This window comes from Camellia sinensis, chromosome 14 (assembly GCF_055761805.1).
Source record: "Camellia sinensis isolate YWXY chromosome 14, ASM5576180v1, whole genome shotgun sequence".
Lineage (NCBI taxonomy): Eukaryota > Viridiplantae > Streptophyta > Magnoliopsida > Ericales > Theaceae > Camellia > Camellia sinensis.
In genome coordinates, this window is record NC_138974.1 from 87,106,982 (window position 1) to 87,179,070 (window position 72,089).

Sequence of the window (72,089 nt, forward strand, 5' to 3'; positions counted from 1 at the left end):
ACAAAAAACTCAAAAAAAAAAAAAACCAAAAAACCAATTTTTAATCAACTTCCCAAAAAACCACATAGTATTCAGGTATAGCAGTGTTAAAATAGGATAGTATAGTATAGTAAAAAATACGCACTGCCACAATCAGTATATAGCACAATGCTATTCTGTTCTACACATTTGGCCAATTGAATTTTTTTTTTATAATTTTTAAAAATAAGATATTAAAAAAAAAAGCATCTAAGTCAATTTATTTGGAGTTTAGTTTATCTTTAAAGATAAATTAAGTGGCCCCTGGGGGTGAGTTCAGTGGATAGGGTCAAAGTCCAAAACCTGTTTTATCCGGGTTCAAGTCTCCCATCACCTCTCAATGTGGCACCCTTAAATTTCGCCTCAAGCGATTTCTTAGCCCGGGCTTGGGGTTAGCTAAGTTTGAGCCACCTTTATTTTTTTGTACCCCAAACGAAAAAAAAAAAGAAGGATAAATTAACTGAGCCAGCAATAATTTGGCACAAATAATTCAGTTATGCTGTGTTTGGTTGGAGTTTTTGAGGTGGGATTTGGAAAAGGAATGAGAAATGTAATCCTATTTATGTTTGGTTATAATAAAAAATATATGGGAAAAGAAAGGGGGTGAGAAATAAATAAAGAAATAGGATACCTTTTAGGACATCAATTCTATTTTATAACCAACACAACCAAACATAGTTGGGATTTGGAATTCTATTAATTCTTTCTCCTTTTCCTTTCATTTCCATTTCCCTTTCTATTTCCCTTCCCAAATCCCCCAACCAAACACAGCGTTAAAGTAAATGTAAAGATAAAAATTACATAATTGTACAAGCTCATTGATTTATTTTGTAACTTTAATTTAAATTAATAAATTAAACATTATTAAAAACCGGCAATTGAAAAATAGTAGTTGATATATGGGAAAACTAGTGAAACATCTTTCTTCAATTTTTGGCAGTAGGAGAGGTCAAATATATTTTTTTTCTTATTAGTTAAGATCCCTCAATATTATTATTATTTTATTTTTATTTTTTTGTAGAGTTGAAATTTCTCTTTGAAAAAAAAAAAATTTGTGCCAAAATTTCTCAATGTTGCAATTTCTTTGTAAAAATATTAAAGGACTCCCAACTACTATAAAAATGCTATATATTCTTTGTCTTATAAAATTTTAATATTAGGGACTTTAAGTTAAAAACTCATTGATAGATAGATAATAGTAATAAAATAGTACAAAAATTCAACATTATTGAAACATTTGTACTATTTGCACACGATAGATCCTATACACTATTGAAAATTTTATTACAAAACTCGACAAGATATATCTTTGTTGGGGTAAAATTGCACCCAAAAAAGAAAAAAATTACTACCTAATTAATGTGAATTTTTAGATGCAACAATAAAAAATGTCTTTTTTTTTTAATTTTTTTTTAAAATAATTTTCGCACATACCTCAAATTCCCAACCCTTTTACATGCTGCCTAGTAGATTTATCAAAGATCAGCGGCAAAAATCATTAGGAAAATTACCTGTCAGTGATAATTGTGTAAAATTATTACTCTTATATATGTATAAAAAAGATTATAATTATAATTATTAATATTAATAAAATTTAGGACAAATTACATATACTCCTTGAGGTTTAGCAAAATTACAAATAGCCCCTGAGGTTTGAGAAATTACTGATACCCTCCTGAAGGTACTATTTGCATAACAAATTAGGGGGCAAATTATTATGAAAATATAAACCTCAAGGGGTATCTATAATTTTCGAAACCTCAAGAAATATCTGTAATTTAGCTAAACTCTGAGGTAGGTATATGTAATTTACCCTAAAATTTATCACTAATTTATAATTTCTTTTCAATTTGTTCAAGTGGCATTCTACTGATAGGATCATAGCAATAAACAAATCAGGTCATGCTTCTCTCCAATTTGAAATTGGATTGGAATGTGTTGTTAGGCCATGAGAGCCTACCGTAGGTCTTATATCTATAATTTTAACCATTCAATGTATAAAGGATCACAACAATAAACAAATCGAGTGAAGCTTCTCTTCGATCTGAGATTGGACTAGAGAGTGTTGTTGGGCCCACAAGAGCCCACCACAGATCCTGTATCGATAATTCAAACCGTTGAATGTGTAGAAATCGCTGAATACTTCATATCTGTAAAAAATCACATTAATCAGATATGGATAACTATTTGATCAAATCATATTTCTATCAACGATAAATATGATTTTCAAAATAAATTGTTGATAGAAATTTGTTCCGATCAAATAGCTATTGATATCCAATTAAGGTGATATTTTTGTAAGAATGAAATACTCGACAACCTCTATACATAAACGGTTTGCATTATCAAAACAGAACATGTGATGAATATCATAGATCCGAATAACACAGTCCAATCCACATACTGGGCCGGAGAGAATTTGAGTCCAAGCCAATCTATAAAATGGGGCCCATTAACAACACAAGGGTCATTCACTTTTGTGATGACGATGATGACTGGATTTGAACACCATGATCATCATGCGGTGGATGTATACACATGTATGTGTATGTGATATATGATGAACATCATTATAAGTCACTTTAGTCTTATTATCCTATGTATGACTTGTGATGATACCATCATCCCCTCTCAACGTGCATTTTTGTTGGTTTTTGTGAAAGAAAGGAAAAGGGGACCTTCCATAAAGACAGGCCAAAGTGTGGGTTGCCAAACATGAAAACACAATCAAACACAATTAAGTAAAATAAAAACATTTTGTTTTATTATCCCAATATGAATTTTCTGCTAACAGGAATTTTTAATTTGGTTACTTTTTGACATTTTTAATTGAAAGATTTAGAGATCAATCCTGTTAAAGATAAAAGTTAATTATTTTTTATATTAGGATGATCCTTTAATAGTTCTTTCTATTATGAATATATTTTTTTTAATGATCGCTGTTATACTCATCATGGAGTTCTTAATTTTGTAATTGTTATATTTGTTGAGTTTTTAATATGCATATGGTTCAAGTTTGATTGACAAAATCATTAAATCATTAGAATAATTCTATAAACAGAATTCGTTTACCTTATCAATCAGTTGGTAATTGGATTCACCTATTTCATGTTTTGAAAAAAAATTGATAGAACTAAACAATATTGCATGTATATACACTAATGAGAAAGTGACATGTGTCGGTGGTGACATAGCATACAGATTATTCTACCTATGTCTATTCTACCAAACTCAAAACGACCTCACTTGGTCATTAACTTCATGTAAAACTCCAATCACTATCTCTAATTTCAGTAAAATACAACATTACAAGAAAGAAAAGTATATTAGATAGTAGATTCCAAGTCCATGTGATTGTTGTGGGGCCTCTTTCTTACTGTGATGATTGCATGGGCTCAAGCCCACGTGGAGTAGTAAATATGTGGAGAGAAAATATTTATGATTAACAAAAATAGAAGGTTAAATTAGGCAGAATAACGTGTAGATTTTAATTGGTAAATTTATTATTTAATAAATTTTGTAAAAATTAATGACATTTTTTATAGAATATTATTAAAAAATATCATTAATTGTTAATTTTTAGTGATAATTTTAAAATTTTGTTACAAAAAATGTCATTAATTATAAATTTTAGTGAATGTTTAAAAAAATCACCACATAAAAAGTCACCGAGTTTTAACTTTCAGAGGCAGTTTAAAAAATTCATTATAGAAAATATCACCAATTGTAAGTTTTAGTTACAATTCATAAAAATTGTGATAAAAAAAGTAATTAATTATCAATTTTTAGCGATATGTGTAAAAATTATTATAAAAAATTATTTTTATTAATAATTTTACTATAACTTATTTTTAATAAAACTTAATAAAAATTAAGTCTAACGTTTACCCTTAAATTAAACCTTTTTCTTGACATTCCTTAAATTAAAGCTTTGACTCTACATATTTGAGCTAATCTATTGAGCAAGACCAGGACAAATGGACTTGTTTGATTGGGTAACCTAATCTTTCAATTGTTGGGTTTGTTTTCTTCATGTGGGGAGACCACCAATATCAACATATTTATGCCTTTACAAAATTATATATGTATTGCTTAAATTATACTTATGTATCCTATTATGGCCCGTTTGATGTAAAAGAATTAAATTAAATAGTTAATGTATTTGGTGCAACTATGGATAATATGTGGAAAATAAAAATTGAACTTGTTTGATGATTAAATTAATTATTTGTTTTTCTGTTGTGTAAATATTAAAATGTGTTCAAAAGTTTTTTTTTTTTTAACTTACTAGTTAAGTTAGAAGAGATAAGATTATTTTAGAATAAATTACAAACACACTTTCTTATGTTTATTTAAAATATAGATTGTTAATTGTGATTTATAAAATTACAAATTCCTTCTTATCAGATTTTTTTATTTAACATAATTAATTGAAAAAGTAAATTTTTTAACTACTCTCTAATATAATAATAAAATTATCTATTAATTAAAATAAATTTCTGACATCATTTAAAGCTGTCAATTAACTTGATGTTTATTAATAAAATAGATGATTTATTATGAAATTAAAAATTTCAAGAGGTAATACGCAGTTTTTAAAACCACAAAAAGTGAATTGTATTTTAAACCAATCTCAAAAAAGTATACTTATAATTTACTCATTATTTTATCATACGTATTTGAGTATTGTAGATGAACTTTAAAAAGTTACAAAAACTATTGCCCGCCCTCTCCCTCTCTCTCTCTCTCTCTCTCTCTCTCTCTCTCTCTCATGGTCTGCATACACTGATGGTTTGGATTGCACATAGTGTCTTAGTTTTCTATTTGTTTAATAATTACATAAAATGGGTTGTCATGTAAATAATAATAATAATAAAATAACATAGAATGACAATTAGATTGCAAATCAAATCATTCATGTTATGATGTTATCAACAAAATTAATTGAAACATTTATGCTATTTTTAAATTTTGATTTTATGAAGAGAAAAAAAAAAAGTCTACGAATTAAAATTTTAAATACAACTTTAATAATAAAAGGTCAAAAAGAAATAAAGCAGATTAAAATAAGGCAATGATTAATAAATGCCTTTGTTAAGGTTGTTTTTATTTTTTTTCATTAAAAGGCCAAAGCATAGCTGTTTTTTTTCTTTTTCTTTTTCTTTTTCTTCTTCTTGTTTACCCTTTCTTTTTGAATAAAGGTAAAAAGGCAAAGTATGTCATGTTACTCATGTACTCACAACATCCAACTGTATCTACGTCACTCAACTTTGGGTGCAAAGTGTTATCAAATGGCACCTTAGTAACTTGTTCTAATCTCAAATCTCTGAAAAAAAGAAAAAAAATAAAACTCTTGTTGTGATCTATATTAAGCATTAATGTTGTGTTTGAATTTAAAAATTGTCAAGTTAATAACAATAAAAATAAAAATTGAGTTGAGTGAAGCCGAATACTCTCTTGCTTAAGCCCGGTTGGCTTGAAAAATCTGAAGTAATGATCAAACTTGGCTTGAGCTCAATCGAATTTTTGTGCTAGGAGCTTGATTAATTCAATCCATCAAAAGAGTTTGAATGAATCACTAACGAAAGTTCAAATTGAGCTAAAACCACTCTCATCTTATTTTACAAGCATACTATCTCTATGATAAAATTTTCAAAGTTATTCTTAATTGTGTCCTTTGAACAATTAAAATTGAAGTTTCACCATAAAATAAAAAATTGGCTATTATGATTCTTTTTAAAAGTGAGATTTGGTTCATCAACTTGATTAGTGTTAAATTATATAATTAGTCCATGGGTTAGTGGTGATGGATTGATGGACACACAAAGCCACTTGTTGTATGAAGGGAGGGGGGTAGGGAAGTTACGTGCTGATTTTGAAATACAATTATATTATGTCTCAAATTGAATGTGATTGATGAAGAAAATAAAATTTATTAATTTTTGTTAATAATGAGAAATAACAAGAAGAATGACAATTAGTGATTTATTAAAAATAGAAACACGTGATGCCCCTAAACCACGTAATAATTTTCCGGGAGGGGTGGGGTTACTGATTTAATAGCTTGAAAAATCAGACATATGGATGTAGTCTTTTTAAGTGTAATCTTTTTCAAAGCTCATCATTTTTTTCTCCTTTTCCATTACATCACAACAAAAGAAAACAAGTAACTCTTTTGTAAATTATTCCTTCATAAGATGAAATACTAAAATATCTTATCTAAAAATAGACGTCTCGAGATATTTTATTCACTTAAATCAATCTGCGAATGAAATAAAACTTGAGTGCAATATGAGCTCATGACGTAGACTAAACGTAACTGTGAGGGAGGAGGGACGTGCACAAATAGGAAGTGTTTTGATAATTGATGTTATATACATGAACACAATGTAAAAATCTCCCATGAGGCTTGATTTACAAAAATACAAAAAAATATATATATAAAAAAATAAAAATAAATAATATAATGTTTACCAGATCTAAATGTTGCCTGCTAAGCTTCTAAATACATGTTTAACTTTTAGTTTTGTTTTCCAAGATTATTTTAGTCTTTTAGTCACATATAAGTGTATTTTTAGACACCAAGATTAAAAATTGCTAACATGAAACTATTTTCATCCTTAATTCTAACCCATGAATGATTGTAATTTAACTTCGAACCTTCAGGATTTTTATTTATTTATTTATTTATTTGAAAATTTGAAACTAAAAATGTTTTTTTTTTTTTCAAAAAAATCGTTTCACCAGATTTGGGGGGCCTTTTTTTTTTTTTTTTTTTTTTTTTATGCATAACAGCATACTAATTGGGGGATAATATAACATGATATTGTACGCCCACTGCCACTAGTATAAATGATACTATTTGCATAATATTATAACTAGCACGGATTAAAATAAATAATTAAAATTTATTTTTGAAATTAAATTATAACAAAAAAATTTTTTATAATATAAAAGAAAATTTATTTAACATAATAATTATATTTATGATAAAATACAAATGTATTTCGTCTTGATGAATTTTGTAATTTTAATTTTTCAAATTTTCAGTTATCTCATATATATTATGTAAAATCAATTACCTTATCTATTTTGTAGAATTCATTCAACCAAAATTGAAGAATAAATAAAAAATAGAAGAAAAAAATAGAGTAGCAGTGACTTCAATCTTCAACCCACTCCTCAAATAAGACTTTGATGACTTCGATTCTGTTAGGCTGCTACGTATAATCTCTAAAACAATCTCATTAAATATTAGTTAATTATATTTAGTAATTTTTTAGAGGTTAGACTAATTGAACATTTTGTTAATTTGACCACCACTATAAATCATTTTTAAATTTTTTTGTTTTATATTAAAAAGAAATTACAACTAATATACTAAACAAATAAATTTAACTGAATGAACAACTTAACTCTAACCCATAGGCCTAAGTTTTTTATTGTGTATTTAATTGAAAATGCGTTAAACCATTTTAATGGTTAGTATCTAAATTTCGATATTTATACAGTAGGTAACGTAAGCCAGAATGACTACTTGGCATATAGTTAACATGGTTCAAATAAAAGGTAATGCATAAACTATATGAATTTATATTTTTTTTTCTCATTTGTTAATAGATTTATGCATAATTCACATTTCAAATAAGAATTTTATAAATTTTAAGAGTTAATCACAAACTTTAAAAGAAAAATAGACATGATATATTATAAATATGTATGAAATAACCTTATTAATAAACTACTTTTATTTAAAAAAAAAATTCTAAACTTAATCAAATAGTTCTTCCAGCATTTGAAAATTTAATATTTTCAAATACTCCTAGCATTTTTCACATTTAATATTTACCAATAAATTTATGTAATTTAAAAATTTTATACTTTATTAAAATTTTTAGCATTACAAAATCAATAATTAAGTTTTATCAAATATGCTCTAAATCTAATCATCAACCTATTTTTTAAGCAAAATTTTTTCATTCAAAATTTTGACAAATATTTATTTAGAAAAATTATCCACATGTTAGTGCACTATGTTCACGGTCATTATTGAGCTTATGTAACTTAAATCATTGAATAGTTATATTTTTATTGTTGAAAAAGTGTTACCCAATATATATATTTTTTAATTTTCAATAATAAATAAAAATTAATTAAGAAATTTAGTATGTGGGTTTGGAAATAAATAAAAATAAAAAAAATTGATTTTTTTTTAAATGTAATTTTGAAAGCTTTCTATATTGAATTTTGGAAAGGAGCATTATTATAAATTTTGAAAAATATTTCTATATTAGTTGTAGCATAGATAATGTGACCATTTGAAAGGTTTTTATAAATTTTAGATTCTATTGAATTTTTTATCATATTTAATAACAGATGGTCCCGTTTGTTTTCAAAGATAGAATGGAGGAGATTGATAGTGAGGGGATTAATATTAAGGACATTGATAAAATTGTATTTGTTTTGATAGTAGTTGTTAGTGTGAGGATTGTTAAATTATTTTTATATAAAATAATAAAACAAATAAAATAATGATTTTTACTTAACAAAAAATACAAAAATATTAAACATTGATGTTTAAAAAAAAAATGCCCAACACGTTAAAAAAATAAAATTGCGTTGACCGGTTGACCAACCGGTTGACTGGCTGAACTTCTAGCCAGACGTCCGGTAACACCCAATCCGAACGGACTAGTTTGCTAATACCATCTCTCACTTCGGATTGCTAATACCCTCGCCAAGGCCCATCTATAGTCCTTTCAGACTACGAATCCGGACCTCCCAAACCAAACAGCCCCATAATTTTAAATCTTGAAATGGAAAAATATACATATTTTTAAAAATCATAAACTATGAAATAATTATAATTTTTTTTATGATTATAATTAAATTGTAGTGAATTGCTTTCATATTAGTGGCACACAAATTTAAATTTTGAAATAATTGAGTATACTTTCCTTTTAAAAGTTGTGATTTATGAAATAATTAGAGTTTTTAATTGTTATGGTTAAATTAGAGTTAACCAATAGACTTTTTAAAAAATAAAAAATAATTAAATTTTAGTGAATTGCTTCTATATATAGTGTGGCACACAAATTTAAATTTTGAAATAGTTAAGTATACTTTTCTTTTAAAAATCATAATTTATAGAATAATTAAAATTTTCTTGTTATGCTTAGATGAGAGTTTAACCAATACAATGTTTTTTATTATTTAAAAATCAAAATATCATAAATTTTGTTTGGGGATTTAGAGCCCCCACAAGTCTTGTAATTAGAAACACCCTTTTTGCGTATATAAGATACATCCCTCTAAAATTAGAGCTCTAATTGAGCTCTAGTGAGATGGAAAATAAAAAAAAAAATAAAAAAGAAAAAAAAACAAAGGCCAAAATATCATATCAGATGGGTTTCACACACACATTAGACTTATTAGAACTCACAAATTAGAATTTCAAAATATTTTTGATATAATATATAGATATGTATCACTTTATTTGGTTGAGTTCTTATAAAAAAATTTCTTTCAAAAAAAACATATATATAGTTTGACGAAGATAAACACAGAAAAAATATTTTAAAATTTTTGTTAAACAATTCTCATCTTGAAAAAGAGAAAATTATACGAAAATGATAAGTATTTTTATTTTATTTTATTTTTCATTTTTTTTATCAAATTAGATTTTAAATTTTTGAAAAAAAATACTAACAATTTTTTTTGAAGCTCTATTCTAAGGAAAGGAAAGTGAGCTTAGGCCCTGCAAGTCTATGGCATTTTCTACCTAGAAAAAGAGAAGCAACAATCAACCACAGTTGGGTGCCAGAAAACTTTTTATCAAATTTTAGGTGAAACAGGACACAAACAAAAAGCCTAAAACAGTCCTCCTCTCTCTTCTCTTTTTTACCCCAAAAATAACTTTATGCAACAACTAAAGTTCCAACTAGTTGTGAAATTATTTTTCCCAGAAGAAGAGAAAGATCATGATTGTACTAGTGAATTTACAAGGGTCACACCTACCAAACAGTTATTTTGTTTATTTATTTATTTTTATAGATTGTGTTTGAATTTTAAATTTGTATAAAAATTGATAAAAAAAAATGTAACTTTTCATTTTTTTTTTTTATCTTTCATAAATTTATTCACAAATCTAAGATACAAAGATAGGTTTAAAAAAATAAATAAATTTGTTATTACCTTTAAGCGTCTTGCCGTGTCAGGTGAATTAAGGATGAGATTTAGGCCATGTTTGTTTTGGTGGATATGAGCTTGGGATTGGACTAATAGTCCAATAAAATTATTAATCCGATTTTTGGTTAAACAAGTAAAGTACGGAATAACAATCTATCCAAATATGGTATCCTACATATGATGGACTATTCAATCCCACAGAGGGAGTGAGATATAAATTGAAGGACTAAGCAAAGTCTGGACTATTAGTCTTCCTTATAATTCTAAATCAATCCAAACATAAATTATAATACACAATCTAAAGGATTCATAATCTTAACAGTATTAGTCATGAGAATGTTAATTCAACCTAATCCAATCTTCCCAAACAAACATGACCTTACTGTAAGAGCATATTCAAATCATATTTCAAAATTTACTTAGACACTTTAAAAGGGAAAAAATTGACATTTCAATAAGCTTCAACTGCGTGGCCATCCCTTGACATGAGAATCGGATAAAGTTAAGGTGAAAATACTTTTCTTTGGGGGTATAATATATGTATACCTTTTTGTGAATCACATCATTTTTTTATTTTTTTTGTATATCTTTTTGTAAAAGTTAAAAAATTTATTTATTTAGATTATTCAAAACAATAGTATCACTTTGGTCTCTAACTTTTTAATTCTGATACATTTGACTCTGAATTTTAAATTTTGTTTTAAACAATGACAATTGAAAATATCACTGCTTAATTTCAAGAGCAAAATTGTCAATTAAATAAAATATAAACTAATTTGACCAAAAATAAATATCAAAAAAATATTTTTAAATTTTTAAAAATTATTCTTACCGACCAAAGATAAAATTATATAAACTTGATAAATCTTTTAGACATTTATTTTTTTACCAAATTAATTTTCATTATTTGTTCAGATGATGATCATGTAATGGGTAGTTGTTAAGATTTTAATATGTAGTCGATATATTTAATATATGAAATGTTTTTAGTTTTAGATTTTTTGATTTAATAGATTGGTTTAATAATGATATCAAAGTTGTCGTCATATTTAACTTTTGAAAAAATAGAAACTAATTTAATGAAAATAAAAATAACCACCTATTATATGATTATTATCTAAATACATAATAAAAATTAAATTGGTAAAAAAATAAATAGATTTATTAATTTTACATAATTTTATCTTTAGTAGATAGAAATAATTTAAAAATATTTTTTTGACATTTATTTTTATTAAATTAGTATATATTTTATCAAATCGATGATTTTGCCATTAAAATTAAGTATTAATATTTTTAATTACTTTTATTTAAAATAAGATTTAAAATTAAAAATTAAATATATTATAATTAAAAATTTAAGAATTAAAATGACATAAACCCAATTATAAAAACTATTAATATAATTTGTCAAAATTGGGTGGAGATCGTATATGCCTTTCCATTGATTCAGAGCAAAGGAAACTGCCGTGCCAAAGCTGGTGACTTGTCCTTTAAGAGATTGGTACAAACTTTATGCAAATTAAATTCTGTACGTACTGTTCTCAGAGAATCATAGTACTATCATGTAATGAGTTTAATTTTGAAAATAAAATTATTCCGTGAGTTTAGTTTGAGTTTTTTTAAATTAAGTATTTTAAAAATTAAATTTTTTAATTTTTGCGTTTTTTGATTTTTAGTGAATATTTTTAAATTTTAAATATATTTTTTAATTTTTTAGATACATCTTACTTAGATGTATCTAAAAAGTAAAAAAATTGTGAAAAAATATTTAAAAAAATTAATAAATAAATAAAAATATAAAAAATATACTGAATTCTCATATTTTTTGTATTTTTGGTATTTAATGAATTTTTTTTAAAAAAAATTCATAAATTTTTTACTTTTTAGGTATATATATGTTAGGTATGTCTAAAAATTAAAAAATTGTTTAAAATACTAAAAAAATTCAGTAAAAAAAAACAAAAAAAATAAGAAAGTAAAATTTTCTAAAAAATATTTTTAAAAAACTCTAACCAAGCAAATATATATTTTAAAAGTTTGGGCTTTTTTTCTAATCCCCATATCTGTGACCTAAAATGTCTGACATGAATAGAATTTTCCTATCTTTTAGTAATATGCTAAAAGATTTCAGTCCTACTTAAACTTTCAAAATTCATTTGATCTTTAAGGCATTGTTTGGGAACAGATTTTTTTAGTAATTTTTTGACTTTTTGACTAAAGTATGATGTAAAAAAACTTAATATATTTTGAATGACTTTTTAATTTTTTACGAAAAGATGTGCAAAAAGTAGAGAGAAAATGAAATTTTTGACTTTTTTGTATAAGTTGTTAGCTTTTTGATTTTTTTAATGACTTTTTGACTTTTAAGCTAAAAAAGTTACTTCCCAAACGAGGCCTAAGAATTGATTTTTTTTCTTTTCTTTCTCTAATCCAAACATATAAAAAAGTACCTTCTTTTATTCCATTTTTTATATCATTTTTTTCCTTCCCACGTTCAAAATTGAAACACAACTTAATAAATTTGGAACAAATATATCTACAATAATGCTTTGGTGATTAGATTTGAAAGGAAAATTTTGAATACTTTGGTATAAGGCATGAAACATGAAACTGTAATGCAGCATCGGCATATTAATTTATACTCAAATATGATCAATTCAGCAAAAATATTGTTCGATGCTTCACTCTTTGTTTTATCAACATAATTCAGACATTTGCAGTAACCACTAACAAAAATTTAAGGAACCGACTTTTCTCCTGTCGACCTCATCCTACATCTCACTATGATGATTCAAACCATTTTCTCTATAGGTCATTCATGAAAAAAAATTAAATTAATCCAATAATTAGAGAGAACCGATCTTCTCTCTAAATCTAATAAAATCATGTAACTAGATTACTGTCAGTTTTGAATTTATTTATGTGGAAGCCTCAAACTATTGAAATGAGACTCATAATAAAACTTTCGAGCCCAACTGTATAAAACTAGACTTCTCTCCAACTAGATAGAAGCCACACCCTAACACAAACTACCAGCCAATATATCTGAAAATCGAAAAAATCAGTTTCTACTATTAAGATGAAAACAATTCGCAGACGCTTTTCTTATCATATACATACATGTCCTTTACTCGAGATCTCCCTCCTAAAAATTCTGCAACGAAAAACCTACACATAAACAAAAAGGGTTCCTCATTGTACCTCCCATTAGCAAAAGCATAATGCAAGAGAGTGATTACACGCACCAAATGAAATTAAACGAACTGTTTTATCAGTAACTTGGCGGTGGAGTACTATTGTCGTCGTCATCATCAAGAATGAGTTTGGCACCATTGCTCTTGAGGGCATTCACGATGGCAAAGATCTTAGTACGGTTCTTGAAACCTTTCTTCTCGATCTCTTTGTTAACATCGACGTGGATCCCTCTTCCTTGTCCCTGCTCGAGACCCTCCACCTTTAGCCGCATTGCCAACACCTCTCCCACAACTGCTGCTGACTTGGCATTGCAAGTCCGACCACACTCCAGTGTGCTCTTGACAGCATGTTCAACTGTTGATGAAGTTGCAACAATCCGACCATTGTTCCTGTCTACTACGTTGGCTGTAATGTACTTCAATGATATGAACAACCGTAGCACATACCTCTTCAGCAATGTCATCTCATGGAACTCCAGTGTTCTGTCTCACTGTAAAAAATAGTTGCATTTAAAATCAAAAGGGTTCTAAAGCAAGTTGAGAAAATAAAATTAGAGAATCCCAGAAAATAAAAAGAAACGGAAATTTTAGTCATCCTGTCATATACTCTATACTGTAAGCATAGCCAAAGGCTAGGGTACCAACACCGACCATTGCTAAGCTGTAATTTTTCCTATCAAACTAGGAAAACCCTAAATTTATCACGCACAGTTTAGTTTTGAACAGTTTCATACCATAATTATGTTCGCTCGTTTAAATTATACACTTTTTAAGTTTCTCGTTCAACTCTCTGTTCTTATCATTGGCCTCCTATGATTTCCACAATACTTCTTTCATGAAATCCCAAAATTTTAAGGCTGAATGATCCCAAATTTTCTTGTAACATTTCTAATTGCCTCTCATCTGCAACCTCCATGGTTTTGACTATGGTATTAGCAATCATCCATGTAGTAATAAGGGAAGGAAAATAAGGGAAGAGGTAAAATGGTTAGCAATGAAGCAGGGTAAGGATGTGGAAGCCAAGGAGACACTGGATGGATTTTACTGAAGGAAGATGAATGAAAGGGATTGGATGTGCAGTAAGCTACAAAAGAACAAGCCAAGGTGTTTAATTTAAGCTCAGGGATAACCCAAATTGCAGCAACTCCACAAATTTAAGTAAATCTATGTATGACTCCTCCCAGTAATGAAATTCATCTTCAGGAGTCCACCGAAATCTATGGGAAACGAATGAAAAACAAAATGCAAAAGGCAAGAAAATGCTACACATATGTTAACTAGACATCAAAGGCCTCAATAGTTAAACACAGGCCCTGAAAAGAATTGAAATGATACTTATCTACAGTTGCCCGGATAACTTTAAGAAAAAATGTAAGAAGTAACCTATAGCTGTCACAGAAGTCCATTTTCCTTAAGAGATAGTACAACCATGAAAGAGTATAATATTTGAATTTCATTTTGGAAAGACCCTGCACTCGACTAAATTTATCCAGGACACCAATATCATTAGTGCAGGACATAAATTTGGCCATGTACTAAGCGAAAAAAGTGCACTAAATGTCAAAAGTTCAGCTTAGCCTAACTACAAAGTGAAGCTTTAAGTGAAAAGATTACTCTTGATAGGTTTATCTCCCATGTCTTACTGATTTTGTCAAAAGTGTGAAGTGAGCATATTAATACATTCAAACGCAAAGTACGGATTACTAGTATTATTAAAACACAAGTAAGCCATCATGTGAATAAACATATTAATACTACTAACAGTGCTGAATTGTGATTAGCTGCAGACATATTTAAAGGTATGCCATAACGTGAACAAACACATTAAATTAGTAATGAACCACCAATTTGGATGAGTCTTAATTATGATTACTTGAGTATTACACAACTAACTCTTCAAGTTAACTATTTATATCATTGTGTATCTTATGGATCATAACAAAACTTTGCTTTTGTAACTATTGTTCTATTTGTAAACTAAACAACTCAACTCAACTCAACAAGCCCAACTAGTTACCAGTATGAAAACAATGAAGCAAAAGAGTGTTGGTAACAAAATTTTATTGTCAAAGATATCAAAAGATATGGAAGATATCAAAATATATGGAGGTCCCATATTTGTGCTTATTATGATTTTTTGTATCTTTGAATTATTTCAATTCCTTAATCAAAGGGATTTGATTGTATCCCCCACTCATGTAAACAAGAGTATTAAGTTGAGTGAATGAAAGATGTAGCCCATACGGCTTTGTGTGTGTGAATGTAAACCAATATTGACTGAACCACGTTAAACCCTTGTTCTTTCTTTTCTCTTTTCTGTCTCTATTATTTCTCCATATTCAACCTTATTGCCTTATTATAAAATTCAATTTGTCTTCAGAGCCTACCAAACTCTAGGCATGTTTCCCTCTAGAGTTCTTTCTCACTCCATATTTTTTGTTATCAAGGTGTTTTTCCCTTTTCCTTGTGTTGATCACTGATTTGCTGATTTGGTAAGCAAACTCTCTGAGTTTTACTTGTTTCGGAGCTATTAGTGTGTTCGGTAGCATTATTATGTGATACGCCGAGTTTTCCGGCTACTTCTCTACCCTTTTAGAGCCCCTATGCTGACGTGGTAAGCACATATTTGGTTCTTTTTTGTTTTTGGGCCACCGGTGTGTTCGGTAGCATTCGTTGTGATACGCTATTCTTTTGGCCTTGTCACTTTCTCTCTCTCTCTCGGTTGGTTTCTCTTGTTGCCATCATGACTGCTTCTATGAACATTTATCTGTTGCAAGATGTTGATTATGTTCTCTGAAATTTTCATTGAAGGGAGCTATTACAATTGTTGTCGGTTTTCGACAACTTAATTGTAATTGTTTGTGACGATCATCATATTTTCGAGTTCAAGTTGGACACTTCACTTCAACTGTTCCGTGTTCCAACTTGAGGGGAGTGTTGGAGACAAAATTATATTGTCAAAGATATCAGAATATATGAAGATTTCATATTTGTGCTTATTAGGATTTTTTGTACCTTTGAATTATTTCAATTCCTTAATTAAAAGGATTTGATTGTATCTCCCACTATATATATGGTGTATCATGTAAATAAGAGTATTAAGTTGAGTGAATGAAAGATATAGCCTTTAGGGCTTTGTGTGTGTGGATGTAGGCTAATATTGGCTTAACCACGTTAAACCTTTGTTCTTTCTTTTCTCTTTTCTGTCTCTATTATTTTTCCATATTCAACCTTGTTGCCTTATTACAAAATTCAACTAAGAGTAAGTCTAATCACAACATATTTAACATTTAGACATCAACTTTGAGCAATTGTTTACACTAAAATGAAAAAAAATGAGCCAAAAGCATTCAAATATAGCATTTCAAACCTGAGAAAAAGTTAGTTCAAGTGAGGTATTCTTATTTTTACTCTCTAGAATCTCTCTAAAGAATCATTTCATGAAAGTATAATTATTCATTGAACAAAGTGGAAAAATAGGTGACAAGAAGAATATCACCATCTGTGTCTGGTGAGATAATGATGATGATGGTTACAATAATAGTAATAATAATTTATAAATAAACAAATAAAACAGGTGAAACAAATAAAAAGGCAAAAAAAATAAACAGATGAGCATAACAAAGAGAGAGACGTAACAAATAAAAAATATGAACATGAAAATAAACAGAAGGGCATAACAAAGTGGCTCCATAGTCAATCCCCTCTAGGTTCTTGTTCAGCAGAATGAGGCATCCAAGAATAGTGATTAACAGATTTCTTGACAGGGTAACAATCGCCCCCAGAGCATGAAGAGTGTATGAGCATCAGAAAACTAGAGAGAATCCCAATCCACATATTAGAGATAACACCTTCCAGAATGAAAGACTCCATCAGTCCATTCCTGAAGTCTCCATCTAGAAGCTATAAGCTTTAGAAGATAAGGACTGACACAAAGGAATAGTTCCAGGGAAAATAAGAAGAATAGAATGGTGATCTTTGTGCAAATTTGATTCCTCCATAGAATATTAATCATTTAAATTCAGAGGAACAAGGGCATTTAATGTGTTAATGAAGAGGAAATACACAGGCAGGGATGAAGGTAGGACACTCCTGTAATTATGGTGATGATTTAATATAAAAGGGGATGAGATACCACTCATACCTAACTTTTTCTCTTCTCAAAACTGACATGGTATCAGAGCCACTCTAAACCCCTAGAAACCACAACCCTATAGCCACCTTCACACCATCACCGCACCACCTGCAGTCCATACCACACCAAACGCCATCTCCCTAGGGCTTCGCCAGTACCAGTCACGGCCTCCTAGGGCCTGGACAATCCTAGCCACATCCTCCTAGGACTTTGGCAGCCCTAGCTGCAGCCTCCTAGGGCTTTGCCAGCACCCTAGGGCTCGTCGGAGCCCCCCTTTTCCCAGCCCAGGTCTGTTGGCAGGCTTAGAGGTTCAGTTGGGTGGGGTTTCCTCCCTCCTTAGGCTGCCGATAGCCACTCAGGAGCTCTTTGGTTCAGTCGACTCTCTCTTCTCTCTGGTTCAGTTGGCTCTCTCTTGGGTCTTGGGTCTGGGTTGCATTGAAGTCCTTATTCGGTGATCATTGGTGCTTAGTCTCTATTCATGTAATTTCTCCTCTCTGGCTTTTTTTTTTTTCCGTCTTCTATAATAAATAAATAAACGTTCTCTTAAATTCCTTTGTTTTGTTTGGTGTGTTTTCCCATCTTTTGGGTTTGTGATTAGACCAATGTTTGTTGTGAGGATTTCTTAGTAGAGTATTCATGGCAGAATTGACTAGTGAGTCTATTATTTCACAGCCTGCTCCTCAGGGCGCGAGTCCTGGTTTGCCTACTACTATGACTGATTCCCTCAACCCTGGCCAGAAAATCACCACCTCTCTTTAATGGTTAGAATTATCTAGCATGGTTGCAATGTTTGACTATATTTTTGAAGAGTAAAGGGAAGATGGGATATGTTGATGGGTGCATTCAGGCCCCCAGTCCCACAGATCTGGGTTATGATCAATGAGAGATTACCAATTCTCTTATCATGGGATGGTTGATACATTCCATGGTTCCGTAGATTGGTGAGAGATATTTGTCTATGGACACAGCACAGGATATTTGGAAGGCTGTGGCTACTACGTATTCCTGCAAAGACAATTTTTTACAAACTTTTGAGTTACGATGCTCCTTGACCAGTCTGTCCAGGGTGAGATGACTGTCCTCCAGTATTTTACTTTCCTTAACAATGGGTGGAAGACACTTGATCATCTTCAGGACTACAAGCCTATCTGTACCACTAATTCTGCTAGGTACCGGAAATTTGTTGAACAAGTACGAGTTTTCAAGTTTTTGGAAGGTCTGAATGTGGAGTTTAATCCTATTAGGAGTCGTGTGCTTTGTATGGATGTGCTTCCTTCTTTCCAAGAAGCGTTTGCTTATGTGCAGAATGAAGAGAGTCGTCGTTCTGCTATGCTTCCGTCTGCCTCTTCTGATCGATCTGCCCTAGTTTCTGCACCCTCTTGAGATGGGGATCGTGGTTCTCGTCCTCCTTTTGAGAAGGATACCCTTTTTTGTGACTATTGTCGTCACCCTCGCCACACTTATGAGACTTGTTGGAAGTTACATGAGCTGCCATCTGGGGGTCGTGGAGATCGTTTTGGGTCTCAAAGGGGTCGCTCGGGTCAGTCTTGAGGCCGAGGGCCTAATGCCCGAGCTCATCATTTTGATACAGTTGAGCCATAGTCCCTCGCTTCGGTTGTTTCATCTGCTGATATCTCTGAGTTCTCTACTTCTGAGTTAGAGGTTGCTCTTCGTCACTTGTTAGACCGTCGGGCATCTAGTTCATCTTTAGGTAATTTTGCCCATTCAGGTAACTTAGCTTCTTCTACAAGTGCTTTCCTATCTCATCAAACGTTGCATTGGATTATCGATTCTGGTGCTTCCGGCCATATATTTGGGTCTTCTGATTTGTTCTCCGCATATACCCCTTCTTCAGGACAGGATAAAGTTCGAATTGCTGATGGTACAATTTCTTCTGTGTCAGGGAAAGGTGTAATTCATGCCACTGCTTCCCTTCCTTTGTCTTCTGTACTACATGTTCCCGATTATCGTGTTAATCTTTTATCTTTGAGTCGTATTACTTAAGACTTAAATTGTAGTGTAACCTTTTTTCCTGATCTTGTCTATTTTAGGACCTTATCATGAGGAAAATGATTGGCAATGGTAGAAACAAGAATGGTCTCTATATCCTAGATCAAGCAAACAAGTTGGCTCATTCATCCATTCAGTTATCATCTACAAAGGAAGACCTATGGCTGTGGCACCATCGTCTTAGGCATCCATCTTTTTTGTTACTTAAGCATCTTTTTCCTTTCAATTTTTTGAAAAATAATGTTTCTGAGTTTCACTGTGAGTCGTGTTAACTTGGAAAACAACACAGAGCTTCTTTTGCTCCTTCTATTAATAAAAGTTTAGTTCCTTTTTCATTGATTCATTCTGATGTATGGGGTCCCTCTCGTTTTGTCTTTAAAGGGTAACCGATGTTTTGTCACCCTTATTGATGATTGTTCTCGGACCACTTGGGTGTATCTTATGAAAGACAAATGTGAGATTTTTTTCTATGTTTCAAAATTTTCATAAAATGATTTGCACTCAATTTAGTGCGGTTGTCAAAATTTTGCGTTCTGAGTGGGGGGGAATACATTGACTCTGGCCTTACCAGCTATTTTGCCACTTATGGTATTATTCACCAAACTTATTGTACCAATACCCCTCAACAAAATGGTGTTGCAGAGCATAAAAACCGGCATCTTATTTATATTGTGCGTTGTCTGTCCTTTGAAATACGTGTTTCGAGATCATATTAGGGGGAAGTTGTTCTCACTATAGCCTTCCTTATCAATCGTTTGCCTACCCAAGTCCTTCACAAACACACTCCTCTTCAGGTTGTTAGGGTCCCACTCGTCTGGTTTCTCCATTCCTCCCAAAAACCTTTGGGTGTATGTGCTTTATTCATAACCATTCTCCTACCCGTGGTAAGTTGGATCCTAGGTCTCTTTGGTGTGTCTTCCTGAGTTATTCTGCCACGCAAAAGGGCTACAAGTGTTATCATCTCCCCTCTCGGAAATGGTTTGTCTCTATGGATGTGTCTTTCTTTGAGTCTCAATCCTACTTTCTGTCCTCCTCGGTGTCCTAGTCCTCCTTACAGGAGGAGCCTTGGTGTGCAGCGATTCCTGTGTCACTACATCAGTGATTAAGCATGTTGAGAATGTTAATGGTGATCCAACTATTGAGAATATTGAGTCTAAATCCGCAGCGAAAGATGTTAAGTCTGAATCCACAATGAAAGACGGCAAAGTTTATGTCAGGGACAAAGATAGAAAACAAGTTACTTAGGTACAAGAGACCAATTCGGATTCTCCACTGCTATCTTCTCCTCCTGATGAGTGTCCAGAATCCTCTTCTTCTAATGAAACTTCAGGAAACTCTATTCTTTCTGATCTAGATGTTTCCATTGCTAAAAAGAAGAGGTTAGGTCTTATACTCAACATCCTATTTCTTATTTTGTCTCTTACACTAATCTGTCTTCTTCCTATAAAGCTTTTCTGTCTAAAGTTTCTTCTGTAAGTCTTCCTTCTAATTTTCAGGATGCTCTTTCTACTCCTTGAGTGGAAGCATGCCATGATGGAGGAGATAAGAGCCCTGGCTAAAAATGGCACTTTGGAATTGGCTGAGTTACCTAAGGGCAAATGACTTGTTGGATGTAAGTGGGTGTACACAGTGAAGCACAAAGCCGATGGTTCAATTGAACGTTACAAGGCAAGATTGGTGGCCAAGGGCTTTACGCAGACTTATGGAGTAGACTACTAGGAGACATTTGCTCCTGTTGCTAAAATGAACTCTGTCAGAGTCCTTCTCTCCATTCCCTCTAATCTCGACTGGCCTCTCCATCAATTTGATGTGAAGAATGCCTTCCTTCATGGAGATTTGGAAGAAGTGTACATAGACATTCCCCCACGCTCTGAGGATGTTAAAACTAAAGGAAAAGGGTGCTAACTATGCAAGTCACTTTATGGACTCAAACAATCGCCTAAGGCTTGGTTTGAGAGGTTTACTCAGGCCATTCTGCGATATAGTTTCAAACAGAGTCATGCTGATCATTATTTTTTCGTGAAACACTCCTCACATAGTAAGATGATAGCTCTTATTGTTTATGTGGATGATATTGTACTCACAGGGGATGATGTTGAGGAGGTTCCTCGGTTAAAGGAGTATTTGGCCAATGAGTTTGAAATCAAAGACTTAGGCAGCATGAAATACTTTCTAGGTATTGAAGTTGCTTGGTCTAAAGATGGCATCTTCATATGTCAAAGAAAGTATGTGCTTGATTTGCTAAAAGAAACTGAGATGCTTGGAAGTAAAGCCTGTGACACATCACTAGAGCCTGAACTGAAGCTTAGTAAGGATCAAGGAGGCGAACTTGTAGACAGGGGGGGATATCAGCAACTAGTGGGTAAGCTTATCTACTTATCCCATTCGCGTCCTGACATTGCTATCGCAGTGAGTATGGTTAGTCAGTTTATGCATGCTCCACGTGCAATTCACTTAAGAGGCAATTATGCGGATTCTGAGGTACTTGAAGTCTTCTCCAGGAAAGGGTCTCTATTTCTCTAAACATGGTCATCTTAGTGTGGAGGCATATACATATGCTGATTGGGCTGAATTAGTCACTGATAAAAGGTCAATCTCTGGCTATTGTACCTTTGTTGGAGGAATTCTAGTTACTTGGAGAAGCAAGAAATAGAATGTAGCTGTGAGGTCTAGTGCAGAGGCAAAATTCAGAGTTATGACTCAGGGTGTGTGTGAGTTATTATTGATTAGACTACTTTTGAGGGATTTAGGGATTCATCGGATAGATTCTATGTGGCTATACTGTGACAATACGGCAACCATCAATATAGCTCACAATCTAGTTCAGTATGATAGGACCAAGTATGTAGAGATTGATATGCATTTTATCAAGGAAAAACTCACTAGTGGGACTATATGTACAACATTCGTGAGGTCTGGGGACCAACTGGCTGATGTTCTCACCAAAGGATTAGGGAATAAACCATTCTGTGACATTCTTAGCAAGCCGGGCATGAGAGATATCTTTGCATCAGCTTGAAGGAGAGTGTTAGAATGTGTTAGAATATTTTCTATTTTATACTGATGTATATTTAGTATTCTTATTTTATTCCTTAGGGCACTCCTGTAATTATAGTGATGATTTAATATAAAAGGGGATGAGATACCACTCATACCTCTAACTTTTTCTCTTCTCAAAACTGACACCCTGAAGTTCAACAAACCCATTATGTATTGTATTTATTAGGCTCCTAAAGAATATATACAATGTGATGCCCTTTACACTTTTCATTGAAACAACTGAAAACTAGTTTGCTACTTATATATGCAACCTCTTTTTTCTTATTTGGTTTCCTTTATATTTTTTCTCTTTCTCACAAAACAAAGCTTTGCTTATCTTTCATTTACGAAAAATTATTAGGTAGTTTAGGAGTACCATGTGATATTATTTACGTTTTACTTCGATAAATGAGTAATTGCAAAATATATGAAGTAGGTCATCTCACTGTCTAACAAAGGTGAGTTATCATTATCTCCTCGTAAAGTTTTTCATTTTGACATTTGTTGGAAGTACCCCATAAATAATATTACATGGTATTTTGGGAGCTTATTTTATGAAATTATTCTATTGACATTAGGAAATTTTTTTTTTTTTTTTTTTTTTTTCCGTTCATGTATATGGAAAGCATTCTCAAATAATTCGTATTTCAAGAGAAAAATCCTTACAAATTGAAAAAAAAAAAAAAAAACAATGTATCAATGCATATCGCTAATGCAAAGGCATCAATTCCTTAGAAGATGTCTAACAAGTCATCTTGGCCCGCCTTAAAACAAAATCCTAGCTTCGTCTCTGATAACAAGGTAGTTGGCATAACAAGCTTCCCAATTTCAATAATTTCAGATGAGGAGGACCAAGGTGATGGGGTGTTCCGAAGCTAGAATGAGGTGACAAATTCAATTCTATCAAGAACTTTTCAGATGAAGGACTTTCAATGCTTTTCTATTATGTTCTTCCAACATGATCCAAATAGCTGCAAGTGAGGCACAACCATACACAATATTCATCTAAAACCTCTTAAACTGAGAAAAAAACTGCAGCAGGATAGATAAGAAAACAGCAGCAATATGTGGCACTTTCATACTGGCCATGCTCAAACACCACATCATAACATTATTGGCAGCTACAATGATCAATAAACAACAAAATATGCAAATGCCCATAAAATCATGATTAGTAGGGATACCTCATGAACAATCATGTAAACATGTAATGTAACAAATGGGCCCCATTGAACAAGCAACTATTTCCATCACTACAACTTATAGATAATAAACAAATGACACGGTTAATGAGATGTGAGATTGTTTAATAATTGATCTAGGAGTTCTGAACTTGTGAATTCGGAATCTACGATAACGGTGCACAATTTGTCTATACCAAAGCATTATCTGGCAAAAAATTTTAGTGTTTTCAGGTGCTGGGTTGCTCAGAAGATGTCTTATAAAGAGTCTTGGACAAAATCAATAACTAACACCAGCTAAGCATGAATGGCAAAAGTTTTTTCATTTTTCTTCTATAATTTTAAAAGGCAAACAAGAAGAACAAAAAAGGCAAAAATTCAAGTGCATATGTAAACACACAGGTGCAAAAAGCCTATTTTTGCCATACCTGCAAGGGTGCAAACCTAAATCTCCTCATCTATAGACGTAGAACTACATAAAGCCTATTTTTGCCCCAACATAGGTTCCCGACTATTATGTGCATATAAACTAGGCTCTCTGTGTGGGATATACACAATGCATATATGTCTACAGCTGAAGTGTAAACGTATGGAAAACTTTGATTAGGGCTAGAGAGAGAAGGAAGAAGGAGAAGACTGTATCTATTAAACATACGTTTCTTGGTTCCTTTCATAAACATAAAACATCAGCAAATATAGAGAATACAATATGACCATAGTACCCTCACTCAACACAAAAAATAACATATATCACTATATATTCTAGCACGTCCCCTCAAGCTGGAGCATAGAGATCGAACATGCCCAGCTTGGCAAAGAGACGCTGAAACGAAGAACGAGCAAGTGGTTTGGTGAAGATATCACCCAATTGATCATCAGAGCGAACATATGGGGTCTCAAGTTGCTGACGCAACAAGAAATCCCGTATAAAATGACAGTCAACTTCAATATGCTTTGTACACTCATGAAACACGGGATTATTGGCAATGAAAATAGTAGCTTGATTATCACAACTCATGCTCATAGGAGTAAGAACACGAATACCAAAATCCTGCAGAAGATAATAAACCCGTAACATCTTAGAGGCGGTATGCGCCATAGCACGATACTTAGCTTCAGCACTCGAATGAGCAACAACTATCTGTTTCTTGCTACGCCAAGTAACAAGGTTACCTCCAACAAAGGTGCAATATCCAGATGAAGAACGACAGTCAATTCGACTGTTGGCCCAATCAACATCGCTAAAGCCAGTGACAGTCAAGGAAGAAGAAGGACGATAAAGTAAACCGTGACCTGGAGCACATTTGAGATAATGCAAGATTCGACACACATCATCATAATGGGGTTCATGAGTATGCATAAATTGGCTAACAACACTCACAACATAAGTGGTATCTTGACGAGTGACGGTAAGATAAATCAACTTCCCAACTAAATGACGATACCGACCAATATCAGGAAACAACTCTCCAGTCTTACAATGAAGTTTAACCGAGGAGTCCATAGGAGTATCAGTGGGACGAGTCCCCAGAAGACCAGTTTCAGCAAGAAGATCAAGAACATACTTACGTTGAGAAAGAAACAAACCCCGAGAGGAGCAAGCAATCTCAATCTCAAGAAAATACTACAGATTACCCCAGTCCTTTGTGTGAAATTGTTTACCCAAATCAAGCTTCAGATCAGCAATACCCGCGGAGTCACTGCCAGAGATGATGATGTTGTCCATATAAACTATGAGAACAATAACCCCAGTAGATGAGTGGCGAACAAAAAGAAAGTGATTAGAAGTGGAACGGCAAAACCCATATGCAAGCACAATAGTACCAAAGCGATCAAACCAAGCATGAAGAGATTGCTTGAGACCATACAAAGCCTTCCGTAACTGACAAACCATATGCACAAGACCAAGAATAACATAGCCAGGGGGCTAATCCATATAGACCTCCTCGTTAAGATCGCCATGAAGAAAGGCATTCTTTATATCAAGCTGATAAAAAGGACAAGACTGACTAACGGCAACAGAGAGGAGAATCCGAACAGAATTAAGGCGAGCCACAAGGGGGAAGGTCTACAGATAATCAACGCCATAGGTTTGAGAATAACCTTTGGCCATGAGACGGGCTTCAAGCCGCTCAACAGTACCATCAAGAAGATACTTAACAGTATAAATCCACCGACAGCCAACAAGTTTCCCAGAAGGAAGAGGTGTAAGTTCTCAAGTCTGATTCTGATGAAGAGCATTCATCTCCTCATCCATAGCATGTTTCCAACCCAACATCGACATAGCCTGCTGATAAGAAGATGGAATAGAAAGACAATACAAGCTATATGCAAAGGAGTAAAAACGAGGGGCAAGACGAGCATAAGAAACAAAATTAGAAATAAGATGCTGATTACAAGTACATTTACCTCGGCGCAATGCAATAGGTAAATCATCATCAGATGGCACAGGTAGAGGAGGGGCAGGAACCTCGGACAAAAAAGATGAAGTAGCCTGGACATAAGAAACCACGCGACGAGCTTGGGACTATTGATAAACCTGTAAAGGAGATAACGGAGAAGAATCCAAACCGATGAAAGATGACAGGGGAACAAAGGGTCCCGGAAGAGTAGGAGTTGGAACCGATGTCTCCCCCTCACGAAAAGAGATAAGATCCTCTGACAACTGCTAACCAAATGAGGAGAAAAAAGAGGTGGACTCAAAAAAGGTAACATCGGCACTAATAAAGAACTGACGAGACTCGGGATGATAACACCGATAACCTTTCTGTATACGGGAATAGTTGACAAAAATACATTTGCAAGCACGGGGAGATAATTTATCCAGCCCCGAATCAAGGACATGGACAAAGGCCATACAACCAAAAACACGAGGAAGAGGAAACGGAGAACAATTGGGGTATAATTGAGAGAAGGGAGACTGATTATTTAAAACAACAGAGGGCATGCGGTTAATAAGGAAACATGCAGTCAACGCAACATCACCCCAAAATAGTTTAGGAACATGCATGTTAAACATCGAGGTCCGACATCTAGCAAATGTCGGTGTTTCCGCTCAGCAACAGCATTTTGCTGGGATGTATGAGCACAACTAGTTTGATGAGTAATACCACAAGCATCACAAAAATCATTCACAATAGATTGCACATATTCTAAGGCATTGTAAAACCGAAATATCTTAATGCGTTTCCTAAACTAAGTAAAAATTTCATTATAAAACTTAGAAATTATTTAGGGCAAGTTAGAATGCTGCCATAATAAAAACAATCGAGTCATCTGAGAATAATCATCCACAAATATAACAAAATTAAAAAAAAAAACCATTCACAGTGGGAGTGTGAGAAGGACCCCATATGTTTGTATGGACTAAATCAAAAGACACTGACACACGACTAATACTATGATTAGAAAAAGAACTACGGTGATGCTTGCCGAGCTGACACACTTCACATTCAAGTTGAGACAAATGGCTTAAACCCGAAATAGCTAACTTAAGCTTGGCCAAGGATGGATAACCCGACGGAAATGCCATTGCAAGGGAGACACGGTAGCACTCAAAACAGTAGAACTAGAAGGAGGAGAACCAACAGTGTCCAAAAAAATACAAACCATCCTTCTCATGCCACGAACCAATCATCTTCTTGGTCTGGAGGTCCTATAAAACACAAGAAGAGAGAGAAAAGGTTACAGAACATTGTAGAACTTTAGTTAACTTACTAACAGAAAGCAAATTAAAAGGAAAGGACAGGACATAGAGACTAGAGGGTAAGGAGAGAGATAAAGTGGCTGAAGAGTGCCCTGGCCACTAACAGGTCGGGAGGATCCATCAGCAAGTATAATATTATGAGTAACAGGACGAAGAGTATGAAAAAGAGAGGAATTACCAGAAATATTAGAACTAGCGCCGGAGTCTAAAAGCCAAGGTTGAGGGGATTGAGCCATGCATGCAATATTACTTGAGCTAGCTAATGTGACAGTAGAAGATGAAGGAAAAGTAGTACGAAGAGAATTGATATCTCAATAAGCTCGCTAATCTTGGTGGTGAGTGCATCATGAGAATCAGCTGGGGAAGCACCTGGTCCAAAGGGAACTGAAGTCGACTGAAAGGATGGAGCATCCATAACCTGATTCACATGATCAGGTTTACCATACTTCTACCAACACCAAGGTTCAGAATGACCCAAGGCACTACAATGAGTACATTTCCGATTAGCACGAGATACAACATCAATACCACGACCACCACCACCACAAGAACCATGAGAATAAGACCACCACGAGAACCACGTGAACCAGTATGGGATCCACGAGAACTAGTGCTGCCAAGAAAATTACCTCGATGAGGCCCTTGGTCACTACTGTTAGAGATCAAGGCAGAAGAGGACAAGGGCTGAGAAGAACCAGATGTGGAAGAAGCCTGTCCTAAAGAAGAACGCAACAATTAAGAATAGGCATTAGCAGCAGAAGGTAGAGTCTCATTAGTAAGAATCTGATCTTTGAAACCTTGTAGATCAGAATCTAAGCTCATAAGGATGCCATCATAAACTCCTCCCAATATTTCTTTTGTTGAGCCAAATCAGTAGTAAAATGTCGGTGCTGCAACAATTGGTCCCACAAAGTCTTCAAGCCACTACAATAGTCAGGAAGAGGACGGCCAGATTGGCGGGTAGCAAAAATCTGTTCATACAACTCATAAACTCGAGAGGCATTAGTCTGATTAGAAAATGACTCAGCAAGGGAGTCCCAAATGGCCTTATAGGTGTCACAAAATTCAACGGTTGTAGCAACATTAGGCTCTAAACTATACCAAAGCCATCCTATAACATAGGAATCCTCAATCAATCATCATAACATTTATCATCCTCAGCAGGTGGAAGGTCAGTAAGAAAACACGACTTCTTCTTGCCACGCAAGAAAATCTTAACGGTATGAGCCCAAGTTAGATAATTTAAACCATTCAATTTCTTAGTGGTAATAGACTTGGGGAACTCATCATCCTTAGTTATGGAAGATTTCACATCATGTTTTGGCTCAGCCATGATAAGGAGAACAACCAGCAGATGCTAAGGGAAAAAAATAAAACACAAGGACAATCAACCAACAGGAATAAAGTGGAGTAAGGAAATTACCAACCAACAGTAACCAGCAAGCAGCCAAACAACCCAAAGGAAGAGCCAAAATGATCAGCCAATGCCAAAACAGGGGTGCCGAACAAGGCAAATCCACCAAAAATTGCCAAACATTGACCCAGCAGCAACATGAAGCAAAAACAATATCAAAGATAGCCTCCTAGGGCTATTTCAGCTCCCAAGAAAGAGGTTTCAACAAGCAAAAAACTCTGGGTAAGGAGCTTTATCGCAAATCAGAAATATGACACCATTAAATCGAAAATCTTTCAAAAATCGAAAATCTTTCGAAAATAGAAAACTCACATTAGATGGTCTAAAAAAAAATCCACAAAAATCACCATTGAGATCAGAAGAGGAAGACGACCAAGAAGGGGTCACCTTGTCCGTATAGTCTATGACGTCATGCTGACGTCATCGTACGGAAGATGACGTCAGGACATTATTGTCACCTCAAAGGAATCGAGAGTGACTGAAGAACACTTTGATAAGGTTGAATCGAAACTCTGATACCAAGTTGAAGTGTAAAAGTATGGAAAACTTTGATTAGGGCTAGAGAGAAAAAGAGAGAGAGAAGGAAGAAGGAGAAGACTATATATTATTAAACGTACGTTTCTTGGTTCCTTTCATAAACCTAAAACATCAGCAAATATAGAGAATACAATATGACCATAGTACCCTCACTCAACACAAAAAATAACATATATCACTATATATTCTAACATCTACCACATAGTGTCTTGGTACAAGCAAATTGTTTTCAAAGCTTCTACCAAACACCAAAAAAGAAGTGAGGAAAAACATTGTTTTCATGTAAAAGGTTCTACACATAAAACATTTTCTAATCAATCATATTGTATTGACAAATATGGCACATCAAATAAGCCTTTTATTCCCATTTTTCTCTAAAAAATTAGAGTTGCATTGATTATTATTGTTAGTTATCATTGCTTAGCAAAATGGTAAAAGCTCTAGATGTCAAGCATGAAAGCATGGGCATAAGTCTACGAGCAACGACTTATTGCAATCACTGACAAAGATTATTCTATTTCCACTAATACGAGCACCAAGTAAAGGCCATTTTTTATTTGGTTCTGTGAAAGAAAAAATACCAATTTATATCAGCATTATTGTTCTTCACATAACCTTAGCTCAAGGCACAAGAAAACTTTGGGTAATATAGTAGAAAAAAAGGTGTATTATCGGGCAAGCAAGCTCCACTTTGCTGCAACTACTAGGTGTTAATCTATTACTAAAGTATGGCCAATAAAAATATGGCATATAATGAAAATAACACTAAACTAATTTTAATTTTCATTCCAACACAAACGTCAAGAACATTTTAACATTGTCCATCAATTTGGGACCAATCCTAAACAACCAAGTCCGAGTATATGGCCCATGATTCCATGAAAATTAAAATGCAAAGCCATAAAACCCACTTTGGCCCAAAGCCCCAAGATAAAGAAGCAACATAATTTGCAGCCTAAAAACGTTTGGCCCAAGGCCACATGGGACAAAGAAGCAACACAGTCTGGTGCCCCAAAATTATTAGACCCAAGGCCACAAGATAAAGAAGCAATAGTCTACTATCGTCACTCCTGAAGTCAATTGAAAATAAAGTAGCAGCAATAGCAGTGGTCACAGCTCGGAGACCAAGAAGAGTGCACTGACTCTTCCTCTGACAAAGCAGCAGTGAATTGTTTTTGTTCCTCTCAGTGTTCTTCCTCTCGCTACTCACTCTTCCTCTCTGGTTCTTCTACTTTGCCGTGTCTAAGAAGTGTCTAGATCCAAACGTCTGCATCACCAATGCATCCCAGTCCAACAAATAAAACAATAAAAATCGGCCACAGTTAAATATGTCATCATGTCTAACACATGTCAACGCACGTACATCCCGTAGAGGACATGTTCATTTCATGCTTCATAGCTAGCCAGTTGGCCAACTATCTCCTCTCCCTTAAGAAATATATATAGTCCCCCATACCACCCATAGATCAAACGGTCTATAATTATGACCAAGGCATGTGTATCGAAGCACAACTTTGATCGCATTGTTTTTAGTATCCACAAGCTAAAGGAAAATCATGATCTTTCCACATATGAAATCATGGACGCAAAAGACCCACACATCAACGCAAGTGAAAAGTTGACTCAAAAAATTAAAGAATAAAAAAAGGAAATGTAATTCAAACTCAATCCCTATCCTCACAAAGATCTCCAGTAAGAGTTTAAAAGGATAGAAACCTATACTCATAAGATTCTAAGAGTTGGAGAACAACAGATAATGCAAGGGAATAAATAATGGAACAACAAGAGATAAGAAGCACACAAAATCTAAGTAGCCTACGAATATAAAGCAAGAGCAATGCTTTGGGCTATGATGAAGTCTTGTATACTTTAGAAACTGCCAAAATGTGGCATGACAACCCAAGGACCTGACAAGCTGTCAAAATTACCACTTAAAGAATAATTTTTTTCCATATAGGATAGCATTTTTTGTATTGAAAAAAATGGTACAAAAGAGAACTAATGCAAGCTAATCATAACAACAGTAATACTGAGTTCTTTACCTAAAAGAAATAAATAGATGAAAGATAAAATATTACTGCAAAATGAAACAACTGTCACCAATAGACCAAAAATATATTACCAATTAATCGAAATAGTCGAGCATTATTTGCCCTTTGTCTACCCTTGAAGTCGTTGATGGAGGCCAGTAAAATTTAAAGATGGAAAAAAGAAAGTAAATAAATTTATTCTATCATTATAGAAAAGAAGACATCCTCATCGTGTTTCCTCCCAAACTAACAATTGTTTCATATATAGTCTTCTTATAATATTCCTTCTATTTGAGAGGGTGTTTTTTTTTTTTTTCACACAATTCAAACTAACATGTCACTTTCTAAGAACTTGGAGAACTTAGGAGTTAGGATCGCCGGGGGGGGGGGGGGGGGGGGGGGGGGTGCGCCTAATAACTAAATCAAACGGAACACCCAGATTCCAATGCCACAACTTTAGACAATTCCAATAGAGGTTGAACAATACGCAATAAAGTAGCACAAATTTGCATATTAACCAATAAATGTGCCCAAGGAAAGAAAGTGTACACCAGTTTGTTCAGTAATCACATGATTCATACTCACCACACAATCTTCCCCCAACTTGAAAAGTCAAAACAAATATAGACAGTTTCTATAAATTGTGATTTCACATCAATTTATTTATAATCACAACAACAATCTCGAATAAAATTACAGTTTTGTTTTAGATTGTTTAAGGTTAGCTAGTATCAGATGGCCCTATTTGGCCATACAACTCAACTGAACTAGCCCAAGCTTGGTATCCATGATACAAAGAAAATAAAAAGAATACATAAATACATATAATTATACTGTCAAACGCAGAATTGAGACAGTTCCACAAGCATTTGAAAGCAACTCCAAAGAACAAATAACATTTTTATTGGACAAAATCAAAAGGGTCATCAGATGATGCAGGGGAATTGAATTCATGAGCTACAGATTTTTGAAGTAATTACTCAAGAATTAATCTGATTTTGGTTCAAATAAGTTTTTTTTATTTTATTTATCAAAGAGAGTCTTAAAAAGCCATTGCAGTTGGCTAGCCCAACTATACAATAATACAATACAGAGGTACATGTGAAAACATACAAGAAAAATAGTTAGGCAAGAAAGGTAATGAAAGGGGCAAAAAAGTTGCTCACCATTCTTTTGAGCCTAAACGCTTGTTTCAGAAGCCCCAGGAGAGAGAGAGAGAGAGAGAGAGAGAGAGAGAGAGAGAGAGGGGGGGGGGGGGGGGGGGGGGGGGTGGGGAGTGGTTCGGTCTCGTCTTCATCAGCAATAACCTGGACTGGTCACTAAGCCCATCAACCCTTACTGCGTGGATTGGGATTCGCTTTGCTTCTAGTTTTTTTTTTTTTTTTAATAATTACATTGGATAAATTTAAAAAATATTAATAATTAAATTTATAATTTTTTCCACCAATTTATTATAATTTTGTGGAAAGACATTGGGTGGTTTTTTCTCCTTTTTTTTTGTAAAAAAAAAAAATTAAAAATGGTACATACTATACTCGATTGGACTAACAAAGTTTTTTTTTTTAAATTACTAAAATAAAAAACAAAACTTTCTAATTTTAAAATTTTAAATTTTTTTTACTTTATAGATCCTTCTACCTTAGATAGATTGATTAAGTAAGAAAATGATATAAATTTTAAAAATTCATTAAAAATAAACAATTTGAAATAAATGTGACTTTTTGACTAGATGCCAAACCACAAATTTCTAGTTAGGCATCGCTTGGAAACATGCTATTATAGTAATTTTTGTCTTTTTAACTAAAATATGGGTAAAAAAAATATGTTTGGAATAATTTTTTGATTTTTTACGAAAAAATGTACAAAAATAGAAAGGAAATGAAATCTTTGACTTTTTTTGTATAAGCTATAGGCTTTTTTATTTTTTTAATAACTTTTTAGCTTTTAAACTAAAACACTCGCATGCCAAACGAGGCCTTAAATTTGAGTAAAATTTGTGTTTAATATGAATCACTCTAACAAATAAACTCATAAAATAATTTCAAAAAATTTGAGCAAACATTTGAGTAAAATTTAGGGTATATATTTGGGTTTAGGAGCAGAGGGTGTCTTGAATAATTTTTACCCAAATTAAAATTTTCAATTTTTACTTTTTACTTACATTACATCAATTTTAAATTTGAGTAAAAAGTTTAAATAATAACCCTACCACTCTTTCACTAAACTTCAATACTTAAAATTAAATGTACTAAATTAAATAAATTAAACTCATTTGATTACCATAATTCATATCATTTAAATTATTACATTTTAACAATAAAATAAAAATTTAAGTCATTAACTTCTTACTTCTTACTAAATATTAAATGTTGAATTTTTAATAATTTATACGTAAGTCCCAAATAATATGTATTGTCATTGTTCTAGCAATGCTACCACCACCAACTCAGTGGCCTCAACTACCACGCTAATACAGTCAAGGCTGATTATCCCATTTTGTCCCACTCCTTAAAAAGATTATCATCATGAGCACCACCCCCTTTAATTTGACCATCATCGTCGCCACTATTATCTCACCACCAAACAACCACTAATCTTGTCACTCATTGGCGATTGAGCACAACGGACACATCCATGGTGGCTGGTTCATCTTTTTGCTTCTTCTCTATTGTTCTTGTTTTACAGTTGAATTGAATGCATATAAAAAAATTGAATGAGGAAAAGTAAGTCATAATTTTGAAAAATAAAAGACGTGAGTGTTTCAAACTGTGGAGCAGTTATGTAGTTGTAGTGTCATAAGAATATGGAATGTTCTTTATTTGAAGTGGTAACAAGTGTTGGAACAATCTTCTGAGAAAATAAAATAACTAGAAATAAATTCAAACAAAATAAATAAATAACATACCGGATTTATTTTGTCGAACCAAATAAAATTACAAGATCAAGTCAAGTGTGTGACACTCTGTCCTTAAGACAGATTCGCCCCGCTACGGTGCTTACGGTTGAGTGGCGTCTATCTCCCAGGATACAATGATCTTCACAAATTTATAGAAGCACTTCAAATAAATTTGTTCGGCGAACCAAACATTGTGTTCTAATACTCTCTTTAGAAATTTTTCCTAAACTAGAATGAAGATCAAAATGTAAGATAAAATCTGGACAAACAAAAAGGAACCAAATATCACTAATTTTTCCGGATCCTAAACCTGCTGGAAAAGTTTATATTTATAAGCAACCAACAAATGGTCCGAACAGGTGCCATTTAAGTGAAACCGGTGCACACCAAATTTAAACAATGCACCCAATAAAGAATGGAGGTTTTTGTCCGTTAGTGGTAAACAATTGCCTGTATGAGCAACTGTACCAAATTCATTTACATAAACTATTTTGAATAAATATATATATATATATATATATATTAAATCATTGAATATATATATATATATTAAACAAATGGAATAGTTTAATAAATAAATGAAAATGTACAAACATTTAGGAAACCACTTAGGAATCTAAAAATTTAAAATTTTAGAATTAAATTAAATTCTTACAAAGACAAATTTTAGGAAACTATAAAGGAACCCAAAATTTGAATTTTAGAATTAAATTAAATTCCCACAATAATTTTTTATTGAAAAAATTCAAAAGAATTTTATCTAATTAAAAATTAATGTTAAACCCGAAAACGACGTCAACTTCCCATTCACTCATAAATGGTTTTTGACGTTCCATTTTTCACCACTTTCACCTTTTCGAACCCACCCCAAAACACGTTTGGGGTCCACCCAAATTGGGTTAAAAATATGCCTATATAAAACCATTTTTTTTCCAACAATCCCCCACATGAATGGAATTTGACGGAGAGAAAATGCAACAACATGATCTAATTACAGAGAGTACAGAAATTGAAAATATTCTGCAAAGGATAGGTAGCTTTTGGCTTTGAACCTTCCCTTGTGAGACACTATCGGATTTACTAGCTAACCAGTGAACATGATGTCTTGAACTGTTCAGCCGTTTATGTAAACCAAGACAATAGAACTCACACAGTATATTCCCAGACACAGTTTAGTTCTCACTATTGTGTTCATTTTGGCCCTGAACAACCTGGTCTATCATGAGTGCTCTAAAGACTTGTAGCCCTTCACAAATCTTATAGAACCGGCCCAGGCCCAGTTCACACTCACATAGGTGATTCTTATGAAAAGTATCCTGCCATACTCCACTAGGTATACCTAGATATAAGAATCATTAAAAGTATTACTTAACCTAAATCGCTGCAGACATCACTTATTTCATCATAGAAATGGGTAGGAGTTGGACTCCATAGTGATCCTTCTGAGTCAATCACAACTCGGTTGTCCCTTTGAACCTAGATCTTGGGATCTCCAGTCAACTAGGTTGGGTTGCCGTTGTGGTAACTCTTATTTAATAGGCTTTAGTCCCATTCCCCTCGATGAATTCTCAACTAACTCTCTTGCTAACCCTTTGGTTAATGGATCCGCTATGTTGTCTTTAGACTTAACATATTCTATGGAAATAATTCCATTAGAGAGTAGTTGTCTTACGGTGTTATGTCGACGACGAATGTGTCGTGACTTACCGTTATACATATGACTCTGTGCTCTACCAATTGCTGATTGACTATCACAATGTATGCATATAGCAGGCACCGATTTTGGCCATATTGGAATATCTTCAAGGAAGTAGCGAAGCCATTCTGTCTCTTCCCCTGCTTTGTCTAAAGCTATGAATTCAGATTCCATAGTAGATCTAGCAATACAAGTCTGTTTGGAAGATTTCCAAGATACAGCCGCTCCACCAAGAGTAAAGACATACCCACTGGTGGACTTCGAGTCTCTAGTATCCGATATCTAATTTGCATCACAGTATCCTTCAAGTACTGCTGGATATCTAGTATAGTTAAGCCCAATATTACGAGTAAATCGGAGATATCTTAGAACCCTTATCATTGCTTTTCAGTGTTCTACTCCCGGATTACTCGTATATCTACTTAATTTACTTACTGCATAAGCTATATCTGGGCGAGTGCAGTTCATCAAGTACATTAAGCTTCCAATAATTTGGGCATACTCTAATTGAGAAATACTTTCCTGTACATTCTTAGAAAGATACAAATTAACATCTACAGGAGTTCTAGCAAGATGATCATCATCTTTGTTGAATTTGTCGAGTATTTTCTCAATGTAATGAGATTGTGACAAAGCATATCCTTCTGATGTTTTGGTAATTTTCATACCAAGTATTACATCAGCAATGCCCATGTCCTTCATGTCAAAATGTTTATTCAACATTTTCTTGGTAGTTTTAATCATGCCATTATTACTACCAATGATGAGCATATCATCTACATAAAGACATACAATGACATAACCTTTATCTGTGTTTTTAATATAAACACATTTGTCACACTCATTAATTTTAAATCCATTTGACATCATTGCCTTGTCAAACTTCTCATGCCATTGCTTTGGCGCTTGTTTTAAACCATATAATGATTTAACCAATTTACACACTTTCTTTTCTTTCCCTGGAACAGAAAACCCTTCTGGTTGTTCCATGTAAATTTCTTCATTTAACTCACCATTTAAGAAAGCGGTTTTAACATCCATTTGATGAATTTCTAGATTGTATAGAGATGCAATGGCAATTAGCATTCTAATGGATGTGATTCTAGTAACCGGTGAGTATGTGTCAAAGTAATCTAGACCTTCTTTCTGTCTAAAACCTTTGACTACAAGTCTTGCCTTGTATTTATCTATTGATCCATCCGCTTTCAATTTTCTTTTGAAAATCCACTTGTACCCAAGAGGTTTACAACCTGGTGGCAAGTCCACTAATTCCCAAGTGTGATTTTGTAAGATGGATTCAACTTCACTGTTGACAGCTTCTTTCCATAAAGGAGCTTCAGGACTGGACATAGCCTCTTTAAAAGTTAAAGGCTCATTTTCTACCATATATGTTAGAAAATCTGGACCAAAAGATTTTGAGGTTCTAGCACGTTTACTACGCCTAGGTTCCTCTTCTTCATTTTGATCTAACTCTTGTTCTTGATCATGTTTTTGATCATTACTAGTAATAGCATCAAAAGATCTTTTCTTATTACTAGTCTCTTGTCCAATCTTATTCGGAAATACATGTTCAAAGAACGATGCATTCCGAGATTCAATAATAGTATTTACATGCATTTCGGAATGTTCTGATTTATGAATCAAAAACCGATATGCACTACTATTCTTGGCATAACCAATGAAAATGCAATCAATGGTCTTAGGACCTATCTTAGTCTTTTTAGGACTAGGAATAGCCACTTTAGCCAAACACCCCCACACTTTTAAGTATTTGTAGGATGGTACTCTTCCATGCCATAATTCATAAGGTGTTTGATTTATTTTCTTTCGGGGTACTTTATTTAAAATATAATTAGCAGAAAGTATTGCTTCCCCCCACAAGTTCTGAGGTAATCCAGAACTAATTAACATGGCATTCATCATTTCTTTTAAAGTCCTATTTTTCCTTTCAGCAATTCCATTTTGCTGAGATGAGTAAGGAGCAGTGGTTTGATGAATTATTCCATGTTCTTTACAAAACTCACCAAAAGGTGATTCATATTCACCACCTCTATCACTTCTAAGTTTCTTGATTTTCTTACCAAGTTGATTTTCTACTTCATTCTTATATTGAATGAAAGTTTCCAAAGCTTCATCCTTGGTTCGAATTAAATAAATATAACTATATCTAGTATAGTCATCTATAAAAGTGATTACATACTTTTTTCCACCTCTGGTTTGAATTGATTTAAAATCACAAATGTCACTATGAATTAATTCAAGTGGTTCCGTACTTCTTTCAATTGAATGAAAAGGAGTTTTAGATAATTTTGCCTCAACACAAATTTCACATTTATGATTTGAATCAATGTCAAATTTAGGTAAACATTCCATATTAATTAATCTACGCAAAGATCCATAATTAACATGTCCTAGTCTACCATGCCATAAATTTGAAGACTCAAGCAAGTAAGAAGAAGATGTAGTATTATTAATAACTGAGGGTACAACGGTCATTACATTTAACTTGAAAAGGCCATCAGACATGTAACCTTTTCCTACATACATCCCATTCTTAGTAAGTACAAATTTATCACTCTCAAATACTAGCCTAAACCCATTCTTACTCAACAAAGATCCGGAAACAAGATTCTTACGAATGTCCGGTACATGCAGCACATTGTTGAGAGTGAGTTTCTTTCCAGATGTCATCTTGAGTACAATCTTTCCTTGTCCTTCAACTTTGGAAGTTGAGGAGTTGCCCATAAAGAGTTGTTCACCATTATCCACTGAAGAATAAGATGTGAACATCTTTTTGTCGGCACAGATATGGCGAGTAGCACCAGTGTCCACCCACCATTCTTTAGGATTTCCGACAAGATTTGCCTCGGAAACAACTGCAGAAAGATTGATGTCATCGACACCATTGGAAATATTGTCCACTTCAGTCATGTGGGCTTGAGCAGGCTTCTTGCTTGTTCTTCTTTTGTTTTTGCCTTTGCTACGGCAATCTTTGGCCCGATGTCCCTCTTTATCACAGATGTAACATTTGCCATTAAACTTGTACTTTTTATTTTCCCCCCCTTTAGAGCCTTGTGATGAACTTTCTCCAGAAGACTTTCGTTTCTTCGTTTTTGAAGTATGTTCCACCACATTTGCCTTAGACTCCATAGGAAGCTTACCAGCCCGCTTTTCAGAATTGCGGTTGTCCTCCTCAATCCTCAAACGCACAATTAATTCGTCCATAGAAATTTCTTTGCGCTTGTGTTTGAGGTAGTTCTTGAATTCCTTCCAGCCTTTTGGTAATTTTTCAATTAAGGCTGCAACTTGAAAGGATTCACTGAGAACCATACCTTCTGCGTGAATGTCATGCAGAATGAGTTGGAAATCTTGAGCTTGGCTGATCACAGTTTTGGAATCAACCATTACAAAATCTAAGAATCTGCCAACCACAAATTTCTTTGAGCCGGCATCTTCCGTTTTGTACTTTTTCTCCAACGATTCCCAAAGTTCCTTTGCAGTCTTGATTGGACTGTAGACGTTGTATAATGTGTTGTTAAGTCCGTTCAAGACGTAATTCCGGCAAAGGAAATCGGCATGTTTCCAAGCATCAACCGCAGCAACCACTTGCCGGTCGGTTTCATCCTCTTTCAGGATAGGAGCATCTTCACGAAGAAAACGAGCCAGGTTCAGAGTTGTAAGATAGAACAACATTTTTTGTTGCCATCTTTTAAAGTCAGTTCCTAAGAACTTCTCTGGCTTTTCACCGTGATTTACCGGTACTGTTACAACAGGAGAGGGGGTTGGCGTCATTGCAGCCACCACAGTAGTACTTGTTTGGGCATTTGTTTCAGTAGCCATCAATTCTAATATATAAAACAAAATTATAATTAGAATTTACACTACACAGAAAATTAAACCAAATTCACAGAATTAAATTCCGTAAAAATAAAAGAAACAAGAATGTAGTGGAAAATTTTCCAATTAATTTGAAAATAAAATAAAATTTTATTTAAACAAATTAATTCCACAGAATATTAAATTCTGTAAAATAAAATAAATAAAAACTATAACTTTTATTTATCAATTAATTTGGAAATAAAATAAAATTTTATTTAACCAAAATAATTCCACACAAGAAATTAAATTCTGTAAAAATAAAAGAAATAAAAACTATAACTTTTATTTTTCAATTAATTTGGAAATAAAATAAAATTTTATTTAACCAAATTAATTCCACACAGAAAATTAAATTTCTGTAACACTTCAATAATTAAAATACTAAAACAGAATTTTAATTAAAGAAAACTCAGAAAATAATTTCTAAAAACTAAAATTAATTTCTAAAAAAATTCCACAAAAATATATTCTGAATTGTTAATGACACCAGTATCGTACTACTAGTTGTTGTCAAAGAAAAGAGACAGTATATTACTACTATCTGTCAAATAGCATATAATCACTATTTGTTTTTCCAACCAGAATATTATTTTGTAAATTCACAGAAAATAATTTTCTTCCGAAATTATTTACGAAGAATGAAAAAGGAAAACAAACGAAAAATTCTGTAAACAGAATAATTCAAATCTGTCTTAAGATTGTTGGAACAATCTTCTGAGAAAATAAAATGACTAGAAATAAATTCAAACAAAATAAATAAATAACATATCGGATTTATTTTGTCGAACCAAATAAAATTACAAGATCAAGTCAAGTGTGTGACACTCTGTCCTTAAGACAGATTCGCCCCGCTACGGTGCTTACGGTTGAGTGGCGTCTATCTCCCAGGATACAATGATCTTCACAAATTTATAGAAGCACTTCAAATAAATTTGTTCGGCGAACCAAACCTTGTGTTCTAATACTCTCTTTAGAAATTTTTCCTAAACTAGAATGAAGATCAAAATGTAAGATAAAATCTGGACAAACAAAAAGGAACCAAATATCACTAATTTTTCCGGATCCTAAACCTGCTGGAAAAGTTTATATTTATAAGCAACCAACAAATGGTCCGAACAGGTGCCATTTAAGTGAAACCGGTGCACACCAAATTTAAACAATGCACCCAATAAAGAATGGAGGTTTTTGTCCGTTAGTGGTAAACAATTGCCTGTATGAGCAACTGTACCAAATTCATTTACATAAACTATTTTGAATAAATATATATATATATATATATATATATATTAAATCATTGAATATATATATATATATATTAAACAAATGGAATAGTTTAATAAATAAATGAAAATGTACAAACATTTAGGAAACCACTTAGGAATCTAAAAATTTAAAATTTTAGAATTAAATTAAATTCTTACAAAGACAAATTTTAGGAAACTATAAAGGAACCCAAAATTTGAATTTTAGAATTAAATTAAATTCCCACAATAATTTTTTATTGAAAAAATTCAAAAGAATTTTATCTAATTAAAAATTAATGTTAAACCCGAAAACGACGTCAACTTCCCATTCACTCATAAATGGTTTTTGACGTTCCATTTTTCACCACTTTCACCTTTTCGAACCCACCCCAAAACACGTTTGGGGTCCACCCAAATTGGGTTAAAAATATGCCTATATAAAACCATTTTTTTTCCAACAACAAGTGTTGCTAAAAAGACACATACCTACAAATGGATGCATGACATATTAGTTGTGCAATTCTCTTTTGCTTATTAGGGACCTTTGTGGGATAAGAAAACGTAAAAAATAGTAGAGATTAGTTAACATTATTTTTTTGAATTAATTTTAACTACGATTTTTTCCCTTAATTATATCTAGGTCAAATTCAAACCCTAATTGTTCTTTTACTATTGTGATCCCTTCTCTTTAAACCTTACGTCACGTCACATTTTTCTTTACTATCGTAGTTGTCACTCCCTAAACCCATCCCTATAAATTTAGCATCGTAACCGGCCAGTAATTCGTAAATTACCGAAGGCCTCTTAAACATAAATCAAAATTTTAGGGGACTAACAGAAGCAAAAAACAAATATACAATGTCCATTGAGTTGTATAGACATATATGAGACAAAAAAAAAAAAAATAGACTTTATATACATATATCATACATCACCCTTACATCATCACATTTATACGGATAAGACAAAAAGGGACTTAGCCCTAATTATAGAATAAACAAAAACTTAAACTGTAATCACATAGCCATGACCACTTGACATATTCGGAACCTCCACGGGAGGCACATAGGTTGGCTGACAAAATAGAGTTCAGGTAGAAACTTTAGGCCTGATCACGCACTTGATCACCTACATATATAAATAATACAATGAACTGGAGTCCAGTGAATAATAACAAAGTAAAGATTTTGATGAATGATATCCATAACAAATTCAAAAATCATAATTCAAATAAAAAATAGGTACATATACATATTCAGATTTGTATATAGTCATACGTGATACACTCATTAGCGCTAATAGATTAAATTGGTCATAAAGACCCATATATACAAAGCAAACGGTCATTAAGACCTATATTCGTATCAGACAGATGATTGTACACAATCGTAACAGATAACCATATAGGTTTCAGAGATAATTCCATGATTGAAACTCACAGAGATCCTTGGTACCAAGTAACAGATCGCATATATCAGATAATAGATGTTAAGGATGCAACGATTATGTTTCAGAAATTGGACAATCATTCATTCATTCAGAAAATATCGTTTTAGAAAACAGAGTATAACTTATTATCAAAAAATACATATAAGTAAACATATCTTTACAGAGTTGTTGTGACGCCCCAAAAATCGAGAACATCAGATAACATACATTAACAAATAAATACAGGATTTATCTAAGATTAGGAGTCTAGGAAACGTCACTAATGAGTCCTATGACCAATAACCAAGTAAAATCCCAAATCACCGAAGAAGTCAAGTTAGCCTTCCTTCTAAGTTCAACTTTCTTAGGTAACGCACTACCCTTTTGACAGATCTTAAAAGGTATTGACACAAGGTCTCATAAGCAGCGTAGAGATAGGTATAGGATTACAAAAGTAAATAATAATTACAGTGTCTCAAATTTTAAGTTTACAAACAAGTTCCATTACTATTACAATTCAAAAAGAATAAATAAAAGCACAATTAGACTAATAAGCGAAATGGTTCCGAACTTTCTCTAAGGCAAATTTAAGTCTTCAAATGTCTTTGACTCTTTGTTGGCCTTGTACGTTTCTTCGATACTTGGCATGAAACGCTACGAGCTTTGAATGCCCAGTAAACGCACACACACCTTGTCATTCTTTCCCAATCTAATACACAATAGCAATTACAATAATAGAGGAAAAGAGCATGACATTCAAGTAATTAACACAGGTTACAGGATTAGTTATTAGTAGTCTAGAAATCTCCCAAAGAGATTTCATCCTCTCCACTGTAAGAATCTGATGCGGATTATTCGATATGCTCTCTCTTTTGCTGCTTTGTTGCAGAACTTACCTTGGATGCCTAGCAATGGTTATCTAACGCGTAGCGCCAACCGTAAGGCCTCAAAAGAAACGGTAATAATGGGCCTTCTCCAAATCCTTTCTTACACCAAAATACCTAGGGTTCGAATACAACCACTCCGTTCAAGGATTCCAAAAACCACTTGTGCAACTTTCAAATAGTGAACACATCCCCATCAACCAATCAATATCTTAGTAACTTGTCCAAAAATTAGCAAACCCATTACCACCTACAAAGTTTCCTGTTTGTGTTAGATAATTTAAGTCAGAGTTAGGACATGCTCTTGAAATAACCTCTATTGCACAAGTATGAATAACTACATAGCACAAATGGAAGAACTATGGTTACAATACATGAGATTAACAGATCAAAATATGCACAAGTAACTTTAGACATATTCAAGTAGTTAAGGGGATAATATCGCACAAGAATATAAATTTCCAGATTTGCACACGTGTAAGCACCATCGAAGGACTAAAATAAAAGGTACATAACCATTACATATGTAATATCATACCAAGACATGACCATATATTAATAAACACATTCATGAAGACAAGAGCATAAAACACTAATGCAAAACAGAATTTTTAGATTAAGTATCACTTAAAGATTAGGATCAAAAGGGCTATTTCAGATTTTTTCTAAACCTAGCCTTCCTATGGTTCGTAGAGAATCTAATCTAGTTTTCAAAACATGCTTCGGAAATGGAATAGCTTTTCTAGATTTTTAGTTATTTAAGAAAGCCTCCCGTGCTGTCCAGATTCGTCGACCATTACGAAAATCGGATTTTCTTACAAACCACTCACTCTTTTTCAATGAAACCAATTTTCCTTGAACTCTAACTCCTTAAGGAAGATTTTGGCATAAAAATAAGATCCAGAATATTTTTTTTACATTTTTCTAGAATTTTCCAAAGTTGACTGTAAAAACAGATTTTTCCTGCACAATACTCAAAATAAGAAGATTTGTAAGAAAATAAGCCAACTAAGGGAAATTTCTTGTGATGAAAACATACTAACTAATGTATCAATAACTCAAATTTTTAGAGTGGTGGTATGCCTTAAAAAAATGTGAGATATGGGAAGAAAAATGTAGTTTTGTATCTATTAAGAGGAAATATGAATAGAAGAATAATTAGAGCCCAATTCATCAACTTCGAACACATGAACACCATTATAAACAATCTGAAAATATGATTTCAAAACTCTAATAACATGTATTTGAAAAAAGAAATAGAAGAAGAGATGGTGATGTGGCTTACTTGTTGTCTAGTTAAGATGTTTGCACAATTCTTTCTTTTCTTTCCTCTCCTCCACCACCAAGTTTTCTATCTTCCTCTCTTTTTCTCTCCCTCAGCCAAATTTGGTGTGTGGGTATGTATATGTGCTCAACAAATGGGGATGTGCGGTATATTTATAGAGAATTTGATGTGAAAAATCCAAAATGCCTATTGATTAGAATGGAATGGAATGGAATTGAATTGTATTTAGTTGAAATGTAATGGAATGAGGGATGATTAGGGAGCCTAATCATGTATTAAGGCATGATCTAGTTAAGGTTAGGCTTAATTAGAACCAAGATAGTTACAAGTACAAGACAATTTTCTTTGATTTGGGAATACCAATAATACTTTTTCCGTGTTTTAAGGAATTTGTCTTTAAGGCACCTATGATTGTAGCCTAGAGAGGGTGATGGCTGGCCACATGATGATGATCTGAGGGAATTAATTTATTTTTTCTTGTGTACAAATGTTGGAAATTGCAAAATATAGTATATAAAATAAGTTTTAAGGTACAAGTGTATATATATATATATATATATAATAGTACTTGTTTGGGGGGCCTTGTGTTATTTGATAAAAATGTGAGGGCTTGGGCTTAATTAAAATATCTATTTCAAGTGTAGAGTTAATAAATTAGTGTTAGGAAAAATAATTCGGTTTGTATTATATTGCTTTGAATTTAAAGGTGAAAAACTGAATGAAAACTGTGAAAACTAGAAGTTAAGGTTTAAAGAGATTAATCTAAAATTTGAGAGTTAAATAATTAATATCAGAGTGTTAGAGATGATTTCTAAGCTTCCATGGTCGATTAGGGTTTGTATGGGTTCGTCCGTAATGCGTTTTCGATTCTAGGGTTTAATTTGCGAATAATCAACGAACTAAGGATTTATTATAATAACTCAAAATTGAGGGACCTAATAGGATTTACTAAAGTTAGGGGTCTCACAGTTGTTACTCACAGATAGCTCTAGAAGTAGATCAGACAGATTAGACAGACGATAGCGCGTAACGTACACAAGCACATAATATATACACATTGAAACACAATATCATTTTCTTGATCAAACTTGACTTCTCTTGTCTTTTTTTTTTTTTGTTTAAGTAAGTACTACGCTTATTCTTTCTTTATTCAGATGAATTAGGTTCTTATTTCACATATTCTTTTATTATTAAATCATTCTTTTCTAAATAGACTGATTTCTTACTTGGCTTCTTAATCAATTACTACTAAGTCAATGACTTATTCTTTAATCAACTAATTTATGTTGACTGTTAGTTTATTAATCTTCATTGAGCCAAAAATCATGGCTAGAATGCTTGAAAATAAATGAAAATGAAAATATGAACTTAAATGCAATTTTTCAAAATATACTGAAAAGAGCTATTTGCTCGAGCGAATCTTCGGTCACTCACTACAAGAAAATACACTTTTGGTGACTAAAAATATTTTGGTTGCCAAAAGTTGTGGAATTGGCGACCAAAAATTATGTTAGTCGGTAAAAGTACAATATTTACCTACTAAATTTTTTTAGTCGGGATATATTGATTATTGGCGACTAAAAAAAATTTAGTCACTAAAAATGTCACAATTGGCGACTAAAAAAAATTTAGTCGCTAAATTTGCCACAATTGGTGACTAAAAAAATATTTTAGTCGCTGTATAGATAGTTTTGGCAACTAAAATTATTTAGTCGCCGAATCAAAAATAAAAATTTACTTTTTATCTTTGGCGACCAAAAGTTTGATCAGCAAAAATTTAATTTCAATAACTAAAAAATATTTTAGTCGCTGTATAGATAGTTTTAGCAACTAAAATAATTTAGTCGCTGAATGAAAAATAAAAATTTACTTTTTATCTTTGGCGACCAAAAGTTTGGTTGGAAAAAATTTCATTTTTGCGACTAAAAAGGCAACTAAAATAATTTAGTCGCTAAATGAAAAATAAAAATTTACTTTTTATCTTTGGCGACCAAAAGTTTGGTCGGCAAAAATTTAATTTTAGCGACTAAAAAATATTTTAGTTGCTGTATAGATAGTTTTGGCAACTAAAATAATTTAGTCGCTGAATGAAAAATAAAAATTTACTTTTTATCTTTGGCGACCAAAAGTTTGGTTGGCAAAAATTTAATTTTAGTGACTAAAAAATATTTTAGTCGTTGTATATATAGTTTTGGCAACTAAAATAATTTAGTCGCTGAATGAAAAATAAAAATTTACTTTTTATCTTTGGCGACCAAAAGTTTGGTCGCCAAAAAATTATTTTCAGCGACTAAATAAATATTTTAATCGTTGTATAGTTACTTTTGGCTACTAAATTTATTTAGTTGCCGAATGGAAAACAAAAATTTACTTTTATTTTTGGTGACTAAAAGTTTGGTAGGCCAAAAATATATTTTCAGCGACTAAATAAATTTTAGTCGTCATATACCAACTTTTGCCGACTAAAAGAAATTTAGTCGCCAAATATCTAGTATAGTTTTATTTTTCATCTTTGGTGACTACCTCATTTGGTCAGCAAATATACATTTTTAGTGACTAAAACATAATTAGTTGGCAATAAAACTCAATTTTTTTTGGTGAGAACACGTACCGCCCAATTTGAGTTGATGTTTAATTTTATTATTATTATCATTATTATTTATTATTATAATTTTATGTTTTATTTATTATCATTTTGGAGGGATTTTTAAATTTATTTGGTGAGGAACTCTGGAGGGATTTCAAACAAACTAAAATGAGTTAGGGCTTAAACACGTCTCTCTCTCTCTCTCTCTATCTCTCTCTCACTCTATGACTCTCTCTCTTTCGCATCTGCCCTCTTCCGATTCTCTCATGCCTCTGTCTCTCTCATTCCATCACTGCCCTCCTCCAAATCGTAATGCACAATATGCACTTATTTGAGAATTTCTCTTTTTAAGCTTCCAACTACAAATTCTACATAATTTAATTAGTTTAATTTGACTTCCATTAAGGCCCAATTAATTATATTTAATTTTTATCAATCTGAATCAGGTATATAGTTTGACTCCCAAAAGGTTCTAAATATCAAATTAAATTTATTTCCATCATTAATTTTGAGATCTCAAATTATTTAAGCCGTCAATTTTTGATTAGACTCAAAATTTTTGTCAATAAATTACATAGTCAAATTGGACATCTCATAAATAGATTTAATTCATGATATTCTTAATTCTCAATCCTCATAACTTCATAACTCCAATTCAGACCCAATCGATCAAATTTTTATTTTATTAAACTGAATCAAATATTTATTTAAGCTTCCATATGGTCTAATATTTGAAATTGAATTGATTTAGCTTATCAATTTCACATTCTTAAACCATTTAAGCTTTTAATTTCTAATTTTAACATAAATCTTTACTCAAATTATATATGAATTAGGCTGAATAATTTTCATAAATCTCAAATTGAACCAGAATAATAATAATTAAAATTCAAATCTTTTTAATTAATTAAATACTAATTATTATATATAGTGACATCATCACAGTTGTAGTTTCTCATCACCAAGTGGTGTGTTGTATGAGTGAGATTTAATGTTAAAAAATTGATGTGACTTATCATTAAATCTCAACCATACAACACACCACTCTAGGAAATTTAAAAAAAAAAAAAACTCTAGAAAATCCTTGCTCGTTTCTCATCACCTTCAAAATCCTATAAGATTGAGAAGGGTACGACGGTAAGGAGGTTGGTGGCAATGAAAATAAGAGAAGGGGCATCAGTCGGTAAGGTGATAATAATGAGTAGTGGTGATGGGTTAGAATTAAAGATAAAGATATTATAAAAATCAGGTAGTGTAAATAGAAAGAAAAAAAAAATAAAAATAAAAATTGTGTATGTAAGCGGGAGTGATAGTGAAAACTGAGATAATAATGGGTTGGTTTGAAAATTTAATTATTTTAGTTGATTTTTTTATTTTTAATTATTTTAGTCTGTTTAAAAAATTATATCTAAAAAATTTATTAATTTTTTTATAATTGATTTGATAATTATAATTTATATGTGATATATTATTTTATTAATTATTTTAATTTATTTTATATTTATTAACTATTTAAAAAAAAAAAAAAAAAAAAACCTCGTAGCCAACTTCCAAACAGTCCCAATAAGAGTCGTGTAAATGCAAACCTCCGTTAGTAGTTAAAACATTACCGTTTTCAGCGTCGACACGCTTGTCTCCTCCATTCCATATAAAAATAAAAATCAAAACGATCACGGATCTAAACCTCAAACCCTCGCATACCCGGGCCGCCCCCCTTATTACCTACTTCTCTTTTCTCAGTTTTCCAAGAAAAGTAGGGAAAATCCGAGAAAACCACAGAAAGTTCCTCAACACAAACCCTAGATAAAGATCTCTCTTCTCTCTCATCCGATCTATTCTCTATTCAGATCTCACCTCACATTCCTTCAAGGTACGTCTCATATCGATTTAAATCTCACTTTTTTTTTTCTTTATTTGTTGGTGATTGATTGATTTTGGTGTTTGTTGAGATGATAATAGATGGTGTCGGACGCGAGCAAGAAGAAGGCGGCTCAGAAGAAGGCGGCAGCGGCCGCGAAAAGAGGAGGGAAGGCCGCGGCGACTGCGACGTCGTCGAAGGCTGCAGCAGCGGCGGTCGATAACGTGGCGAATGGGGTGGGTGCGCTTCAGATATCGGATCGGAATTGTACTGGTGTTCTTTGTTCACATCCTCTGTCCAGAGATATTAGGGTGAGTTTTCGGATTCGTTTTGACTTTGTTTTGGTCTCTGGATGGTGTATCTATGTCGATAATTTTTAGTTTATTTTTTATTTTATTTTTATTTTTTATATTTATGTGAGTTGGAATTGTAAAGTTCTGATTTTTGTGATTTAATTACATATCTAGGGTGTTTAGGTAGAGCCACTGATGATGAAATTTCGTGAAATTTTAGGTTGACGAATAAAAAGGAGATCTACATGTTTTAATTATCACTTTCTTTAGATCTTGATATCCTTAGAAATACATGTGTAGTGAATACATGCATTTTCTAATAAATTTATATCCATTTGTGCAATCCGTGTCGTGTTTAGTGGTGCTGGCACTTTCTTTAATGTTACTGTCATGTTCATGCTATGGGATATATATATATATATATATATATTGTTTTAACCAAATCACGGTGCTTTTTGGTACTTTTCATTTTTTTTCCTTCCAGATTCAGCTTGTCGCATTAAAGTGTGTTTGTGAAATATATTAGTGTTGTATAGAAGCGTAAGTCATGCAATCTTTTATGCTGTGTTTTTTGGAAGGGATTTGGAAAGGGAAAGAGAAAAGGTTTGTGAAAGTAGGTGAAATGTAAGTACATTTTATTTACATTTTATCTACATTTTCTTTTATCCTTTTCAAATCTCTTCTCAAATCTCCTAACCAAATATAGTGTTAGAGTAATGAGGGAAAGTATCCAAAGAAAGAAAAAAAATAAATTGCAGTGTCTTGCCCTCTCAAAAGATGTTCTACTCTGGTCACGAGAACATGAAATTTGTGTGTGATTATGTCAATGTACAATCAAAGCGTAGTTATGTTTCAACGCTTAAAAGATGCAAGCTGGGAACCAAATTAGATAGTGAGAGGGAGGTTGTATCAAGAACTGAACTTTGTTTGTACGGATTAACGAACAATGGTTTTTATGCATATGGTTTACATGTTTTTTAGAAGTAGAGGATTGACTATGAAGCATGGGTACTTTAAAAAACATACCGTACCCGTATCGGGTATTTATCGGCGTATCGTACCTCGTATGGTACTTCTACATACGTACCGGGTACATGAAACACGTATCCAAGTTTTTTTCTTAATTTTTGACGTACCCAGACGTACCTAGTATATATCCAAGCCGTACCGTACCTCCGTTGAAACAATATTTTCCTTCTATTACAGAAATAAAACTCATTTCATTAGATTTCTTTTTTAGTTTTTGTTTTATGCGTAACATGATTTTAAAATTAAATTATGGTTTGTAAGTTATTTAATATATTGACATTTAATTTTGATTTATACTTTTCATTTTGGCATTAAATGTTAATTATAGGTTGGATCTTAATAAATTAAACCATTTAATTATTTTTTACATTACTCTAAATTAAAAATAAATATTTTTTTACAAACGTACCAAGCCGTATCCGTATCTAATTTTTTTTGAATTTTACCGTATTAACGTACCCGTATCGTACCAGTACTTGTACCCGTACTTGTGCTTCATAGAGGATTGATATTTACTGGTCAAGTGATTCTTTCAAGAATTTATGAAAATAATCAAATTGCGGAATGTTGTACTATTTGTTTTGATCTTGATCTGTATTATGTTCAGCTTGTTGCAAGGTTGACCAAAATTATGCTGTTTCCTTATCGTGTCAAATTTCTTATGATTAAATTTCAGATATTTAGGAATTTGTTTTAATTTACTGGTGTAAAAATCATAGTTGAATGCGTAGATCGCAATCTACATTTCAAGTTATTCAGGCCATTAATGCAAAGCGGCAAGGCTTATATTTGTTTTGGAGAGTGTAATATGCTCAGGCAATCACATCATCTGATTTGGAGTGTTTGGGGACTTGAACATGAAGCAACTTTGTGATGGTTTGGTGACAACCAATTATTCCTGTTGTCTTCTGGATCTTTTTAGCTGGATTTGTGTAGAGTCCTAGATTATAATTTCCTGTTTGCTGGACATATGCAAAAGGTTATGTAGATAATGCAGACTTTCTCATCTAGCGAGTCTCACTTTTAGCTTATTGTTGCTAGCTTGGTGCACCTAGACGAGCGCCTAGGCAAGCGTATGGGTCTGTCACCAGATTGATCTGCCAACCATGTTGCCAGGGTTAATTTCATGCACACTCTTTTGTGAATATGTCCAATATGTTCAACCTTGTTGGACCCTCTTGTGCAGGAGGTAATAACATGCATCAAGAATCCTTTTTATTTTTGCAGAACTGCTGTAATGAATTATCTTTTGTTTATTTGAGCTGCACAATTCTCAATAGTGATAAAAATAAGTAAACTGTGTGGCCATTGCAGATAGAGTCTCTATCGCTTACTTTCCATGGACATGATCTAATCGTTGATTCTGAACTGGAACTCAATTTTGGCAGGTTTGTACTTGATTCAATGTTACTCATGTATATAGACACTGTATGATGCATGTATATCTATTCACCTCATCTTATCTTTACAGACGTTATGGTTTGCTTGGGTTGAATGGCTGTGGGAAATCTACACTTCTTACTGCAATAGGGTGCCGAGAGCTGCCCATTCCCGAACACATGGATATTTATCACCTTAGCAGGGAGATTGAAGCTTCTGACATGTCCTCACTTGAGGCTGTTGTAAACTGTGATGAGGAGAGGTTGAAGTTGGAGAAAGAAGCTGAAGCTTTGGCAGCACAGGTGTGTCTGAGTGATTGAATTGTCTTGTGTCTTTAAGCATGGTATTCTCAGGAACTTAATGACAGATTTTGTATTGACTAGGATGATGGTGGTGGAGAAACTCTTGAACGCATTTATGAACGTTTGGAAGGCATGGATGCATCAACTGCTGAGAAGCGTGCTGCTGAGATCTTGTATGGTCTTGGTTTTAACAAGGAGATGCAAGGAAAGAAAACACGCGACTTCTCTGGTGGCTGGAGAATGAGGATTGCTTTAGCAAGGGCTCTGTTTATGAACCCAACCATCCTATTGCTCGATGAACCCACCAATCATCTTGGTAAGTTCCATTGGCACTAAACTTGCACATGTTGCTAATGAGTTAGGTACTTTTGTGCTTTCTATGTTTGGATGCTCTTGATGTTGTTGAAGTTTGTGGGTGAATTTTTTTTATCCTTCATATTGTACAACATTGATAACAAAATTACTGATTGTCACGATTATTTGTTCTCATGGTGGAATTTTATTTTCACTACTTCGAAAGCAATTGCAGGCTTGCAGCTCTGTCAATGGTCTTAGTGTTGTCAATTTATGCTATATCTTGTTTTCAAACCTTATAAGGAAAGTTTTATGCCATTACCATATAATGGGCCAGTTTGGTGCACAGCTTATGGGGGGTGATTTTAGGTTATTTTTGGAGTTTGTGCTGGTTAACAATTGATAAGGAATAATGACTTAAATAAGTTGATTATTGGGAAGTTGGGAGAGGGATGCTCTTGGATTATGCATTTAGATTGCAATCATTTGCACCAATCAGGGCTGATATAGTGTTAAATCATTTGATTATTAGAGTTAAATAATTAACTAATTACGATATGATGATAAATGATCTGTTTTAGTTTTAGATAGATGGTAAGGTCAAAGATTTGGTTAACTGGGAATCAGTTTTCCTTTTGTGCTTTAGTAGTTGATATGCAACTTTAATTTATTTTTCCACTTTTTCTCTTTGGTGCCATAGTTATGATCTGATCATAATAAATTTGATGTTGTTGATCAACCATTTTCCAACTTCAGATTTGGAAGCTTGTGTCTGGTTGGAGGAAACTTTGAAGAACTTTGAAAGCATTTTGGTTGTGGTTTCACACTCCCAGGACTTCTTGAATGGTGTTTGCACGAACATCATCCACATGCAGAACAAGAAACTGAAGATATATACTGGTAACTATGACCAGTATGTTCAAACTCGTGGTGATTTAGAAGAAAACCAAATGAAACAATACAAGTGGGAGCAGGAGCAGATTGCTTCAATGAAGGAGTATATTGCCCGATTTGGACATGGATCCGCAAAACTAGCTCGTCAGGCACAGAGCAAAGAGAAGACTTTGGCAAAAATGGAGCGAGGTGGGCTTATGGAGAAGGTGGTGAGAGATAAGGTTCTTGTTTTTCGATTTCCTGATGTAGGAAAGCTTCCCCCTCCTGTATTACAATTTGTGGAAGTTGCGTTCGGTTACACACCTGAAAATCTTATATACAAGAGTCTTGATTTTGGAGTGGATTTGGACTCAAGAGTAGCTCTTGTGGGGCCCAATGGAGCTGGGAAAAGTACGCTGCTGAAGCTGATGACGGGGGATTTGGTTCCCCTTGACGGCATGGTCCGGCGACACAACCACCTGAGGATTGCACAATTTCATCAGCATTTGGCTGAGAAACTTGACCTGGAAATGTCTGCACTCTTGTTTATGATGAGAGAGTACCCAGGAATTGAGGAAGAAAAGATGAGGGCTGCAATAGGGAAGTTTGGGCTTACAGGCAAACCCCAGGTGATGCCTATGAAGAATTTGTCTGATGGGCAAAGGAGCCGAGTGATCTTTGCATGGTTGGCATGGAGACAGCCCCACATGCTGTTGCTTGATGAACCCACTAATCATTTGGATATTGAAACGATAGACTCACTGGCCGAGGCATTGAACGAGTGGGATGGTGGGTTGGTTCTTGTTAGCCATGATTTTAGGCTTATTAATCAGGTGGCACATGAAATCTGGGTGTGTGAGAACCAAGCTGTGACCCGATGGGCAGGTGATATTATGGACTTCAAGCAACACTTGAAGAGCAAGTCTGGTCTATCTTGATTGAAGCAAATTTTAGGACTGGTGTACCTTGGCTTATGGTTCTATTCACTGTAATGGAGGACCAGTAATCCTACAATGTGCTCTCCAGGCGGATTATGACGAAAGCTAAAGGAGCGGAGGATGTGATTGAGGCTTGGTTGTTATTTCAAGCTCATTGACCTGGTTCTTTGGTTGGTTAGTAGGAATTTTTCCACCTCTTTATTATCTTATGCATTTATACTTCTATTATTCTTGGTTGTGGACCAAGAGGATTATGATGGTAATCCTTGTTGATTGGATATACCTATATGAACCTTTGTTTGCTATCTATTCAATTTGAATCTAGTATTGTTTCATCATTGGTGGTTTTCCAGTCTGTTTTTGTATGGTGTGGTATATATTACTTGGGTTTTGGTTTGTAATGTTGGAGTGCAATTTGGATCGGTATTCTTATTAAACAGTTCTCTGAAACTTTCTTTGGGATAGAATTAGCCAAGGCACCCCTGGCATATGAAGTGAAAATGCCGTAACAAGTTTTTAAAGAGTTCTGTTACGGCCCCTAATTGAACCCCTAATTCCACTCCCAATGATGTGGATAAAAAAAATATAGTTTGAGAGAGAGAAGAGTGGTTGTATTTTCATGTGAGTTTTAGCCGCATCATTAGGGAGAATTGGGAGGCCTCAATTGATGGGATGAGTCCATTTTTCTATATTATATTACGAAACAATGAAGAATTTTATCATCATTATGGTTGGTCTTGTGACATTTATTTTGAGTCTACATGAGAAAAGTGAAGATTTGTAAAAATTCATCTAGTAATACGTAGCAGCCCTTCATTTACACCACATAACTACAAGTACATATCAAACTCAACAATTACAACATCACAAAGTCATAATAAAAACTGTGTGGGGGTGTTCATCAGGGATTTCTTAGAGAAGAGATACATATTAATGGTCTTGTTTGGTAGAGTTTATTTCCAGTTTATTTCAGCTTTTAGCTTAAATTAAGCTATTTTGATGTGTTTGGTTCAATTTAACAATATAACTTATAGCTTTTTGTAAGTAAAAAATTAACTTATTCTTTGAGTGGGGGAGGAGAAGCTTAATTTATAAGTCAAAAATCAGCTTATGTTCACAGGTACAAGGTATAAACTGTTAAGTTTTAAGTTATAATCACTTTCTCACAGCTCTATCAAACGGGGTCAATGTGGAGTTGTGGTGATAACCATTACAACTTAGAAACTTGGGCATGGTACACATCCAAACGAATTGAATTTCACAAACAGCTTCAGTTCAACTCCTTAGAAACTTGTTCGATTGTATTCAAATTGACTTCAAGCTTAAATTTGAGCTCAATAATTAAATGAGTCCTTTGAATTAAAATAAGCTCAACTCAATTATATATATGCACAAGAATGATAAATCAACCCCACAAAAAAAAAAAGAATGATAAATCAAATGCAAACTCAATTTACGTGGCTCACCTTAAAATTAGGATTATGTTTACAACTGTTGCAATTTTTATTATGATTAGAAATGCTACAAGAGATTTTAGCCGACTATAAATTCAAAATTTCACTCTGTTCAGAAAAGTTACAAGGGATTTTAGTCCCTTTACTATAAATACATAGAAATTAAGGTAACAGGAGCGTGATAATTTTTTGGTGACAAACTGCGGCAATGAAGACTTGTTTTTCTTTCACGACAGTTGTCTCATTTCTACTCTTTGAATCGTAACTGTCACATACAATAAATGCTTTTCGCGTGATCTACCCCTTCCCCCATTGAATTGTCTCAACCAAATTCTTAGCCCAAAAACGCATTGAATATTTATTGTGTGCATCTTCTAACAACGAAAAAACTATCACAAATGGAAAATTTAGATATGGTAATGACCGATTACTATAATAATTCTTGAAAAAAGAGTGGTATGAAGGAATGAAGGAGGTGTCACACTTTCATAGCCAAAAACAAAATTAACATATGATTATGACCTTTCGGCATTTTCCAGAGTTGTAATGTGATATACTAATGCCACCTTATAATCAAATGGGAGGTCGCTATTTGTTACGAAGTTTTTGATGCAGTTTCTCCACTCTCATTTTTCTTTCTCTTCTCCATTCTCTCTTTTTGTGTATTTGGATATAATTCCATCTCATATTTTCTGGCGACAGATTATTGTTCTTTTTTATACTATGATGATAATCACATATAAAATCAAATTAATAATCCCTTTTTTTTTTTTTGGGGGGGGGGGGGTGTGGGGGTGGTTAAATCGAGTATATATCTAAATAAATCTTTGGCATCATGTTGATTTATAGTCCTACTATCAAATAAAATTGGGTTTAAGTTGAATTGTGATTTTTGTTAAAATTTCAAGTTAATGTTGCTCTCTATTTGAAGTCCAACTGTGCCGGTCACTAATAAGTCATCGATTGGCAAAAGCTTTTTTAGGTTTTCGTTTGGCTAAGGTTTTTTAGACTAAAAAAAAACACAAAAGATAAAATAGACTAAATAAGTTAATAAGATAAATGTCATATCTAAATCATAATTATTTCACTTTTTTTTTTCACAAAAGTTAAAAAAGAAAACGAACACCATTGCTGTAATTATTGTGATAGGGTTTTTGGATTTCCAATCAGGAGTGCTTGCAGATTATGTTGGGTCGAATGACCTCTCATGTGCCATTTGTTTGAACCTTAAGTGGATTGAGAAAAATCAATCCGCATCCTCTCACTTAATTAGTAGATGCAGATTGAGTGGGCCGTGCAGATTTGTTGGTGGATGCAGATCGGTTTGACAATTTGAGCTTTACTATATTGGGCTTTTTTTTTGAATTATTTTCTAGTAATTCTTTATTATCTTGGGCATACAATTTTTGATTCTTCATTTTGTTTTTTTGAATAAAAATAAAGGCCTAACATTCATATTTCATAAATAGCAAATATAATTACTAAATAAAATGCCATTTTTTAATAGACAAAACATAAAAGCAAAACATAATTTTCTTAGGGTTATTGACGGATCGAGTTGGATGGGGTGGCCTTCCATACGTCATCCGTTTGAATTTAGGCAAATTGGGTAAAATGCATATGCATCAGTCTATTCAGACCATTGAACCCATCCTTTCTGTGACGAATTGATTCGGGCCATTTGATTTTAACAGGTCAAATGGATGCTTATCCAACCCTACTTCCAAGGATATATAAACGGAGGTCCTATTTATATCCAAAAAAAACCCCTCTTTACACCTTTTTTTTTTATTTTAATTTTTTTATTATAATTTTATTTTTATTTAAAATTACCAAAATGTACACAAAACATAAAAAATTAAAAACCATAATTTTAGTTACACCTTCCCTTCAGCACCAACCACCACCACCATTGTTGCCTCTCTGCCACCACCCTTTTCCTTCCTCTAGCACTAACTACCTTGTCAGTCATTGATGTCAATCCTTGTTAGGGTGGTCACGGGCCAGTTTTGGTTGGTTTGGATTGCGAGTTAGACTCGCCTGCAACCATGCGGGTTGAAAAAATTTGACTCACGATAGCTTGTAATACGTTTTGCAGTTTGTGCGGGTGGGTCAATTGGGTGTGCGGGTGGGTGCATTTGGTTGTGTGAGTTGAGATTTTATTATTAAAAAAAAAAAAAACTAAGCTATTCATGAAGCTCAATACTTTGTAACTCATTCAAACTTGTTCGATTACCAAACAAATCAAACTTGCGATTTACTTTCAAACAAATTTTTTACAAATAATTAATATGTTGCTTATTACTTATTGCTTAAAGGAAATTGATAGGATGGACACACTTTTATAAGAGTTGAGAATTGTTCAACCTTTTTTTTTTTGGACAGCTACAGGTGGACTTAATATATATATATATATATATGGACAACGAGTGGGAGCACTAATTAGTGCCACCACTAATGATGTGACCCACTGCCACAGTGTTGTTGTATCTTTTTTTTTTTTTTTTTAAAAAATGGATGCCACATCATTAGTGGTTGCTTTAGAGCACCACTTTTAGTAGTCTCTATCATTGGCCTATATATATATAAACAAACATGATTTGGTCTTAAGTTTTCATTACTTTGCATCCCACAAATATATATATATATATATATATATGTAAATATACATGATTTGGTCTTAAGTTTTCATTACTTTGCATCCCACATTATTTTTTTAGTACTTTCAATAGGCACATAGGCTTCACATAAGTGGGAAAAGATAATGGAGTTGAGATAAAAATGTTTGAGAAAATGAACAACCCATGTGGGAAGTTAGAGAATTTTTATTTATTTAATAATGGGGGTGGATTGAGTGTAATCCGCAACCCGCCTGCAACCTGCAATTTTATCTAAGACTCAATCCGCATCCATCCCAATGTTTTAAAAGGTGCACTTAAGAGGCGTAATGAGCCTTGCGCTTCAAACAGATTGAGGCAAGGGCAATTCGTAAGGTACAACTTAGGCGCTAAGGTGAGGACTTTTTTTAGAGGTGCAAGGCGTGAGTTTCATGGGCTTTACTAATTTTTCTACTCCAACTGTTAATTAAGTGATTTTTTTGTGGACATATCTAGAGGGAATCAAAATTCTTCAATATAAAATGACTAAACATAGTCAAAAGAGAGTAGAAAGTGATTAAAAAAAAAAAAACCCAGGTGGAGAAGATTAAAAAAAATAATAATTAGAAAGTGAGAAGACGACACAATTTCGACTTCTTCTTCAGCTTCTTCTTTGGTGGTTCTCTTTCCTTTCTTTGATGGGTTCTCTTGGTTGGGTCATCTCTCTGCCTCTGTTTTTTCTTCCTTTATTTTTCTTTTTTTCTTCTCTTCTTCAATGGGTTCTCTTCATGGGTCTGCCTTTGTTTTTTTTATTTATTTTTTCCTTATTTTTCTTCTCTTCTTCTTTTCATCTCCTGCTTCTTCACTGGGCTATTTCTATTTTTTTTGTTCTCTGTTATGCTTGTAAGGCTTGTTTTATAATTTTTGAAATTCTATATATGTTTGTTATGTTGAAAAGTTTGCCTATTTTATAATTTTGTTTTTCTTCAATTACTTGCGCCTCGCTTTGGTGAGGCGCGCATCGCCTCACGCTTAGATTATAGGAGATCTTATCGCCTCGATGTACCTAAAGTCTTTTAAAACACTGATCAGACCCTACTTATCTGTCAAAATTGCCCAAAACCTTATGGGTAGGTTCGAATTGTGAGGGTTGTACGGGTCGAGCAACCTGCTACCCAGCCCTAGTCCTTGCCACCCACAACCTCATCCTGCCCTCTTAGCCCCTCTCTGCAATATCTCTCGTCTTTTTCTGCCCCACCTTTTCCTAAGATCTCTTTTTCTAATTGTCGTCCAAATCTTCTTCTTATCTTTCATCTTTTTCAAATCTAAAAACCCTAGATCTTTCTCGTGCACAGAGGTGATCGTAGAGATTAGACTGAACTGGAAGATGGCTAGAAGAGAGTCATTGTTGGGTTGTGACATAGGAGAAGGCTTTGGAGGTGTTAGGCTACTAGGGTAGTCTTGATGATGGGAAAAACAAGGGTGGTGATGGTCGAAGGTGGTGGTTATGGAGTTAGGATTTAAAAATTTAGGAGAAGTAAGAAGAAAAGTTTTAAATAAGGATATTTCGGAATTATGGAGATGTAATGAGATAAAAGTGTAAATGGGTAGAAGATCCTATACATAAATCATACAGGTCATTTTATATGAAAGTTGTTTTTAATTTTGTATATATGTTTTTAGGACACTATCTTTTTTTATTATTATTTTAAATATGATGATTTTTATATATACATTTTTTGATGAGAAATAATATTTCTTGATTTATTTTATGTAATAAATAACATTTATATAATAAAATAGGATAATTTTTGAATTTGTCTTACACACATTTGTCCTCCTAGAACATTTGGACAGCTCAGATCTATTCAAACTACAAAACAAAAGCTGTGATGTATCTTACTTTCCCGCTTTTCTCTCTTACATTTTTCTTTTCTCACCCACCCTCCCATGATCCCATGAATAATTTCATGAATGATCTCATGATCCCACCTTCCTCATTTTCTTTTTATTTTTTTTATTTTCTCTCATTTTTTTATTTTCCTCCCTATTTATTTAATTTTTTTCCTTTCTTTTGTTCACTTATTTTTATTTATACCGTGCCTTCAGGCACGGATATACACTAGTACCACTACAAGAAAGAACAACTTTGGCGACTAATTTTGCCGACTAAACTAAATTTAGTCGCCAAAGGTATACCAATTAGCTACTTAAAGTTTGTTTGTCGCCAATGGTAGACACATTAGCTACCAAACAGTATTTGGTCGTCCAAGGTACATGCATTAGCTACTAAACCTTTTTGGTCGGTAAAAGTCCACTATTTTGCTACTAAAAACATATGTTGCCGGAATTGAGTGTTCTTTTGGTGACTAATTAGGTGTTAGTCGTTAAAAAGTGACATTTTGGGTGACTAAATATGATGTTGGTCGCTAATTGCACAGTCTTTATAAATTGTAAATTTGTTTTATTGGTATTTATTTATTTTTTGGCCACTAATTGTGTTTTAGTCGTGCAAAACAAGGGTTTGGGCGACTATTTCAATTTTGGTCGCTAAATGTGAAAGCTTTACTGACTGTAATTCAGTAGCCAAAACGTGGCACAAAATTGTGAAGGGAATATTAAATTTTTCATAAATATATTAGCGACTAAAATAAGATTTGATTGAGAATAAATATTTTTTTGTTTTATTTTTATTGGAATAGAAGTCCATTTCCCTCCCTCTCGCACTCCCGCCTCTGTCACTGCTTTGTCTCCATCGCCATCACCGCAAGGCTTGTGGATCATCACTTTGTCTCCCTCCCAAGTATGTCCTCTCTCTCTCTCTTTCTCTCTCTCTGTATCTCCCTCTCGATTTTTGTCTCCTTCTCTGTATGGCCTCTCGGTTTCCCTCTTCTCTCTCTCGCTGTTTACACACACACACACACACACACATTTGGCGATATATATACATACATATATACACACACAAATCATATATACACAACCTTGATCCCATATATAATCGATTGTACACATAATACAGCCACGCCTTTGTCACTGCGTCTCACTCACGCCTCTGCCCTCTTCTCTATAGCTTTGTCTCCTTCGCCATCACTGCAAGGGTTGCTAGATCATCAGGAAGTCTCCCTCCCAAGTATGTCCTCTATTTCACATCTGTCTCCTCCTCTCTCTGTATCTCCCTCTCGATTTATATGTCTCCTTCTCACTGTCTCCCTCTCTCTTTCTCTGTCCCTGTTTACACACACACACACACACACACACACACACACACACACACACACACATACATATATATATATATATACACACACAAAAATCATATAGGAAATGCTGAAAATTAGGGCATTATTATTAAAATTTAAAATTAGGGCAATGCTTGGGCTGAGATGTTATTGAATTTACAACTGAACTAATAGTAATTTCTTACTTGTCTGGACTATGCTCAGAAATCCAAAGAGCCCTCTAGTTCGGATTAAGAATGATGCATAATGGATTTTTATTGTACGACTTGCCATATCTATTTGAGTGTCAATCCTTAGAATTTGAGGCTGCCAACAACTATAATGCTCTGCCATTTAAAGCCTCAAGTTTCATAATTTGTTAAATTCATTGAATTTTTCTACTTTTATTATGCATGCATACATAATGTCAGTTTCATTTTTTCATTTATTGAAATTCCATTTTATAACACATTACTAATGTTAGCAAATAGTTCACCGACATATAATTCCTCTCTCTCGGCAAACATGTATGTGGATATACCTAGCTGTTCGATCCATAATCTAAACCTTTTCTTATAGAAATCTAAAACATAAAAAAATTCTCTAGATTGGAGTGCTATATGACTTATATTACAGAAGCATGATGGCCATGGCGGTTGACCCATGCGATGAGCTTGGTTGGAAGTAAGGTCCAACGAAAAAGTTTAAGATTATTGCGGGCTAATAATGATATTTGACACCGGTTCAAGTTGCTCTTTTTCTCTTTCTCTCCCTCTCCCAACTACTAGTTATACAACTTTTTCACGATGTTGGTGCCTTTTCTATTGGAACTTAGTGGAGATCAGGATATATCGAATTTCATGTTCAGATTCATGTTGGCAATATGTCTGAGGATAATTTTTTTGACTTTGATGGATGAATGTAGGCAGCAGCCCCTTCCCTTGCTTGCATATGCATAGGCATTTCATGGGTTTATAATCCATACTTGTTTTGCTATTTCTCTTACGTTTATGTGAATTTTGAGTCCATTTCTTGATGGGTTTTACATTTTCCGCCATTATAATGAGAATTTGAGTTTAAATTCCCTTCATTTTCTGTGGAGTTGTTAATTTTTTTTTCATATATTAATGGAAGTATGGTAACTTATGGGTTTGCTTGTAACTGATGTGGATGTGGATGTGGCTAGGGTTGTGGTGGAGGAGATTGAGTATATCTATATTGCATTTTTAGCTTCTGTATTTAGATGTTGTTTCTGATTCAATTTTAGCTAAATGGGTGAAATCTTGTGTTGATTATGATGTGGCTCAATCTTATAGTCCATTGGCCTCTGTTGATCATAAAACATTATCGAAAATTGTAGTATAATGTGAGTATATTTATTAAATTAGCCAACGAAAGGCTATTTCATTTTTGGTAGGAAACATTTTATTGTTCAAACCAGCTTGGCAGTTCTAGTTCTAGCAGCAACAATTCCATCATCAATTGCATCGCACTCTTCACAACTGCAGGTAACTTTTCCCTGTCTCTCTCTCTCTGTGGAAATTGTTTGCAATCTCTCATTTACTCAGATTTTATTCTTTGAGTAGCAACGAAAGGACATCAATGAACTTCTTGCAACATAACTATGACTAGACTGTATTCAGCATAAGTCGGATATGAACCTTTGTTGATTTGATCATCTCCATCATAGAACAAGTAGCAATAAGTTGACAGTATATTAAGTTCTCAGTAGATGGTAATTATTTTTGAGAGTAGTACTTCTTAGTTTGATTTTGAATGTTGAATTAAATATAAACTATAAGGACTATAAGCTATTGAAAAAAAGAATAATAACATTCAATTTTATACGTATTTGGACAAAACATTTGCTGTTTTAAGTTTTGGATTACTTTCTTTTTTTGTTTCACTTGGTTGAGAAAAGACCATACTTTGAACATTTTGCTTATTTGAAATTTGAAACCATGTATGTGTTGTTGCCTTCTGTTTAACAAATTAAATTGAGCTTCCGTGTGACATTTTATTTAACATACTTATTGACAAGAAACGCGTCTATTTATCTGGTCAGCTTTAAATAAGCATGACACGAACATATCGAGCATGTGATGTTTTTCATTTAATAGTTTTGCTGGAATACTTATCTATGTATTGATTGTGAATGCTCAAATTAAGTTAGATGTTTATATGCTCTTTATGTATTCTAATTATATGACAAGATCATCAAAGCCCCGACATTGGCTATATAAACAATTTTGGAGTTAGAGGCTTATATGCCTATTGTATGCTAATGATATGACACAATTATCAGACTCCCGACATTGGCAATAGACAATTTTTTATTTCTTTTTTTCTTTTTTTCTTTTTTCTGAGTGTTAGCCATGGATGGATATATATATTGGTACTTATGAGAACTTCATACATATGTTAACTTAGGGAAAGACAGGCCCCTCATGGTACAAATCGTTTCATATGGTCCCATCCTAAAAGAGATTTATGTGACAAGGAAAATAGTGAATGAAAAAACAAGATAATCTATCTCAACTTGAAACACGCGTTCTCATTTGTTCATTGGTTAATCTTTGCTTGAGTTGTAGGGTGATAAAAAATGGACAAGAGTTGGATGACGATAAATAATAGGTTGACAAGTAAAGAGTATCAACAAGGGGTGAAGGCATTCCTTGATTTTGCTACGGCAAATTTAGGTGTAGAGGATGAAATTAGGTATCCGTGTGTCGATTGCATTAATGGTACAAAATATAGCAGACAAGTTGTGTGGATGCACTTAATCCGAAGAGGAATGGCATCTTCGTATATAACTTGGGTGCACCATGGGGAACATGTTCTCGTGTCTCATCCTAGTGTATCAAATGACCAATGCGGAGGTAGTGGCGAATGTATGACAGATATCGATGATCTGCTCATGGGTGAATTGCCTATTATGTTGGAAGAAATTTGCGTGAGTGGTCTTATGGATGATCATACCGATGAGGAACCTAATGGTTTGGAGAGGGAGGATTTGCATAAGTTCATTAGGTTATTCGAAGATGCACAACGCAAAGTTTACCCGACATGTGAAAAGTTCTCTGTGTTATCATTCGTCATTAAGATGCTTCATGTGAAGGTGTACAACAAATAGAGCAACAAGTCATTCGATATGGTTATGCAGGTATTCAAGGACATTCTACCAGAATGTGATCAAACTGTTCCATGGACACTCTATGATGCTAAGAAGTTCTTACGTGACTTAGGTTTGGGATATGAAACAATTCATTCGTGCAAGAATGATTGTACACTATTTTGGAAGGAGAGTGCAAATTTGGAGAAATGCCCTACATGTGACGCGCATAGATACAAGTTGAACGATGATGGTTGTAACGCCCTCAAAATAACAACATTAAACCCATCAGATAAGACATGCTTTTACATATAAACTAACCACATTCTTTTATTCATTAGAGTTCCATTACATAGGTATTACATGATAACATCAAAACAAAATGCCCTACGGGCTTACAGCTTTCCAAGTTAACACTTGGTTACAACAAAAGAGTACTAACTCGTTTACACATTAAGCCCTTGGCTTGAAGTTACATGTAATACATCAAAAGTTAAGCGACAAAAGTATGTCCGCCTTTAGCCTTCCAGCTATGCCCTTGGAGGTGGCATGCTACCTGTACCTGAAAATGATATTCCCATATAGGGTGAGCCACAGCCCAGTAGAAATACACTAAACCAACCATGAACAATGACTAAAAGATTAGCAATTGATAGATGGCTAACACAGATACATTCACATAAATTACACATTTATGTCATACAACTTATGAGTCTAAGTTACCTTTCATTTTCCCCTTTTCAACAGATAAGCATGCTAGCTCTATCATCATTTTCACAGATATGTATAAAAACTATATCCCACATTCAGATAAGCATATAAGCTATATCCACATTCTCAACAGATATGTATAACAACAATATCCCACATTCACAGATAAGCATATAAGCTGTATCCACACTTTACCAAGATAAGCATATAAGCTCTATCTTCACTTCTCTAGACAAGTATATGAGCTGTATCTACAGAGTTCATCCCCTATCTTCTCCCAACACTATCCGGTTTAGAGGTACATCCCCTATCTTCCCCTAAACCGCGGAGTACATCCCCCATCTCCTCCTCTACACATAACGTATATAAACACATTGGTTCTATATACAATCACCCAATACATATATTTAATGTATTCTATCAACCGTCAAGTTCCATGACACACTTCATTGATTAGTTTCAGTTTGCCTAATCATCATGCATTGTCTACAACAATCACGACTATCCTCCACCGATAGCCCAAAGCAGTTATTTCTAAACAGAAAATAAATGCACAAATGGATATTCAATCAACATTTCATTTCCTCATTTCTCACCATTAATTATCCCAATTAATCAAACAATGTAATTAGGCCATTTTCCATAATTACCATTTCAACCCTTAGGTCCTATTTTCATCAATGATTTAACATTTATTCCATTTCTCTATTCCAAACATTTATCTAGGTTTATTATGAATAAAACCCCAACTTTTGTAAAATTACACAAAAGCCCCAAACTTTCACAAAATTACCAAGCCAAGCCCAACATCTCAAAATACCAAAATTTAAAGACAAAATCCATAGAGAGGAGTAGGATATCCCTACCTCAAATTCGGAGTTCCAAGGGAGAAGACGACAAAACCCAACGTGCTCCAAAACCTGAGATTTTCAGATTAAAATGAAGCCCTCGACGATCAACAACTTTTTTGTAAAGGCCAAAGGTGAGCAAATCACTCCTACTAGATCAAAACCTAGAGAGAAGGTAGAGTCTAGAGTGAGAGGCTCAACAATGGTGATTTTGGAAAAGTAAGAGAGAGAAGAGAAAGTGAAAACGTGACTTGAAAAGTCACAATTTCGGGACTTAAAACCAGTCGCCCGCTCGAGCGTCACTCACAGACTCCCGCTCGAGCGTCCAAACTTCCGCTCGAGCGCCGGATGCACTCTCCCAGCATTTATACAGAACCAGGCCTCCGCTCGAGCTTCCAACTCCCCGCTCGAGCGGTACTCACACAACCCCGCTCGAGCGGCCAATCCCACGCTCGAGCGTACAACGCTGCACAGGAAAATACTGAATGGGTGTAATCTCCGCTCGAGCGCCGAAACCCCCGCTCGAGCGTACAGGCCAAAATCTGGGCAACTAGTTTTGGTTTCTAAAGTCAACCAACCTGTAACAAACCCGCCCAATACATCCTATAACTCAATTACGAAATAAAAAGGATGTAAACAAAATAATAAACAACTACTAACATCCACGGACACATGTCCGGATCACGGTACAACAAGGGTAAACCCGGGATCGCTATAATGGTGGTAAAAAGATTCTACACAAGGTTTTGTGGTACTTTTCTTTGACACCGAGATTGAAAAGATTGTATATGTCCAAAAAAACAGTCGCAGATATGAGATGACACAATGAGAAGCGTGTGGATGATGACATATTAAGGCATCCGGCCGATGGTGAAGCATGAAAGGACTTTGATAAGCAATATCCAACGTTTTCTGATGACTCTTGAAATGTAAGGCTAGTGCTGGCAATAGATGCTTTCAATCCATTTGGAAATATGAGCACATCATATAGCATGTGGCCCGTAATCATAATGCCTTACAATCTCCCACCATGGAAGTATATGAAAGAGCCATTTTGCATGATGTCATTGCTTATTTCCAGACGTTCGGCACCTGGAAGAGACATTGATGTTTACTTGCAACCATTAATAAAAGAATTGAAGAATTTGTGGGACCATGGTGTGCAAACATATGATGCATCGAATGGGAAAATTTTTAGAATGCATGAGGCGGTAATTTGGACCATAAATGACTTCCCTGCGTATGGTAACATGTTAGGGTGGAGTAAAAAGGGTTACTTGGCTTGCCCTAATTGTAACAATAATGCATCGTCCCAGGGTTTACGAAGTAAAATAGGGTATATGGGTGCTCGTTGTTACTTGCTTGAGAACCACACTTGGTGAATAAGTAAACTCTTTAACGGTCAAACGGAGCACAGGTCCAAACCTTTGGACTTATCGGGGGAACAAATACTAAAGCAAATTGATTCTGGGACTTACAAGCCGTATGGAAAGCACCCACAAAATCGAAAATGACAAAGGAATGAAAATCAAAATTTGAATTGGAGCAAGTGAAGTGTTATGTTTGACTTGCCCTATTGGAAAACGTTGAAGTTTCGACACAACCTTGATGTCATGCATATTGAAAAAAATATATGTGATAATGTCGTTGGGACACTTTTGAGCATAGATGGAAAGAACAAGGACACGGACAAAACATGTTTAGATTTGGAGGACATGAGAATACGTAAAGAGTTACACTTGAAGAGGCGTTCTAATGGGTCCATTGAGAAGCCTCCCGCATTGTACATATTGTCTGTGAAAGAGAGAGAAGGTTTTTGTGATTTCTTGAAAACAATTAAGTACCTTGATGGCTATGCAGCAAATATCTCCAATTACATGACCGCTCAAGCTGGAAAATTATCTGGCCTCAAAAGTCATCACAGTCATGTCCTTATACAACGACTTCTTCCAATTGGGATGCGTGGCTACCTTAATAAGGAAATTGGAACGACACTTTTTGAGTTGGGAAATTTCTTCAAACAGTGTGTTCAAAGACATTGAGGCATTTAGATTTGGAGAAATTGGATGAACAAATCGTACTCATACTTTGTAAGCTTGAGATGATTTTCCCGCCGACTTTTTTTGATGTCATGGTTCACTTGGCAATTCACTTGCCTCGAGAGGCTATGCTTGGAGGCCCAATGCAATATCGATGGATGTACCCTATTGAGAGGTATTAACTCAGCCCTCGTCTTAGTGTCAAATTTTAATTAATGCTTTGTTGCTGATATAAAGATTGCAGTATAACATTGTCATCGGCTTGATCGTTAGGTTTCTTGGTCGTCTAAAAGCGTTTGTGGCCAACAAAGCTCATCCTGAAGGTTCTATTGCCGAGGCTTACATTTCCAAAGAATGTACAACCTTTTGTTCAATGTATTTGGATGGAGTTGAAACATTGTTTAACCGCCCAGAAAGGAATTATGACATGGGTGACCGTGGCCCAGGGTTGGCGGTATTCACTCAAAATGTTCGTCCCTTTGGTCTAATGACAAGGGCGTCCGATGTGTCTGCAACTGAACGCGAGATGGCTCATTGGTTTGCCTATACAATAGCACTGAAGTAGACAAACACATAGAGTATGAATCATTCAAACATATTTAGAATCTATTTGTTGTAAATTGATTAGTCTTTATCTTAGTAAATATTTTTGAATTGCATTTCTTGTAACTAGGGAGCACAAGAACTTGTTACAACAAAGAGCCGGTACATTCGACATCGAAAATAGATAGCGGAAAGAATTTCCAAAATGGTTCAAAGATCATGTAAGCTAGTATTCTCATACCCTACAATCAATCGTACATTACGTTAATATTGTGCATGCTTGTGACATGACACATGTTCTTCATGTAGATGAATGAATTGCGGAGCCAAGTTTCCCCTGAAGCAACTGATGAGATGTGGTCATTAGCCAATGGTCCTAGTGGCTTAGTGAACACATATTCAGGATGTATTTGTAATGGTGTCCGTTTTCATACTGTCGACCGTGACAACCGTCATAAAAGTTAGAATAGTGGATTAGTCGTGGAAGGGGAGCATGAAGGCTAATTGATACACTTCTATGGACACTTGTGCAGAGTGTGGGAATTGAACTATTTGTTCAGACGTCGGATTGTATTGTTCCAATGTGAATGGTTTAACACCGGTAGTAGTAGAACTATGCGTGTAGAACCACATTTGACAACAATTGATGTAAGAAGTCAATGGTACAAAGATGACTCATTTGTATTACCAAGTCAAGTTGAACAAGTATTCTATGTTAATGACACCAAAATTAGGTACTGATTGGAGAGTCGTAGAAAAGTTTCAACATCGAGGAATTTGGGATGTGCTAGAGATGGATGACGTACAACCTGATGATGTGTTCCAACAAGAAGAAACCACCGAGGTCGTACCAGCTATGGCTATTGATGATGATGTGGTTTTGTGTCGACATGATATTGAATCTGAAATTATTCCACTGGAAGTTTTGCAATCTGTCAGAGGTGTAGAATCCAAGGGCGTTAGAGATGATGCCTTTATTTATGATGATGAAGATGGATTAATGAGGGAGGGTGATGACCCAGACAAAGAATATGACATACAAAGTGATTTTGATACAGATGTTGATGTAGAATCTTGATGTATATCATGCTTTAGTTCATTCCATAATTAGAGCAATGTGAATGATCAATTGGTGCACAAATGCAAATCAAACTCATTATGAAATGGGGGCTCTCTCTTTGTAAATGTCAATATGTTGTAGATATAAAACACTAGCTATATTTGGTGTGTGGGGAGAATTAAATTTTTTAAAAACTGAGAGGATGATAAAGCATGTGAAATAAGACCAAATTTGCACTATTGAAAAAAAAGACTAAAAAAAAAGACTGTGTGTAAACCAAAACCCTTTAAACATATTAAAAACTGAGAGGATGATAAAGCATATTAAATCTTGTTCTTCATTTTTGCTTTACATTTTTCTTAAGGTTTATTAAAAAAGACTGTGTGTAAATCAAAACCCTTAAAACAATTGAAAAGGAAAAAAAAAATGTCATGTCTTCTGTGTTTGTCATGGAGAGATGCTTGTCTATAGCATTTTCTATTCTATGAGGCTTTTTCAGGAGTGATTTACATAGAAATGAATGTCAGTCGAAGTTGTTGGAATAAGGTCATTTCAAATAAATGAGGGAGGTTTAAAAATATCATATCTGATACAAACAACAATAGTAACAATTAAAAATATCATATCTGAGGGAGGTTTAAAAAATCTTTACTAATTCCCGAGCTTCAAATACATTGAATTTTCCTATAAAATAGTATTTTGTTTTGTAGTTAAGTGCTCTTTAATTTTTTTTTGATCTTTTTTTTAAAGGTTATTTTGTTCTTGTTTTGTTTTCTCTTATATTTAAAAAAATCATGAGGTCGTGAGGTTGGTCGTATGGATGCAAGTTATTGCACTCCTCAAATACATTTAATTTTATGCTTTTAATGAAATTTTTACTTTACTGATAAAAAAAAAACATTGAATTTCACTATTCTCTTTCCCTTGATAAGAGAAGAATTCTCATTGCAGAATCTAGAAGACTTGGAGCCTTTAATTTTGTAAATATTTCTTGATTTCCTCATTTGAAAATATTGTTTTAGGAAAACTTTTAAGTGTGCATTGTATATAATATGCATGCACTTTTATTATGTAATTTTGTAGTTTGAGTTATATATTTTTGTGAGATGAATTATGTATTCATGAAAACTTACGTGATTTTGTGAATTGTAAAACTTTTATGAATAGCTTATGCAAATTGTTGTCCAACTTGCATATTATGATGAGATGAACTATATAAATTCATAAAAACTTACGTGATTTTGTAAATTGTGCATATGGTGTAAGGTTGCACATCCAAACACTTATCCTTACGTTATGGGACACTGAGCAATGTGTATGTCTCTCAATTTTTTTGTGTGATTGATAAGCCAATGGAATTTTTGAAAATTTTTAATCTTCACTTTTCTATGTTACTCTTTATGTTTAAACACAATCACAATTCTTGAAAAACTTATTTAAATTAGAGAATGTTATTTTTCTAAATTTATCATTTATTCATTCACTATCTAAACTTTGTGCATTGACATAATATGGGACCGAGCGAGTAGGAATTTTCAGATTTTGAGGGAAGAATTAAAACAATGCAACCATTTCAACAACTCAGGTGTTGCAAAAATTAAAAAGAGTATTCCGCTGCTGCTTTCAGTTAATTTATCCCTCACCTTGAGCAGAAATATCTCCCGGTTATCTATACAATTTCTACATGAAATTTACTTGGAAAATAATTTCTTGTGGCGGTTGTAATATGCCGATAATTTCTGCAGTATCAATATCTGATTAAAGGATTTATTTGATACAATTGAAAATTTATATTGAATTATTAGAGCTAAAATATTTAAGTAAGCAACTTTAAAAATTGAAATTGTAAAAACATATTTATCGTTCAAATAAAATTATAATTACTTTTTATTTTTGTGTTTAGTGTTTGATGGTAAATTATATCTCTGTAACTTAGATTAGGAATTTTAAACCAAATTTGTAAATTATACTTGGTAGCCAAATATGTAATCAAATGTTTTGGCGACAAAAAATTTAGTAGCAAAAACATAACCAAAAACTTTTTGCGACCAAATAGTTAGTAGCTAAAACCATGGAGAATGAAACAAAGAAACTATTGGCCACTAAATTTTTTAGTCACGGAAAAAAAAATGGTATCATTTGGCGACTAAAACGTTTGGTGGCAAAAAGTAAGTGAAACTTAA

General features: G+C 33.6%; 1 protein-coding gene and 1 long non-coding RNA gene across 2 annotated transcripts; one reads left to right on the forward strand and one right to left on the reverse strand.

Annotated features, from left to right (window-relative positions):
- Nucleotides 1–13,255: 13,255 nt before the first annotated feature.
- LOC114276985 (uncharacterized) lies at nt 13,256–32,831 on the reverse strand. The gene is made up of 2 exons (XR_014350533.1): nt 32,622–32,831; nt 13,256–13,894 (listed from the first exon to the last, which is right to left on the reverse strand). It is a non-coding gene; the product is annotated as an uncharacterized LOC114276985 (long non-coding RNA).
- Nucleotides 32,832–48,947: 16,116 nt separating this feature from the next.
- On the forward strand, nt 48,948–54,659 carry LOC114276984 (ABC transporter F family member 1). The gene is made up of 6 exons (XM_028218814.2): nt 48,948–49,224; nt 49,314–49,523; nt 51,849–51,922; nt 52,006–52,216; nt 52,298–52,532; nt 53,267–54,659. The coding sequence occupies exons 2-6, from the start codon at nt 49,314–49,316 to the stop codon at nt 54,319–54,321; spliced, it is 1,785 nt and encodes a 594-aa protein (XP_028074615.2). The 5' UTR covers nt 48,948–49,224; the 3' UTR covers nt 54,322–54,659.
- The last annotated feature ends 17,430 nt before the right edge of the window (nt 54,660–72,089 follow it).

What these genes read in the sequence shown, in the direction of transcription:
- LOC114276984 (XM_028218814.2), top strand. Translation starts at nt 49,314, where the DNA reads ATGGTGTCGGACGCGAGCAAGAAGAAGGCGGCTCAGAAGAAGGCGGCA. An exon ending in CTGGAACTCAATTTTGGCAG is followed by an intron (nt 51,923 to 52,005) that starts GTTTGTACTTGA and finishes TTATCTTTACAG; the next exon opens with ACGTTATGGTTTGCTTGGGT. An exon ending in CTGAAGCTTTGGCAGCACAG is followed by an intron (nt 52,217 to 52,297) that starts GTGTGTCTGAGT and finishes TGTATTGACTAG; the next exon opens with GATGATGGTGGTGGAGAAAC.